Below are 60,659 nucleotides of genomic sequence, written 5' to 3' on the forward strand. Positions count from 1 at the left end.
CCACATAAGTCCTGGATTTTCTTGAACTCACTGCTTTGTTTTGGCCTTTTTTAAATAAGATTTATATATCGACATTCTGCAGGAAAAGTAACACTTTTAAAGTTTTTTACAATGAAAAGCTATGTAAAATTTTTTAAAAGTGTTACCTTTCGCATGGTACGTAGGTATATTCCTTCATCAACTCTCAACGTTAATCGGTGTGCTTGCACGTACGGCTTGAATATAAATTCCGTGAGGGGCAAGTGCATTTAATATCAACGTCATTATTTAGTTTTCAATTCACTTAACTCGCCATCGTATTGGCTACCTCAGTTGCAGGCTCTTTCAAATTACTTAGAAGCACACATGCACTTGAAACAAATTTCTAATTGAGTGGGGTATTTGATTGGCACCAATTTTATAAAACTCAACTAGTAACAAAAATTTATCACGTGAGCTATTTGATAAACGATAGATATATCTAGCCACCAAAAAAAAATTTTTTTTTTCTGATAATTCCGTTGTTTCATCAACAATTAATGCAAATTTGTTTGCCTCAAGGTCTGACACTCTACTTTGTAGTGCTTCCTTGCTTGAATTATCTGCTAGTTGAATCGCCCATATTCTTCCACACTTTAATGATTGAGCAATTGTTTATGAATGCACCAACATTGTGACAACTGATCTAAAAAAGTCCAAAATTGAAGAAGAAATGGAGCAGTGAACCAAACGGGGAGGGAAAGGTCTAATTTTGGTCGAAATGAGCCAAAGTGGCAACCTTGTACGCATGCGCGCGAAATCACCCTACCTCAACGAAAAAATTATATAAACATCCTTTTTTCCGAGAAAATCTAGTCTTTGTAACAATGTGATCCATTAACGTAAGATCAGGGCCCGAGCACATAAGTGTTAATTCGAATCTTCAATAGCTAGAATAAATTGCACCCCAAGGCTATATATATAACCTTTAAACTGAGCAGTAGTGACACAATTTTAGCGATGTAATATTTAAGGCTCAGTATTCTGATTTTTCAATTGTGGCTTTAAAAGCCTTATGACGGGATTGAATTACGGCTAAATTTTTTTAAATAGAGCTTTTCTTTCTATCAATTCTTATTTGTTGCTTGTAACTTTTTATTAACCGGCAAATCGGTATTTTGGATACCTTTAAGCTTTGATTTACCACATTCAGTATTTGATCAGCCACATTCGAACAATGTCGATTTTTATAAATTTGCTTGGAATTAATATTCATTCCAAAAGCTTTACCTCAAATACTGTAAACACATAAGAACAAAGTGCTATTAATTTGTTATTACTCTTTCATAAAAAATTTATTATGGCTACGATTAAATATTTTTATTCCTTTATTTATTTGCTTAAAATAATTTTAATCTTTTACACGGTATTCGCAAAGAACAAATAAATTGAAATCGATAATTCAATGGTGTTTCGTTGTAGTTTTTGCATGAACACCTTTCTCATCTATATAACCACTTGTTGAAACAGTTTTGCCTACGGTGTGAGGTATATCACCACCAAAGCGGCTGTTGACGCTGTTAAGTAAAAATGCGAGAACTGTATAATAGTATGGCCTTTACAAAACAAAAATTGAGCATACTTACTTAATATTAGTCGGAGTATGTACTGATTGTTCAGTTTTAAAATATACTGGTCCGCCGTTGGCAGATACCGCTGAACTTGACGACGCCGATGAACCAAATTTATTGCCCATGTTATTTCCCGATCCTCCATATTGATTGTTTCCATAGTCACGATGAGTGTTTATAGGCATGGAGCTTCCAGCATACCCGGAATTATCATAATTGCCATATCCACTAGCACCATGGCCAGTACCACTATATCCACTGGCATTTCCATCACCACCAAACCGGCTTGAAAAGCTATTGTTACAAATATAAAATAAAATACATGTGTAGTAAGTAAATAGGCAAAAATATGTACATATATCTCTACTACATCAAACCACACGAAGTATGCGCCCAAATTGTCCACTAAATACCCGATTTTTACAATTACAATTAGATTTTCAAAAAGTGTCCTATCTATACATATACATATGTCCCCACTTTCGACTAGTAACTTGGCCAAGCCGAATGCATTAGTTTTGCATTGATTGTTAATAAACAATTAAGATTTTTTTCCATGTTCATCACGCTAAAGCAGTTTATCTACTACCAGTATCCACTTCTCAAGATAACTCTGACACTTTCTGCCACCAGTTTTTAAAGATTTTTTAGCAAACGAGCTCTGGTGCTATTAGGTCTTGAGCAACGATCCTGTAAGAACACAATTGGTTAAATATCAGGGATAACAGTGACTTTATTTATATATATATATTTTTTTATGGAATTTGCAACTCTTTTGGGTGGTGTATTCTTTTTCTCTTGTTAAGTGTATTCTCTTTGGCTGAAGGGCATTTTCATTTCGAATATGTTAATTTTTCCAGACTTTCCCCTAATGCATTGCTGCATCTGACTTTCGTGTCTTACAGGGAATTAACGCCGCTTGATAGGAAATGTCAAAATTACTTGGCTGCTACTATTTTTCGTACAAGAAATACTATGTACGAAATTTTTATTGAGCATTTTCTTTAATGTGAATATCGAGCTTTAAAATAAAAAAATATAATGTCAAAATGAATGAAAAATGTTAACCTTAAATAATTTAAAAAAAAATGTTCAAATTCCGTTCCGTTGCGCTTTCCATCCTCTTTGTGTGTATGTATGAAAAAAAAATTTATAAAATAAATAGCTGCGTGTGTTATTTGTTTTTATTGCATAATTTTTTTAAACTTTCATACACGGCGGTGATAAAAAGATGAATATTCCCGCAACGAAACCGAAATGAAAACATGTTTTACAGTTATTAAAGGTAAAAGTTTTCCACACATTTTGACATTGATTTTATTTATTTTAAGTGGTAAAAATAAAAAAGCTCTCAGCTCTTGGTCAAGGCGAGTACGCAATGGTTCTTGATTAGATAACACTGGTCAGCAGTGAACAATTTTTCAGACTTCTTTTAGTCGGTCTAACTCAGTTTGAGGGTGCTTATTACGAAAAAATGATTTGCTTCTTTCTAACAGCTCTAGTTTTTAATTTTCGTATAGGTATTAAATTCTTACAAAAGTGAGAATTTTTACATACTTAATTTTAATGTGGGTCTTGTTCAAGATACCGACAAAGACTCCAGCAGTAATCGGCCATCATAAGCGTGTCCCATCTTCCTTGGTATCGCTCTTCATTTGAGTGCAGAAGTGGTCGCTGAGCAGAAAGCAATGTCGGATAGGACCATTTGTTTTTGTTTGCCGAGTTTATTCCAGTAATTTTTAGCACACAAAAATAGCAATCATCGGGATGATTCGTAGGTTCCTGCCATATCATTTGTGACTTAAATGTGAGAGCTGATCTTTTTCCATTCGACCATTGTCGCAGAGACACAACACAATTTTGGCACGCAGTTTTTGGCACCCATGGCTTCGCTTCATCGCAAACTTTCACTCCAAGGTAATTAAATATCCTGTTTTAACAAAGCCCGTGATGACTTTACGAAACTTTTTGAAGGTATATTCGCCACAAACACCACAGAAACTATCTGCATTATTCAAACAACGCCGTATTTTTGGGACCATTGTTAGAATCAGAATTAATTGTATTAACTTTAAAATAAAAGTCACGAAAAAATTTGGAGATGTTATAAGAAAACACAATAAATACTCTTATTCAAAGCCAATACGAACGAACAGTAATTGAAAAGTGCAAAAGCGAAAGACGCAAACTTCAATTTCCTTTTCATTTTAAACTATTTGTTTTTGTATTTGTTGTGTATTTGTTGTTTAATTTAATGAAAGTTTAAGAACAAAAACAAAATAATGTCGATCACTTTCGCTGAGTCCTTCTTATTGATATTGTTGTAAGTTTTTTTTTTAATTTTCGTTAAATGAAACAACAAATACACAACAAATACAAAAACAAATAGTTTAAAATGAAAGAACAAAGGCAAATAATAAATGAAGTAAAAAAAAAATTAGGTTTGCTTTTGTAAATTGTTGCATTTTTTGTTTTTGCACTTTTCTATCCTGTGGGATAAGTTTTCGGGTAGTCGAAAATATCTCGAAAACTAGAGCTGTTATAAAAAAAGCGAAATGATTTATGAAATCGGCATACAAAATTACATCTAATGTGATAAAAATTTCCTTGGAAAATTTTTAAAAGTGGAAATTTGTTCCGCAGTGTAATTGATGTCAAATGCGATTTCTTCAACAAATTCGCCTTATAAAAATTAGTGGTGAAAAGAGGAAACATTTATCTATACACAAGTGTGCAAAGTTTCAGCAATTTGTCTGTCACGGTTTCTGAGAAATTAGGTTTCCAATTTCATCCTGTATAAAATTTCGATTATTTATAACATGGCCAAATTACGTTATGTAATTGCTATTTTCACAAAAATCCACTAAATTCAAAAGTCGCTGATTTAGCAGAAATTTGGGACATACTAAACGTGGTTTGACTCAGTAATGATTTAATTCTCATATTGCTCTTTTACCACATACCTTACCGTTCCACCTGGCGTATGCGATACGGTATTTTGGGTACTAAAATATACTGGGCCACCATTGCTAGATGACGCCGATGATGACGAAGAAGATGATGATGATGATGAGCTGGAGACCTGGCGACGCAAGCGACGCAAATATTGAACAGTCTATGAAAACGAAATAGAAAAATATAAACATATGCATATATATTAAGTCAAAATTTATTATACGAAGAATAACATGACTTAATACGTAATGATAGTGAAGCAATCATCGCTAAAAATGTGGTGATACATTTTTTTATATGTATAAGACGGTATGGCAAATGCATGGTTATATGGAACATTTTAATTATTTTTATTCTAAAATTTCAATGTGGGTTTGTGCCGGTTTGGCGAAAAGTCAAGATAAAGTTGCATTTAGTCATAACTCCGTGTCTGTGTGGAGGTGTCTGTATAACGGACGGCGCTGGTTGGTATCAGCGGCGCTCCTAGAACAACACCTATATACCTTGGCATTGAATGTCATGCTGAACATCCAGTAGATATTGCGGGAAAGGCGACCGCGGCTCGGCCATTGGTCAGGCTTCGTGATATAGGCTGTGGGCTTTCCGAATTCGGGTACTCTTCTACTCTTACCTGGTAAGAAAGTTCGACTTTATCCATGACATGAAAGCATATTGTGTGCCGTTAACGGCTTCCTGTGCAATCTTCACCACATTCCTTTCCCGAGAGAGGTATGGGGAAGGTGACCAAACTGGGGCAGGGGACCAGTTTACTTGTTCACGGGTTGGTTGAAGTAGGATTGAAAGGTTGGTGTGGGGATATTTTGTCAAGAGCTAAATGTAGGCAACAAGTTTAAGTTGGCTGATCACTGCAGCGGCTTCCAAGCGGAATTTGCCGCTTTAAGGATGGGGTGGATGAAATGCTTTTCAGTGCTACTACGGTTAGGGAATGTCACATCTACTCTGATAGCCAGTCGGCCATCAAGGCTTTGAGCTCAACTTTAGTGCGATCGAGCGTGCCTGACCTCGCTTGCGGTTGCATCGAACTATTTTATGATAAAGATTATAGTGCTATCCCGGACAAATGTGAAGCGTGTCTCTTAGCTCGCATCTGTACAATTTAACCAGATGAAGATGGCTGTCGGGATTTCGGGATTCCACCGGCCACCTGTGGTCTACGGTGCAGTGAAATAACTCCCAAATGAAATAACTCCCATGAAATAAGTCCCAATAAAAATGAAATAACTCCCAACTTTAATAAATGAAATAACTCCCAAACAAGGAAATGAAATAACTCCCAAACAAGCAGTGAATTAGATAAAATGGCTGTATGCTTGTGTTCGCGGAAACTAAACAAATAAATCATTAAATTTTACAATAATACGCAAAATTAAACAAATAAAAATAGTTGATTGTGGTTTTATAAACATTATAAAGTGTACTTATGTATAAAATTCTTGTGAGTGTTCGTATGTAGATAAAAAGTGATAGTTATACCATGGTAACTTTAACTACTAATTACTAGTAAATAGTTAATAACAATTAAAAGTTGCTTACTGATTCTCATTGGGGAACTCCATGAGAACCTATGTGCAAAATTTCAAAGTTCAAACCCCTTTGGTTTACGAATAAAACCAATTGGTCCCTTAATGTATAGCCGACCCGTAGAAAATGTTAGAAGAACGTCAAAGTTTGATAAAATCGTATTTTTAAGAAAATGAAATAACTCCCAACAAAAATGAAATAACTCCCAATTTCAAAAAATTATGAAATAACTCCCAAAGAAATTTTATTGAGGATTATTTCATTTGGGAGTTATTTCATTATGAAATAATTACCAGCAAAAATTATGAAATAAGTCCCAATTTATATGGAAAATATTTGGGAGTTATTCCTTTTTTTTGTTGGTAGTTATTTCACTGCACCGTGGTCTACCCCTGCATAGATGCACCTTGAGTCAGCTCAGCAAGAGTTGGGCAGACACAACCTCTTTCAGGGTAACAAGATCTTTCTGGCCGAACGTGGATAGCAGGAGGCCTGCCGAAATATTTGGGTTTACTAAGGCTCATCTTTCAATGGTCATTGGGCTTGTGATAGGGCACTGCCGAATGGGAAGCCGTGCGGTACGCCTCAATATACGTCATCCTGATGCAGCTGTATGGAGAATAATGAGGTGGAATTATCGAGTCACTTTATGCTTGATTGCCTAGCATTTGCTAGAACTAGGCGAAAGTATCTCGTCCGCGACTCACTTGGATCTCCGGAGGATTTATCCAAGATTGAGCTATAACTACGACACTTTTATTTTATGTGATATCAAAACGGACCTTAATTCTGTCCAAGTGAGCTTCCCGTACCAGCTACCACCGAACCTACCCATCTCTGTGGAACTGGCAAATGTAATTTCGGTATTTGTGTGGATGAGTGCCCACCCACGAGTAAGTGTGTGTATCAACTGACCTCCATGCAGCTTCGTGTGGTTATTGTGTATCGGACCACGAAATCAGGAAAGGTAATTTTTTATATTCCTCTTAACTCCGAGTAATGTTGAAATTAATGATAAGGCTACCTAGGGTAAAAGTATTAGTATCCGGACAGCGTTAGTGTCCGGACACTTTGTCCTGTTTTTGGTAATATTAAGAAAATCACTCACAAAAAGTCTCAAATAAGAACGCAAGTGCAACCCTATATGTTTTCTGTATACACATAAACATTTTCAGTTAAATCAAATTCATATTTTACGAGCTACGCGTCAATTCAGTGTGTGAAGTCTATGAGTGAGGTTTATTCGACGTTTTGTGTAAAAAAAAAAAATAGTGGGAGCACTTTACAAAGGTAATTAAATTAATAAGTATTGATTCATTTATTGTAATAAACGTTATAATATATGTTTGAAATATAATAAACTGCAATTATAAAAACAAAAAAATCACATTAGTAAAACTATTCATCGTAATTATTGGTGTCCGGATACTGAAACCAAAATTGGAGATGATTTTCAATTTCCGGGCACGGAAAATATAGGAGAAATGTCAAATTATATTTTTATTGCTTCTAAATGACAGTTTACGGCGAAATTTGAAACCTTTGCAAATACCACACATTCTGTGGGCGGTCTAATGTACATATACATCTGAAGGCCAAAGAAGTGTGAAATATTAAAGTAAAGATTTTTGAAATCCGAAAAATGTCTGCGTATATTTTTACATGCTTGAAATATTTATAAGGTGTTTGAACAGGGCGACCTCAGGGGTGTGATGGTAGCATGCTCGCCTATCACATCGAAGGTCCGACCTAATCGTTGGCTCTTTGGACTGTGCTTCTCTTCTTGCGAAAATATCGTTTAATGTGCCGCAAAAAAATCTGCGCGCATTCCTGCCTTTTTATTTGAGTGCTAGTAGGGCCAATTACTTGCATTTTAGCTCTCAACTAGATTAAATATTGATTTTTCTGCGTACAGAGATAAATTCAAGTCTTCCATTGATTTATTCTTTACATAGTGTTGTACCTTTTGTGTATGTTTAATGTTTATATCTATTTTTAATATGTTATTGTATCTAGTCTGTAAGATTTTTGATCATAGACGGAATAAACTAAACTATAAAAGCAGCATCAAAATACTTGAGAAAAATTCTTTTTCCAATCGGGATCACCTCACGGATATTGTTTTACAAACACTACTAGTGCATTTTAGCTGTGAAAAGCTTCCCAGCGAAGGCCCCGTCCCACCAATTTGTAGGTAAAAAGAGAAAGAAGCACGGCGCAGATAGGACGAGAAGAGAAAGAAGCCATTTTACCCATTTCAGTATGTATTGTTCATATAAATATTTCTACTAATAATACTTGCGATTGTTTAGGTACTAACGTGTGGGCTCACAAGATGTTGCTGTGTCTTATGTCCATCTGCATCGAGAGTGTAGAAAGCTTTCGGAATGAAGTAACCAAAATCTACGAATAAAATAGAAGAACAATTTTATTTATATTTTAAATACTTATTCTTATTAAAAAAAAAAGAGTTTATGTACAAGGTAAAATAACTTAGGTCAATATAATAATCCGCGCAGCTATGGCATGTTGTCTGAAAATGTTTCTACTTACTATTCCAACAACAAAATACAATTTTTCAGTTATAGAAAAATTAAAAAAAAAAAAAACAAAAAACAATCATTAAAATTTAAAAAAAGTTATTGTTCTGGCCTTGAGCTCGAATCGAAACTTTAATCCTTTATCGATAGGCCGATAAAACAAAAACTATTGTTTATTGCTATATCCCAACAACAATTGACATATATTGGAAATATGCAGGGTTGCTTATATTGGGCGCTTTCAGAGAACACTTTTTTCTTGATACGTTGCAAGCATGTTTCCTTCAGATGCTTGGCAGAAAATTTGTTCTCTGAACGGCGAGATGAGCCAACTGCGAAATGAAATAACTATCCTTAAATTTTATGGAAAATGGCTTCTTAAATTAATTTTTACACCATAATATTAAGAGGAAAGATTTTGTTTATAAGCAACACTTTAAAATTTCAAAGGACTACAGACAGCCGAATAAACACGTTGAGTAAATGTAGCGAAACAAATTTGTGCTCAGTAATTTGACGTGAAATTCCAACGGTTGAGTGGATCGTAACTATTCAACGGTGCGTTCTGAAAGTTGTCACTCAACTACTGATTAACATTGTTATCTGAAAGCGCCCATTATGTGTAGTATAATAATATTGCATAGTTATGCTAGATTTACATTTAGTTAAGTGCTTAAGCTATGTTTACACCATATCATAAGGTGCAAACCCGCCGCAGACTTTCTTGAAGTGCTTATACCTACATTACGCTTTTGGTATTAAAGCAACCGTCCTTAAAAAGAGCAGTATTTCTTTATTAAATATCTTAAAATACACTATATCTGCAATAAATCTTCTTTTCCCCAAGTATATTTGGTGCAGGTAAAATAAGGAAATCGTGACAAACAGCTCATTTTCAATTCGCATTCAACAATGGTAAACATATCGGAGCACAGTCATAGTCAAAATAAAATAGGTTTTTAATTTAGTTGCAGCTTTTTGACATAATTTTCTATAAGTTAACCGTCCAAAAAGCTGCAACTAAATATAAAACCTATTTTATTTCAACTATGACTATGCGCCATATTATCAAATCGAGAGATCAAAAATAACTGTGCAGCTAATCCTGAAGGCAAGATACACGCACTTGGTATAGTACTTAGTAGAGCAGCAAAACTATTGATAGTGGCGTCGTCCGATATGTGTGATAGTTTAAAAAATATTTTCGTATTGGAAAAGCTATCTACCTTCAACTTCCAAAAGGAAGTGTATGTATCTGGGTAAATTATATGGCTCAACGATTTTTTAAATACATATCTCCTAATACATACATAAGTTAAGGTGCTGTCAAAATTTGGTAAGGATCAGGCAATCCCATCAAAAATTATAAGCAAACATATTTTTCGAACAAATGCAGCAAATATGTGTCCAATGTAAACTTTTAAGGTTTTGCATATAAAACTCATTATCGAACCTATCGAATATCGCCCCGAAACAACTGTTTCTTTTTCTTCCAAAAATAGAACTACCGACAGTACCATCGATAGTTTGCAGCTCCACTACCTATGCCGGTTCTCACAATAAAAAGTTTAACAACATTTGCACTCAATAATTAAGTTTTTATAATTTTTAATTTACCTGGTTATAAAACTAAATGTGTATGAAATGAATCATTCGTCATTAAGTTCACTTGACTTTGCCGTTTACAAAAAGTTCTTTAGAAACTATTTGTTTTTTATACTCAGATGAGCAGAGCTCACAGAGTATATTAACTTTGATTGGATAACGGTTGGTTGTACAGATATAAAGGAATCGAGATAGATATAGACTTCCATATATCAAAATCATCAGTATCGAAAAAAAATTCGATTGAGCCATGTCCGTCCGTCCGTCCGTCTATCCTTTAACACGATAACTTGAGTAAATTTTGACGTATCTTGATGAAATTTGGTATGTAGGTTCCTGGGCGCTCATCTCAAATCGCTATTTAAAATGAACGATATCGGACAATAACCACGCCCACTTTTTCGATATCGAAAATTTCGAAAAATCGAAAAAGTGCGATAATTCATTACCAAATATGGATTAAGCGATGAAACTTGGTAGGTGAGTTGAACTTATGACGCAGAATAGAAAACTAGTAAAATTTGGGACAATGGGCGTGGCACCGCCCACTTTTAAAAGAAGGTAATTTAGAAGTTTTGCAAGCTGTAATTTGGCAGTCGTTGAAGATATCATAATGAAATTTGGAAGGAACGTTACTCTTATTACTATATGATTGCTTAATAAAATTTAGCGAAATCGGAGAACGACCACGCCCACTTTTAAAAACAAAATTTTTTTTAATTCAAATTTTAAAAGAAAAGTAATATCTTTACAGTATATAAGTAAATTATGTCAACATTCAACCCCAGTAATGATATGTTGCAACAAAATACAAAAATAAAATAAAATTTCAAAATGGGCGTGGCTCCGCCCTTTTTCATTTAATTTGTCTAGGATACTTTTAATGCCAAAAGTCGAACAAAAATTTACCAATCCTTGTGAAATTTGGTAGAGGCTTAGATTCTAGGACGATAACTCTTTTCTGTGAAAAAGGGCGAAATCAGTTGAAGCCGCGCCCAGTTTTTATACACAGTCGACCGTCTGTCCTTCCGCTCGCCGTTAACACGATAACTTGAGCAAAAATCGATATATCTTTACTAAACTCAGTTCACGTACTTATCTGAACTCACTTTGTATTGGTATAAAAAATGGCCGAAATCGGACTATGACCACGCCCACTTTTTCGATATCGAAAATTACGAAAAACGGAAAAAATCCCATAATTCTATACCAAATACAAAAAAAAGAATGAAACATGGTATTTGGCTTAGTTTATTGACGCAAAATATAACTTTAGAAAAAAACTTGGTAAAATGAGTGTGACACCTACCATATTAAGTAGAAGAAAAGGAAAAAGTTTTGCAGGGCGAAATCAAAAGCCCTTGGAATCTTGGAAGGAATACTGTTTCTTGGTATTACATATATAAATAAATTAGCGGTACCTGACAGATGATGTTCTGGATCACCCTGGTCCACATTTTGGTCGATATCTCGAAAACGCCTTCACATATACAACTAAGGGCTACTCCCTTTTAAACCCTCATTAATTCCTTTAATTTGATACCCATATCGTACAAACACATTCCAGAGTCACCCCTGGTCCACGTTTATGGCGATATCTCGAAAAGGCGTCCACATATAGAACTAAGGCCCACTCCTTTTTAAAATACTCATTAACACCTTTCATTTGATACCCACATCGTACAAAAAAATTCTAGAGTCACCCCTGGCCAACCTTTATGGCGATATCTCGAAAAGGCATCCACCTATAGAACTTAGGCCCACTCCCTTTTAAAATACTCATTAACACCATTCATTTGATACCCATATCGTACAAACAAATTCTAGAGTCACCCCTGGTCCACCTTTATGGCGATATCTTGAAAAGGCGTGCACCTATAGAACTAAGGCCCACGCCCTTTCAAAATACTCATTAACACCTTTCATTTGATACCCATATTGTACAAACGCATTCTAGAGTCACCCCTGGTCCACTTTTATAACGATATTCCGAAAAGGCGTCCACCTATAGAACTAAGGCCCACTCCCTTTTAAAATACTCATTAACACCTTTCATTTGATACCCATATCGTACAAACAAATTCTAGAGTCACCCCTGGTCCACCTTTATGGCGATATCTTGAAAAGGCGTGCACCTATAGAACTAAGGCCCACGCCCTTTCAAAATACTCATTAACACCTTTCATTTGTCACCCATATAGTACAAACAAATTCTAGAGTCACCCCTGGTCCACCTTTATGGCGATATCTCGAAAAGGCGTGCACATATAGAACTAAGGCCCACGCCCTCTTAATATACTCATTAACACCTTTCATTTGATACTCATATCGTGCAAACAAATTCTAGAGTCAGGCCTGGTCCACCTTTATGGCGATATCCCTAAATGGCGTCCATCTATAGAACTATGGCCCACTTCCTCTTAAAATACTCTTTAATATCTTCCATTTGATACACATGTCATAAAAAAACACATTCCAGGGTTACCCTAGGTTCTTTTTACAACATGATGATTTTCCCTTATTTTGTCTCCACACCTCTCAACTGAGTATGTAATGTTCGGTTACACCCGAACTTAGCCTTTACTTGTTTAAAATGGAATTTGCGTAATGATTTGTAAGCAAACGCTGGAAAACCCAGTGATTTCTAATCATAACTAAGCGTGTATGTGTGTATGCGCATATATATACTTGTGAATCAGTAGTTTGCTTACTCGATCTACTGCTGATTATCCGGTCCATATAATCTACTAAAAGTTTCGATCTAGCGCATAACTATCGCATGAAGGGATGGTAGGTATGTAGGTATAATGGTTTGGACCCAGGTCGACCAAGGAGCTAAAGGAAGGCTGTTTTGATGCCATAAAACTCATCTGAGCCTAAACTGATTATGTAATTAAGAATAATTGGAGTCCCTTTTTTCGATAATCTAGATCCGGCCATTTACACAGAAAGTCTCTTTGGTAGTTACGTCTTTACAACTTCTTCAGTGGTCATTATGCGGAATATGCCGGTGCAGACCTCTATAAGCTTATGAGTGTCGGCCTTAAATCTACTGAGTAGACTCCCTGTCTTTCTTCATTGTAATGTAGCCATGTAGCTCTTGAAATTGCACAGCTCGATCTGCTCTTCCACTTTTGCTGAAGTATGTATATACATGTGACTACCCCTTGACTACCCCTAGGCGTCTGGTTATTTCCTCAATTCTACTGCTGGGCTACCAGAAAAGACAAGTACGTTGCCAGTTATATTCTGGACCAAATTGCAGGGATTTCTGCTTAGAACAGACTACAGTATGACGACAGCTTGAACGATGTAGAAATGACAATGCGAATAGACTACAGTTCCAACACCTGACTCCATTTCGAAATTTAAATTTCCCGCCTGAAGGAAACTCAAGATACTGCTATATCCGTTTAGAGTATCATTCCAACATTCAGATTAACCAAGTCTCAGTGAGGTTTGCGCCGACGTACATGATAGGTGTTCTAAAGCCACCATCATAGTTCCTACCAAGAGCTTCCCACAATAAAATTATTGTTTTTTTTTTTAATTTTTGCACAATTATTTTTTAATTTGGAATAGAAGAAAAAAGGACTGCTTAGTCCTCATGCCCGCTGCAAAGATAAGTGGTTAACGCAGCGGGCCTAAATCGTACTGACGATGAGGACTTAACAATCCTCGAAATGGATCTATCTACTTGGCACGTGCCTGAAATTTATTTCTTCTACTCCGAATTAAAAAAAAAATATTACAATTATAAAAAATTAAAAAACAGAACAAGAATTATCACAAAAATTATTATTAAAGGTCATGAGCTCGAATTCGAACCAAAAAACCTTAATCCAATAAAAACAAGAACAATCCATTTTCTAAGAAATTTGATTGGTCGAATGTTCGACTGCAAGCGATTCTAGTACATTATAAAAGTTCTGAACTCTCTGATTGGATAAAGAGGTAAAGAGAGTAAGGGCAAGAAAAATTACTTGCCCACTTTCACCTTGGCAATCATGTAACAAAGGACTGCGAAAGACTTCGTCTATCTACCAGCATTAACAGTAGAAACAATGTCAGCTTAGCAACCAAACGGAGAAAGGAAGAAGAAAGATGTACCGTATGAGCTTTACGCAGACATTAATAAAATGCAACAAAAAAACCAAATGGGTTTGAAGTTTAAACTCAAATTTTTAATCGTGTGATATATGTATGAGGTAAAATATATTGGCCCTTTTGATATTTGAGCAACGAAATAGCTAAATAGTAACGGTGCAAGAAGTCATTGCTTGCAGAAATTGGCCTTTACAACGTTTCTCTATTACCCTTTAATTTAAGTAGCATCAATCGACTAGTAAGCATGCTTACTTGGATAATCAAATAAGTATATGAGCCTAAGTAGAGATAGAAAGGCCATTGAGAATGGTAAATATTTAAAACGAGTGAACACGATATCAAACTCAGCGCCGCTGTCTTATAGCGTTTTCTTTTCTGGCTATAGTGTTTCGCTTTTTGTACACCGCGCATGGGTTGTTGTTCTATTCTAAAGAACAGGCAACGCCTTTACGGGTATTTCGTTTTTTTGTGAAAATTGTTGCCTGCTCGCAACGCAAAAGCGTTACACTTTTACCCTGTATAAATTGGCGGTGTGGCAGTGCAACTCTGTGAAACTCTCAATTCGCTCTTCAGTTCCACATATACTCTGTTAATATGAGTGCACAGATCACCTACCAGATTGCGCATTCACGAGTTCAAAATTGCTTCGTTCTGCACACAAACATTTTAGTAATAGATTTAAAAATAAATTAATATCTATTTGTTTACGCGTTTCCGTATTTATAATTATTGGCATTCAAAACTTTTTAAAGAAAAACTCAAAGCAATAATGGAACAAAAAAATAAAGCTTAATCGTTCTCGCGCTGCAGGATTAATTATCTTAGAATAAATCAAATAATCGATTAGCGCTAGGCGTATTTGTTGTATTTAAAAAAAGATGAGTGTTGAATATGTTGACGATGTTGATGATGTAATAAAATAAGTTGTTCGAAGCTTGTGTAAGCAAAATTTAATAACAATAACCTCTGGCTTCTAACGAGAAACACTTGAAACTGCTTGCTTAGCATTTCTTCCCTTATTATTGTAAAAGTAAACTCTTCGTGGCGGTAACTAAAATAAATATTCACACTTCACATATTTATTTAAATGTACATATATACTTTTCTGTATATTCTCGAAAAGATGCTGAAGACGTTACTCACCGGCTTCAGCTGCTGTGATGCTCAAAACAGCCACCACAACAATAGTTGCACATTCAACAAAAAATTTCATAATTTCTGGGTTTTTTGATTTTTTTTCTTTATGTTTTTAATGTTCTAATCTAGAAAAATATAAAATCGTTTAAACTTTTCGTTGGCAGTAATATTTTTGTAAATCCATAGGTAAATGCCAACTAATTTGGTATATAGTAAACAAAAGACTTAAGGCACGAACTTGCTCATAAGCCGCGTACACACAAACACGACAATGCGCACGTTGAACAACAACTAAACTAAACCAGCAAACAGAGATGACGAGTTTTTATAAGCCACTTGTGGTGATGCGACTAAATTACCCACCGATTTGTCTGAGTCAGATGAGCCGCCATAACGCTGAAACACGAAAGATTATTGACTGTCACGAGTAATAACATACTTTTGGCAAATGCGGAGATTTTCAAATACAAATAAAATTAACACATCAACAGAAGTTTGCATACTCCCTTGATTCTTCCTATGGTTATATGGAAGAACTTACATAACTGGTTATACATATATACCCTGCAGAAAAAAAGTTATCAATTGCTAAGAAAAGCTAACTAATAGTTGACTCTTTAAGGGGATTCCGAAAAGAACCTCCCTACAAAAATTCCGTCAAGTTGGAAAATCATGCAATACTTAATACAAATTTGTAAATAAAAAAGTTAATATAAGACACAACTTTTTTCTTTTCTCGCAGAATTTTATATAATAACAGTTCACAATAACCTAACTTATTTTTCGACTAAAACTTGAATAGTAGTTAATTGACAAGTAATGCGGAAACAACCACCCCTGACTGCTTTCTGCCATCTTCATACAAAAGCTTTTTTCGAAGAAAATAAAAATTTATTGAAATCTAACTTCTCGTAAGCTTTTGTATAACTATTTAGCTTATTTTCTTGCTGGGTAATTACTATTATAAAGCAGTAATTTGAAACATTGAAAGTGATTCATCTGCCTAAATTTTTAATTTTTCACAATTTTAATAGAAAAATTTTACCTTCATGATTTCTTCGGGTCCAGTTTTAGGAAACAATTGGTTTTCCAGGGAAAGTTTTTAGTTAATATTTTTTATATTTGATGATTGTTATTTATTAAAAATTGAAAGGTATTAGTAGGTATTGGGCTCAGATATTAACGCCTTTGCTGGACTTCAGATCAAATTTGGCCCATTTTAAGTGAATTACAATTTTCTTTCTGGGCAGAATCCCTTTCTCAAATCTTTTATAGACGAACTTCTACGTTCTTTAGAATATCTGGTATTAATTTGTTTTCATTAATTTTAGAAACTATAAATGATTTCTTTCGAGCTCATAAACTTTTTTACCAATTTGTTCTCAGTTCAAATTGACCCATTATCATCATCATGTTAAACAAAGGAATAGTGATCTTGACAGTTTTTTCTTTCTATAAGACTTTTGAGTCGACTGAAAAAAATATTTAGCCGTTTGATTTCAAAAATGTTTGTATTGTACATAAAATTATTTCGTTTTAAAAATTATGCTCAAATATGTATATGTACATATGTATAGCGCTGAATTGCGGAAATCATATACATATGTACATATATAATTGAGTCTAACGGCCTTTGGTGCACATAAGTGAAAATTTTATTCGTAAAAAAAATGATGAGGTCGATAACATTGACACCTTATGCCGTTTTCGGTGTTTGCCAGGATATAGTACCCATTCGGTGCTTTAAGGCTCCTAGTACGGACGCCGGTGCGAAAAGAGCTGTGAACTGGCGTTAAGCAACTCTTCTGGTCTAAATATTTGATTGAATTCTCAGCGCATACAAGTGCTTTTAGGAAGATGTGTTCGTTCCCCAGTGCTGTACCTGAACTTTGCCAGTCGCAAATGTTTTAAGAGCCAAAAGTATTTCTAGATGCCCCCCATCTATACGTATACAAAGCCCATTGTATAGAGATGTGCAGACGCGGATTGAGTAATTAAAGTACTTAAGTTATGTTGTGCTATCCTGTATACACATATGTAGCTTGCGGACTCCGAAACAACTCCGCCGATTTTGTTAAAATTTTAATTCGATACCGTAGACGAAGTCCTACATAAGTACATCATCTTGGCCTCATTGAGTACATGACCCACTTTTTGCTGCATTATCTAAAATAATTCGTAAGTTTTATTCATTCAGGGGATATTCAAGTGAATTCCTTTATTGAGCAGAAATATTTCTCGAAGAGCCTTCTCAGAATAGTGCAATACTAATGTGATATCCCTGACCTCCTTTTGTCTAAGAAATAATTTACTTCTCAATTACCTCTACTTGTTTGCAAAGGGGTTTCCTTGGGATTTCTAAGGGAAAATTATTTTAGTTAACAATGTTGTTTTCCAAGGAGACGAAGTCTATGTTCCTTTCATAAAACAAGTTACTGACTAAACAAATATGCTACAATTGATTGTTCTCTGAAAATCTGTGGCTATTTAGCATACATAATATGGTTTTTTAATTAAATAAGTGTATATATGAACCCGCTTGGTTTTTCTTTGCTCTTTCGTAAGTTTGTGTGTTCCTTTTGCAAAACATTATTATATTATTAAATATTAGAGGGTATTTCTGCCATGACAAGTTTCTCAGTAAAAATTCTTCTGCCTGCAAATGTCGTCCGGAGTCAGCGTAAAACATGTAGGACTAGTACTTTCAATTTGTGGAAAAATTAATAGGAGCACAACGCAACTTTGACGAGAAGCTCGGCCTTAATTCTCTTCGGAGGTATATCGCCTTATATTTTATATAGAAAATTGATGCAGTGGTTATCTAAAGCATAGTTTATACATGGAAATTTACTCCAGTTTACTTATATTCACATATATATAGATATATGCCAGGGGAAGGATTGGTCTAATTTTAGAAATAAATATTCTACAGTTTTTCAGCTAATTAATATTGTAAGGAATTTACTTGCAATTCCCCTTATTTGCAATCTTCTGCTGAGTTCGAATCACTTAACTGTTGAATAAATAACTCCAATATTGAATAATGGAAAAATGGCCTTTATTAAATTACTTCACAATAACACTTATACTTTGCTACTCGCTGGCTTAATAACCAAACTGATTGATAACTCAAATGAAACTCTACTATTGGCCGCCAGATCGCGTGCTTTATCAAACTGATTGATAGCTCAACTCAAACTGAATTACTTTTTACTCGCTTGTGCCGCTTTTATAGTTTACGCTGCATACATCTAGGCTCTTCTATTTCCAGAACTTACCAACTATTTCGAGTGTTTATAGTTCTCATATAGTTTCTACTTGTTTACAATTTTCTACTTTTCAGCGTCTCTCAGATGTATGTGAGTTTGTAGTTTACAGTCTCTCGCACACACATAGGCGTATAAGTAAATGCATCTGTGTGTTACATCTCTCGGCTGCCTTATATATGTGCATACATGATTTGATTATTGACGCAAATACTGCTTAGCATGGCCTTAGTGATGGTATAGCTTAGTGATGCTAATATCCGTGACACTGCCCTCCACCTAAGTCTGATCGTCCCGATCAGACAAATCTCCCGATCTAACTGCCGCTAGCATCTCCAAATGTACCACTCTTCTAATCCGTGGTTTCCCAGTGGTTTGTATGCGGTAGATGGTATCACTGATCTTCTTCACAACTTTGTACGGGCCTTCCCAACTGCACCGAAATTTGGCTGGAACACCTTTCCGCCGGTGAGGGTTGTTTAACAGTACCAAATCTCCCGCCAAGAAACCTTCCGAATTAAAGTTCTTGTCATGCGAGTGTTTCATCTTACTACCCGTTACCCTGGGCCGTTCCTTCACACTCTGTTGTTTGGTCAATGAACCACTTCGTAGAGCTTGCGCTGGACGGATTTGCTTTGCATAATCGGTATCGTTCCCACATTTCACAAGAGTAGTGCGCTCCGACTTGAAACTACCCTCGCATTCTTTCTCGGAAATTCGTTGCTTCGTTTTCCTGCGTCTTTTAGGTTTTGTCAATGCCAGTGTTTCTCTCGCAGGTACTTTTGATTTTGATTTATTTGGCCCATTCGATCTATCAACCTTTGCCTTTGACTTTCGTGGTCTTTGTCGAGTCTTTTCCACCAGTACCCGATTACTGCTGAACCCTTTTTCCAAACTAAAGTTAAGTGGTATGTCCTGATTCTTATAGCGCATAATTTTTCTCCGCATATCGATCCTGACGTCATGGTCAACCAAGAGGTCCACTCCCAATATGACTTCATCAACGATCTCCGCCACAACGAATTTGTGTAGAACCATGACTTTTCCAATTAATACCTCATATACCTCTTCGCCTTGGACTTGATTATACTCGCCTGTGACCGTACGTAACATTGCTCCAGGTAATGACTTTACTCTCCTGTAGACCAAATCAGATCGGATCAAGGAATGAGATGCCCACGTATCTACAGTCAGTACACCCTATTTATCATCCACATTCCCTCTGATGGTAAGACTGCTTGATTTCCTTCCAATCTGCGACACAGATATCACAGGACATTCAATAGCCGGGGCAACTTTTCGTTCTTTACATCCGACACGCTCTTGCTCATTTCCGCCAGCTTTGCGTTTACGGCCACCCACATTGTTGGAACTATTAGGACCAAGATCGCAATGACGTGCAATGTGACCTGGGTTGCCGCACTTGAAACATTTAATAACTCCGGCATTTTTCTGTTGTGATCCCTTCAGTGCTTCCAAAATTGTGTCTACCCAATCTGGTCTTTCCACTTCCACACGATGAGTTTTGTATGCTGGTTTACTCAATAGTGAGGCCGTTTCCTGAGTCAATGCATGTGATACCGTTTCAGCAAATGTCAGCTTTGGGTTTGCGTATGTAGCTCGCTTCGTTTCCACGTCCCGTATGCCATTTATGAAACTCTGGATTTTTACCCTTTCAGTGTACTCCACGGGTGCGTCCGCATTTGCAAGATGAGCCAATCCTTCAATATCTGAAGCAAATTCCTGCAATGTCTCATTTGCTTTTTGGTAGCGGTTTTGCAACTCAATTTGGAATATCTGTTTCCTATGCTCGCTACGTTACGTCTCTCTAAAGCGCTCATCAATGTTTCGTAGTGGTTCCGCTCGTACTCTGGGATGGTTTGTAAGATTTCCGCGGCAGGCCCTTTCAGTGCCACGAACAGAGCTGCAACTTTATCTTCAGCATTCCATTGGTTCACTGCTGCGGTCTTCTCAGACTGTAGCTTAAAGACCTGGAAAGGAACAGAACCGTCAAAGGATGGTGTTTTTACCTTTGGATTACTCGCTGAAACTGCTGGACGATTTTATTGTAACTGCTCCATACGACCCTTCAAATCATCGACTTCTGCCTGAAATTGAGCGATTTTTGCATCCTGCGCTTCCAGCTTTGATGTTACCCTTGCTTCCTGTGCTTCTAACTGTGAAGACATTTGTGCCACCTGCAATGATAAGCGCTCCTCTTGTTCTTCCATCTTTGATGTTATGCGTGTCTCCTGCGATTCCAGTTGGGATGCCTTATATGTCTTCTGTTCTTCCAATTGCGTTTCCGTCTTGGATGTAATCTGTGTCGACATTTCTGACATTCGCGTTTCTTGTGCTTCAATCTTCGATGTTATTCGTGTCTCTTGGGATTCCATCTGTGATGACATATACGTTTTCTGTTCTTCTAGTTGAGATGACAGTTGAGATGTTATATCTGTCTTTTGCGATTCCAGTTGAGAAGCCACTGTCGATGTTCGAGCAGATATTGCAGCCAAAATCATGTTCAAGTCTGTGCTGGTAACCGTCTGCGATGTTTCGTTTTTCTCTTCAATTTTTGTTGTCTCCTCGCCATCAAGGTGAAAGACATACTCTTCCACATCAATTCCTTCTGCTTCCATTGTCTCTCGTAGCCGTGCCTGAAGTTCGAGTTTAACGCCTCTTGTATTCAATCCACGGCTCTCCAACTCCTTCTTCAGATGCTGGATCTTTAATTCATTGAACTTTGCCATATCCTTGTTGTCTTCTGGAATTTATTCAACAATTCCTCTTCTGACACCAATTGTAACGAATTTACTTGCAATTCCCCTTCTGCTGAGTTCGAATCACTAAACTGTTGAATAAATAACTCCAATATTGAATAATAGAAAAATGGCCTTTATTAAAGTACTTCACAATAACACTTATACTTTGCTACTCGCTGGCTTAATAACCAAACTGATTGATAACTCAAATGAAACTCTACTATTGGCCGCCAGATCGCGTGCTTAATCAAACTGATTGATAGCTCAACTCAAACTGAATTACTTTTTACTCGCTTGTGCCGCTTTTATAGTTTACGCTGCATACATCTAGGCTCTTCTATTTCCAGAACTTACCAACTATTTCGAGTGTTTATAGTTCTCATATAGTTTCTACTTGTTTACAATTTTCTACTTTTCAGCGTCTCTCAGATGTATGTGAGTTTGTAGTTTACAGTCTCTCGCACACACATAGGCGTTTAGGTAAATGCATCTGTGTGTGACATCTCTCGGCTGCCTTGTATATGTGCATACATGATTTGATTATTGACGCAAATACTGCTTAGCATGGCCTTAGTGATGGTATAGCTTAGTGATGCTAATATCCGTGGCAATATGAAGGAATAAAAAATATGGTTCCTAAGGAATTTTTGGGAATTATTTGATTTAAAAAATTTTTTCCTTAAGCTAATACGAATTTTAAATTCTTCCTCCTTAGTACCTTGAGGTGGAATTAAAGATTAATAAAGATGGAAATTCGAAAGAAGTACTTTGTCACTGTAGTTCTAAGGCCCCTCACCCGTGAATCCGGTTTGACGTTTACACACATTTTTTACATTGTCAGAATGCATGTTTATTTCGGTTAAAGTAAGTCGTTTATGTTCGTGGAAGAGCACAATGCCATGCCAAAAAATGTTTTGGTAAAAATATTCGATAGGTATTACTATTTTGCAACTAAATAAAACAAAAAACGCTCACAGTTTTAAATACGTGACTAACTAATACACTCCTACGTCCACACGGAAGTATATATGGAACTGTTCAGCGAATAAACCAGCAGCAACAAACCTTCTAGCTCAAACACTGAACGTCGGATTTATAATCTTGATATAATTCGGACCATTTTGACCAGTTTGAGTAAATTTTCGGTGAAAATCATTATAAATTAAACCATTATTATAGTTATTTTAAAATGCCCAAATTTGATTTTAAGGGGGTTGGCATCTATGTGCAATGTTATAAAAATTAACCCTCTCGCGTGCTCTCAGAGAGTAAAAAGTTTCATATTAGGTCATCAGTGACGTCGACTAAAATATCATTCGAATTGCTAGTCGACCAGGTGCAGTCATAAGTTCCTGAAGGTGACTTCAGATTGAAGTCGAAATATAGACAATATAAACCTTTCGACAAATGTATGTATATATATTGTTTAAAACGCTTGTTTTGTCTTTTATTTAACATATTGTAACGAATTTACAGCAATTCCCCTTATTTGCAATCTTCTGCTAACGTTGGAATCACTAAACTGTTGAATAAATAACACCACTATTCAATAATGCAAAATGGCCTTTATTAAAGTACTTTCAAAAATAACACTGCTACTGCTCGACAGATGGAATGCTTAAATCAAACTGGTTGTCGTGCCTCTACTGTTGCTGCCTTTTATACTGTCTGATTTCCTCGTTGCATATTTCTAGGCTTTTCTATTTCCAGAACTTACTAGTTAGTTATCAGCTATAAAATTACTCAGCTGTAACTACAGATGCATGATTTTATAGCTTCTCTCAAACCCCATACGCTTGTATGCGGGAGCGACATTTGCACAATCATTGCATACTTTCGGGAGTATCTCAGATTTATGCACGTGGTTGTGCGTTGCTTCTCCACTGCGTGTACGTACATATGTGCAGACATAATGATTGAATTATTGAAGTGCATACAAGTCACTGCCTAGCATCGGCTTAGAGATGATAGCATCCCATAGTGCTGCTAATATTCCTTACAATATGTATATATTGGCCTAGAGCTCAGACATACTTTGAATATATTAACAAAAAGGCCGAAATACAAAAAAGTAATAATTATTTTTTGTTACCTGCTTAGAGAGAATATGCCCTCAAGCAAAATTTAAAGCCACTGCTGTTAAGGCATTAAGGCGAACTTGCAGAACGGCAAGTTATTTTTTTAATTTAAAAAATTTTGTCAAAAATGTATAAGTTTAACCATTCATGTCAGGTTAACTCTCATTTAAAAAGTTAACTTTCCGTTCTCTAAGTGGACCTATGTTCTTTTCACTTTATAAGGAAACTTGTGTGGATGAAGTCAATTTCAGAGCTAAAAAAGCATTTCTGCAGGGTCGTCGTTAACCGTTTACGAATTGTGTCATCAGTAATCCTATTGTTATAATTTTTGTTTTCATGGTTTATACAAATTCTGATTGGTTCGTAAACTCAAACACTCAGGCAATGATTGAACTTGTTTATAAATATCTTTCTTGCGTGATGCCAAAATCCCCGAAATTCAAATTTTATTGTTTGAGGTAGTAATGAGATGCAATTAGCATGTCATATTTTATATACTATACTATGTACATATGAGCATCTAACATCTGATAGTTTAACCACTCGATTCTCTTTCTCTACCTCTAGCGACAGCGAAGTCAATCTATGAAGAACAATTAGATCGTCAGATGTTTTTTATGCTTTCGTCAGTAAAATATTGATCGAAGCTGATGTGTGCTGGAGACATGATGGAAACAATAACATTGACATTAGTCCATCGATTTACAAACAGAAAGTACATTGAATTTGTATGCATCGAGCCGCGGAACGATTAACAACCGAGTGCATAGTGCTGATAGTTTTCCAACATCTCAATTATAATTATAATAGACTATTCGCAAGCAATTGCAAAAAAGAACAATAAAATATATGTGTATACCTATTTAAAAAAAAAAAAAAAAAAAAAAAAGAGTTAAACATATCACTGAGGGGTAATTGTGGGTGACCCCTCAATGCACCTTGCAGTAAATCGACTATGAGTACAATGGATGTAAGTTAAGTGAACCAAATAGAATGGCAGACTGTGACAACACATTCCCAGCCAGCTAAAAGAAGTAATCTCTCTTCACCTGAAGTGCTAAGAAAAAAAATTTTTCAACAACAAAACGAAAGTGTAACTGCGTCATCAAATTCAAACAGGTTTGCTGTGTTCGCTGACGGGAACAACAACCAAGACGAAAATGAAATTGAAATTGAAGAAACAACCTCTCAGAGAGAGGCAGTCATAAAACCACCGCCTATATTTGTGCCTAACGTTAGTGATATAAAAAAAATGATTGAAATGTTTAACTCTGTTATTCCTCATACGGATTACAACTACAAAGCAGCAAGGGGAGGGGAAGTAAGAATTATGATAAAAAATGTGGATTCTTATAGAACTCTAGTTAAACATATGAAAACTAATATATAATCTTTCACACGTATCAGCTCAAACAAGAAAGAGCTTATAGAGTTGTTATTAAAAATGTACACCACTCAACTGATGTCAGCGATATAAAAACTGCGCTAGAACTACTTGGACACAAAGTAAGGAATATTGTCAATATTCGTAGTCACCATACCAAGCTACCTTTACCAATTTGTTGATATTGTAACGATTTTCTCTGCAAATCCTCTTATTTGCAATCCTCTGCTAAGTTCGAATCACTAAACTGTTGAATAAATAACTCCAATATTGAATAATGGAAAAATGGCCTTTATTAAAGTACTTCACAATAACACTCAAACTGTGCAACGAATAGCTTGCTTAATAACCACACTGATTGATAGCTCAATGAAACTCTACTATTCAAAATAATACTGCTATTGCTCGCTAGATATCGTCTTAATTGCAACTGCTTGACAACTCAAATCAAACTGAATTACTTCTTACTCGCCTGCCCCGCTTTTATAGTTTACGCTGCATACTTCTAGGCTCTTCGATTTCCAGAACTTACTAGTTATTTTCGGCTACAAAATCGCCAGCCACAACTACGTGCACAAATTATTGCTCTCTCTTGTGACAACTCAGATAGATGCAATTATTTATTCGTTTATGTAGATACATAATGACTGAATTATTGATGTGAATGTTTGTAGTTTACAGTCTTTCGCGCATACATAGGCGTATAAGTAAATGCATCTGTGTGTGACTTATTTCGGCTGCCTTATATATTTGTATACATGATCTGATTATTGACGTAAATACTGCTTATCGTGGCCTTAGATCGCCTTAGTGATGGGATAACTTAGTGATGCTAATATCCGTGACAATATTGAACCAAATCCTAACAACAAAACAATTTATTAATTGAAGCACATTAATAAAGCTATGGAGCCGCCAAGAAAATCGAATGATATGGTGCAATGTCACCGATGTCAACAATTTGGGCACACAAAGACTTACTGTACAAAGCCATTCAATTGTGTTAGATGCGGGCTTGACCATCCCAGTACTCAATGTTCTAAAAGTAAGGACTTACCTGCAAATTGTGCTAACTGCCTTCAAAGCCATCCAGCTAATTACAAAGGCTGCAATATCTACCAAAAATTAGTTCAACAAAAAAGCTTTAATCAAAACAATAGTCAAAATACCAAACAAGAGCTGGTAGATCAACTTATCAGCAGAATTTTACTGATTATAACGCAGCAAATGGAAATGTTAAATTTGCGGAAGCGCTGAAAGGTAATTCCGAGCAACGAAATGAGTCCAATACATTGCAAAAAATTGAAACACTTCTCAGTAAGCGATTAGAAATGACAAACAACTTGATAAATATGATGCCAATGCTAATGAACCAGCTATGCAAGTAAACCTACAGCTTGCAGTCTGGAACGCTAATGGTTTAATAAACCACATCCGTGAAGTGGAAATATTTCTTTCCACTTACAATATCGACGCCATGCTTATTTCAGAAACTCATTTTACAATGCGATCTTATTTTAGAATAAGAGGATATGATCTCATTAACAGCAACCACCCTGATGGCAAAGCCCATGAGGGAGCAGCTATTATAATTAAGTCAACACTTAAATACAATTGAGGAAGAAATAGTAAGTCCTCAACTTCAAGCAACCTGTGTTAAGATTACATGCAATTCCTACAATATTTCGCTTTGCGCAGTATACTTTCCTCCCCGTTTTACCATAACGCACGATGAATATCAATACTTTTTCAACAAACTAATGCCAACCTTCGTTGTGGGCGGAGACTTCAATGCCAAGCATCCATGGTGGGGCTCAAGACTCACTAATCCAAATGGGAAACAATTGCATAAATGTATAACTAGTGATCACCTGGCTGTTTTATCTACAGGCACGCCTACTGGCCCTCTGATCCAAGAAAAATTCCTGACCTTCTTGACTTTGTTGTATACAAAGGGATTTCGAGACATATGCTATCTGTTGCAGAAAATTTTGATCTGAGCTGGGATCATTCGCCAATTCTTGTCACTGTAAATACACTACCTGAGATCACGAATATGCAAAAATTAGTAACTTTGAAAACTGACATTGGCTATTTTCATCAGTACATGGATGCTCGTATCCATTCCGATATGTCCATTAAAAATGGATTCGATCTAGATACTGCAATAGAGTCATTCACTCAACTTATTTATGAAGCTGCATATCAGGCTACTCTTTCTAATCCGTCTCATGCCCAGCACAAAACTTTTCCTCCATCTCAGATAAGAGACATGATTAGACAAAAGCGCAAATTACGTAAAATTTGGCAGACAAGACGACTACCAAATGATAAAAAGAAACTTAATCAAGCCAGCAAAGAACTAAAGCAAGGTTTAAGCCATTATAAAAATAAGACAGTTGCGGAATTTCTCAAAAATCTCAATGTTAATAAAAACAACGAACACTGCTTATGGAAACAACGAAATATTTAAAAAGGCCAACAAAAAGAAATGTCCCTATTAGAAAGCTGATGGCTCATGGTGTAAAACAGATATAGGAAAAGCTCAAGCATTTAGTGAATACCTGAAAGAGACCTTCCAAACGCTCTCACTAAACAGCTATTTGGACAATGAAGAAGTTATGGGCTTCTTAGATGTCGCCTGTCAAATGGATCTACAAATAAAACGTATATCTCAATTAGAAGTAGAAGAAGAGACAACAAAACTGAACAACTCAAAAACACCTGGATATGATGGAATTGACGCAAAAACGATTAAATCGCTTTCTGAAAAATGCATTCAGTATTTGACAATGTCATTCAACCACATTCTCCGGCTTGATCACTTTCCAACCCAATGGAAATGTGCGGAAATTATAATGATACCCAAGCCAGAAAACGACATTAAATCATACCGACCGATTAGTTTGCTGGCGACATTCTCCAAAATATTTGAAAGAATATTTCTGAGAAGAATGATGCTGGTTATTGACAGAGACAATATTATACCTGAGCACCAGGTTGGGTTCAGAAATAAACATGGAACAATAGAACAATGCCACCGAGTTGTTAGTATAATCACTGATGCACTAGAAAACAAAAAATATTACTCGGGAGTATTTTTGGACATACAGCAAGCTTTCGATCGGGTGTGGCACCCAGGACTGCTTTGCAAATTAAAAAAAAAACATTTTCCTTTGCCATTCTATCTAATGCTAAAATCGTATTTCAGCGATCGCTGCTTCTATGTAAAACACAGGAATGAGCGTTCCGAAATACACTCAATTGAGGCCGGGGTGCCTCAAGGTAGTGTGCTGGGACCTGTCCTTTATACGATATTCACTTCTGACTTTCCAATGACTGAAGAGGTTATGATTGCAACTTTTGCTGATGACACAGCTTTATTGTCACTGGGCGAAACTCCAACAAATGCTACATCACATATTCAGCCCGAGCTGATGAAAATAGAAACATGGATGAAAAAATTGAATGTTAAAGTGAATACCGACAAATCTGTTCATGTGACTTTCACTACCAGAAGAGAAAACTGTCCTCAAGTATATATAAATGCCACACCTATTCCACAGAAGAACTCAGTAAGATATCTTGGAATGCACCTAGATCGAAGACTTACGTGGAAAGACCATATTAAAGCAAAGTGCCAACAACTTAAAATAAAGACAAACAAAATGTACTGGCTCCTTGGAGCAAAGTCTGAACTAAGTCTTGAGAACAAAATCCGATTATACAAAGCGATTTTAAAACCAGTCTGGACATACGGTATACAGCTGTGGGACATGGCTGCCAATTCCAATATCGAAATTCTACAGCGATACCAATAAAAGACACTTAGAATGATACTAAATGCGCCATGGTTTATTATAACCGAAAGCATACATAGTGACCTTGAAATTCCCTATGTCAAAGAAGAAGTGCGGAGGCTATCCAATAGATACTTGAACCTCAAACTAAGCGATCACAGCAATACCCTTGCATTATGCTTATTAGATGAGAGTGAAGAAACAAAACGACTAAAAAGGTTTCACGTCCTTGAATAAATAAATAAATAAATATATATGCCATAATTGTTAAGAAAACTAAAAAATTAATTGAAGTAATACTGCAATGAAATATGTTTTATATATACTTTTATACTCTGCTACTTTTAAAAATTTATCACATTTGCTGAATGTTAACATGACAGATTGCAAATAAAGTAATATTAAAAAAAAAAAAAATTGTATTTATATATGTATGTATGTCACCATGTTGCCACCTTGTATAGTTCCGTCATGGTTGGAGCAATTTCCCGTTCTCTCTTATTTTGGAGACAAACCGATTTCGGCGCTATGTCATCAGAGAAGGCAGGTTATTATGTTATCTGCAAAAATGTCTTGTTATTTTGAGTAAACCGCATAAGCCAAATAAAATTAGGGCTTCTTTGCTTTCTTATACAATGCAAGCTACATATACATAATTATAAAAACTAATGAAACTACGAAACTTCTTAGCAGATTGTATTCAAATGTTTTAGATCGCTTTAACTCGAAATTCATTATACTTAGACCAATGCATAGAGGTTAAGATATTAGGACTTTTAGAAATATGGGCAGAGCCATTTGGGGCTGCTTGGGACCATTTGAGACACCGTCAAGTTTTATTTCGGGCTGAAATTTTTTAAATTCAGAATTCGGCAATGACTATTTCCACGAACATAGTAGGATCACTTCGTGACTGTTTTGAGATTCTGACCGCACTATTATAGGATCCCTTCGGGATTATTTTTTAGTTTTCTGTGGATTACTTCCGCATTGCTTTCAGGACAATTTTTTTCTATAATTTTGGGTCTATTTCCGAATAACTTCAGAACCCATTTAGTTTGTTGCATTCCTCCCACAAATCGATTTTGGTCTTGGATTTCTTCGCCTTCATAAATGTGAATGGAAGATCTTTTGATGCTGAATCTGTTACTTTAGATGACTATATGGAAAGCTTATTTCTATTTAGCGATCTTATAGAGTGGAGGATGCCTACCCCGACTATCGAGCAAATACTTCCGTCTTGCCATGGTCGCTCCATTCTGCAAACCATATCTGCCGAAATTTTCGATGCCTTGTCTTAAGCTTAACATCTCTATTCGGTAGGTGAATTCAGCATATGCATTGAAGAGAACATTAACCTCGAAAATGATTCTTAAGTGGCGATTCTAAAGCCCGGGTCACAATTTAGTCTACTGTACCGGAAAATATATTTGCACACTTACAATCGCCACAGTCGAAATATCGAATATTTTTATCTACAGGCTCTAAAGATACACCAATAAACTTTACTGTCTCCTGATCGGTGATAACGAAACCAAATCGATCACGTCGTGACTATAAATTCGAGACAGGAACTCATGTCGTCAGTGTAGAATTCAAACACAGTGATAAATTCTTGGCAACAAGTCCGAACCCATCATTCGTCTCAACTCAATCGCCGTAAGTTCCGCCTTCCCTGGCCTGGATAAAGAGACAAAAAAGTCTGTATTGCGATGTACGAAGACAAGATAAAGTACTTGCTGTAATCCAAGAAAGAAATGGCGCATTCGCGCCTTAGCAACCACGTACTGTTGGCGAATATAAATTCGAGACAGGAACTCATGTCGTCAGTGTAGAAATCAAACACAGTGGTAAATTCTTGGCAACAAGTGCTGATTTGGACTGAGTAGGCAATGTAAAAGGGAATTTCTCCCTCGACAAACAAAAATCACCATCTTACCTGGCTTGATGTAGGTTTCGGTGTCATTGACGGCTTCGAGAGCAGATGAGGTGGCCCTTGGAGTGTACGAGAGAAACGCTCTCCAGAAAATGTTTGGTTCTGTCCTTGATGTCGCAGAAATTAACACAGCCACGAACAACATGCCATGCAATGAACGAGGAAGTATTTCTATCGATACCCGTCGTCGCTTTTTAAGAATTTATGATATCGTTTTAATATTTGGAACTGAGAGTATCAAACGATAGTTTTCCGAATATTGCAACGATTTCATGAATACTTAAAGGCAAAAAGCTTTCAAAGATTTAGAATAAATAGGCAAATGCAGTCCTGGTGTAGAAAAACCGCACATACTTAAGCAGAACTCTTCTGTCAAAGTCAAAACCTGAATTAAAAGTTAAAAAAAATCATTTCGACTGCAGAGTATCACCCTATATTGCTGCCAGTTCGAAATCGCTCTATCTCCAACCATTTTTCAAAAACTCTCCATCTTAGGATTTGTTTCAAAAGCTCTCTATATTAGAATTAATTTAAAGAACACCCTTTCTCAGCATATTTTAGTCAACGCCTTATCGTATGTCAAATGTATTGAATTTATGTTCAAATGGGGAGGTTTTTGAAAAAAAAAATTGAGATAGAGCGTTTATGAATAACGACGGAAATACGGCGTTCTTCAAACGAATTTAGAAATAATGACGAAAGCAATAACTTTTTATAATTTTATGAAATATTTAGTATAAAATTAATAATTTCCCCAAAATCTGTTGGTATTTAATAAATTGATATCACTACTATTACTACTTAAGGCGCTTTTCTACTACAATTTTCGCCGAAGGGGATTGAATTATTTCCCCGTTTCTCTTGCTTCGTGAAAGCAACCCCATTCGGATTTTTAAATTTGGGAGTGTTAAAGTTCTGCTGTCATTAGAGAACAGCCCTCTAGTAATTGAATCACGGGTTTGAGTAAAAAAATTTAGAACCCTACCTGCGTTGTCTATGATTTCTAGACAGCGAGAATACCTCTATTATTTCAATTAAAAAAATTTTGATACCGTTGAACTTTGGTGTAAAATTGAAATTAGACTTATTTTTTCCATATTAATAAGAAATTGAGAGCTTCATAAGAAATATTAGTCATAAATAAATACAATATATATGTAGCTTAAAATTCCAAAAATGCCATATAAAAAATCATGAAAGGTAAGTGAAAAAAGTATTTCTTAAGACTTTCTTATATCCTTTATTATGGTTTCAGACGTTTCTTAATAACAGATTTTAATTATTATATGTATATAAACTTTTTTCAATTACTGGAGGAACACAATCAATTTGATTTACTGTAAAGCTATGCGACGAAAATGGTTATTTAATGGGCCCTCATCTGAGTATCCAGCAATTTCCTGTGGTATGATTCCTGACTCTTCAACAGTTGTACAAGGTCTACACATACACTCCAATGGTGCTTTCGTTAAGACTTTCTTGAATTTTCGCTCACCATGCTTAGCTTTAGGGCAAAAAAGTGAGACAGCAGCTTCACGTTCGCCAGACTCTTGACAACACATACATGAACGTTCCATTTGCCAAATTTTACTACCGGACACCTAGGAAATAAGTGAAAATCAATTTGTTATCAATGAACAACTTTAAGTAATAAATTTTGGGACCAATGAATTGTTAACTATGTATCTAAATCGTACTACTAAGTTCGTAAAGGCATTCATGGACGGTGATGGAGAACCATCTGCTGCAACATCGACATAGATATAAATTAGCGCCAAATAATTGTATTTACATTTTTTTTTATCAAAAAATCAACGCAACAACTGATCAGAGTTTAAAAAATTCGGACCATCTAATCAGAGTTTAAAGTACCCAAACCAACTCAACTATTTGTCAAATAAGTTAATTGGTAGAATCGATGACGCAAATGGCCAGATAATGGAAGAACTGTGCTATATTTGAAAAATAGTTTGCTAAAAGTGTTGTGCCAAAACGTACTCTAAGATATAATTATAATTTGTATACCTCTCATGAAAATAGATAGTATACGGTTACAAATTTTAATTTAAGTTTAAAACCGTGTGCAGGACTACATACACAAATACTTAAACTTGTTTTTGGAATAGTTAAAACTTTATATTTAAACAGAGCTCAGGGAAATATGAAAGAAAATTAACTCAATCCAAATAAGTTTCAAATGAGAACAAAAAGGTGTCAAATGAATACAAATACTTTTCAAATTAAAACCACAAAGTATTCAGATATAGGAAAATAACGGAAAACGATTTAAACTAGAGTAAGTTTTAAATTTAAATGAAAGAAGTTCGAAATAGACGATATTAAGGCAAATAAGTTGACGAAGAGAAGCGCACAAAGGAGTTACGTCACTCTTCAGTTAGTATTCTCAAAATAAAGGCCTCTTATAGTTTTTTCATAGTCCCCTAGTCGTATTAGAAAAACCATTCACCTCGTCATAACCAAAAAAGAAGCATTCACAATTGGAAGTACTTCGCTGGAAAATAGGTGAGTATTTGCTTTACTATTTCGTTTCCCTGTTATTTAATACATTTAAATTAGGCTTTCTTTTAAAACCTGGCCAACTTTGTTTTAATATCTGAAAAGTTTTATTTTGAAACTAGACAAGTTTGAAGTGTAAATAATAATGTGGTTTTAATTTGAAACCGTAAAAAGATTATAGTCCGAACCGAATTAAGGCTCTCCATTTTATGATTTCTTCGAAATTTTTATTATACCTATATATATACATGTGAGTTGACCTTATGGCAAAAAATATAAATTTGAAAAAAATTTGGAAAATGGGTGTGGCACCGCCTACATTTAGAAGATGGAAGTCTTTTAAGCCGTTAATCCTAAGCCGCTGAAGATATAACGCTGAAATTCGGTACGATCGTGGGCCTTGTCATTACACATTCACTTTATGAAAATTAACAAACGCGGTTTGCGACCACGCCCACTTTTAAAATAAATCAAAAATTCGAAAAATTTAAAAATTCGGTCATTTATACCAAAGATAGATAAGGTGCTGGAACTTGAAACGTTGGTTGACCTTATAACTTAGAATATAAAATTTGGAAAATGGGCGTGCCACTGCCCACGTATTGAAGAAGAAATTTGAAAGTTTTTAAGCCGTAAATCAAAATTCGTTGAAGATATCATATTGAAACTCAGCATGGAGGTTGTCCTAACTATTATATATATGCATTGTCAAAATAAACGGAGTCGGCGGTCGACAATAGCCACTTTAATAAAAATCGAATTTTCCGAAAATAGGAAAAACGCGATAACTCAATACCAAAGGCCGATAAGTGACGAAACTTGATACGTGAAATGTATTAATATCCTAGAAAATGGGCGTGGCACCGCCCACTTTTATAAGAAGAAAATTTTAAAGTTATGCAAGCCGTGAATCAAAAGCCGTTGAAGATTTGACATGGCTGTGGTCCTTGCTAATATATCTACATCTTTGTAAACTTGTTTTACAGACACACCTCGATAAATTAATAAAATCGGTTAGCGGGTACGCCCACTTTAAAAAATATGTTTTCAAAGTCGGTAAGAAAAAATTCAACAACCTTGTGGTACGTAACTAAATTATACAGTAGCGTTATTGTATACCACATTGCGACAATAAAAAATCGATAAAAATTTTGTAAAACTAGGCCTATTTTTAACATATTGTTACGAATATTAGCAAAACTAAGGAGTGCTGCCATCTCCAGGCCGATGCTAAGCAGTGACGTGAATTCACATCAATAATTCAATCATTATGTATCTACATAAACGAATCAATAATTGCGTCTACACATATGTACACATTCCGACGAGCAACATTTACATACAAGGCAGCGAGAGATGAGATGTCACACACAGATGAATTTATTTATACGCTTATGTGTGTGCGGGAGACTGTAAACTACAAACTCACATATGTACATCTGAGAAGCGCTAAAAAGTAGACAATTGTAAACAAGTAGAAACTATATGAGAACTATACACACACGAATATAGTTGGTAAGTTCTGGAAATGGAAGAGCCTAGAAGTATGCAGCGTAAACTATAAAAGCGGGGCAGGCGAGTAAGAAGTAATTCAGTTTGAGTTGAGCAATCAATCAGTTATTGATTAAGCACGCGATCTAGCGGCCAATAGTAGAGTTCAATTTGAGTTATCAATCAGTTTGGTTATTAAGCCAACGAGTAGCAAAGTATAAGTGTCATTGTGAAGTACTTTAATAAAGGCCATTTTTCCATTATTCAATATTGGAGTTATTTATTCAACAGTTTAGTGATTCGAACTTAGCAGAGGATTGCAAATAAGAGGATTTGCAAGTAAATTCGTTACAATATATAACATTTTGGAAATCACAAGGAACCTGATTATTAAGTAAATAATACACCTAGAATGTTTAAATTCAATATTTACACTGTTATTGAGACTCTTGATAAAAATTTGGAACACTTTTTGAAAATGAGCGTGGCTCCGCAATTTTACAAATATTATTAACCATAAATCAAAAACCGTAAAGCCTATCATAGCAAACTTCAGCAGGAATTCTTCGAAGAAAAATTAACGAAATCGGTTAAGAACAACGTCCACTTTTATATAAAAGATTTTTAAAGGGGTCGTGGGCAAGTAAAATAAGCTATATCTTTGCAAAAAAGAGCTTTATATCAATGACATTCCTTTTCGCAAGTTCAATTATAGCTGTGTTTTTTTTTTACATCTATCTACGTTTACACTTAAACTTTATATGGACTGCTGAGCCTTATAATTTATATACACTTCTGAAATTGCTGCGCATAAAATCAGTACTCCTAAATTTCAATATGCATTATACTTAGATGCAGCTGAAATATGTGTCCATGTTTCACTTCTACCCTAATTCTATGTATCACCTCAACAAATGGTGTGTGTCCACTATTCATCGCAACCGATTCAGCTATATGTTATACACTATGACCACCAGAGGTTTGTGTCTGCACTTTTCGGTACAACATGTTTTGTAGCTAGTGGCCGCTAGATGGGTCTCCTAAGCATTATCTAAGCGAAGATAAGCGTCTTTTACGTGCAAACGTAAACGTATACGCGTGTAAAAAAAACAGGGCTTATATCAAGAAATTGAACAAAAAATCAAATTTTTGAAAATTGTCGTGGCACCTACCCCTTTAAGACTAAGCAATTTTCTATGTTTCGGGAGCCATAACTCGAAGAAAAATTAATGGATCATAATAAGATTGGGTACATATATTTTCCCTATAATATTTATATAAAATATTATACATTTGCGGAAAAGAGCTAGACATCAATGGAACTTTACTTTCTAAATGGAATTATAACCAAAAGTAAGATAGTATTAAAATTTTTGGAAATAGGCGTGGAACTGCCCCTTTTTAAACAAACCAATTTTCTGTGTTTCGGCAGCCACATAACTCGGAAAAAATCAACATACCATAATAAAAGTGGGAATATATACTTTCTTTATAGCAGGATATATTTCTGATAAAAATGAACAAGATCGGTTGAAGACCACGCCCACTTTTATAACAAAAGATGCTTAAAAAGGCCGTAGGCTACAATAAAAAGCAGCTTTAGCGAAAAATTGTTTTGTATGAAGGATATTTCAAGTTATCGTGATCACATGCAGACGGACTTACGGACGGACATGGCTAAATCAATTCCTTTTTTCATCCTCAGTATTTTGATATATACTAGTCTATATTTATCTTGATTCGTTTACGCCGTTGCGGTCTACCGTTATGTAACCAAAGTTCATGACATTGAAACATATCGAAATCTTCAAGTTATGGGTATATTTCCTTAAAATGCAGATGTGTAAATAAATATTGTAACAAATTTGTTTGCAATTCCCCTTATTTGCAATCTTCTGCTAACGTTCGTATCGCTAAACTGTTGAATAAATAACTCCAATATTGAATAATGGAAAAATGGCCTTTATTAAAGTACTGCACAATAACACTTATACTTTTGAACTAGCTTGCTTAATAATCAAACTGACTGATAGCTTAAATGAAACTGATCTCTCGCCTCTACTGTTGTCGCCTTTTTATACTGTCTGATTTCCTCGTTGCATATTTCTAGGCTTTCCTAATTCCAGAACTTACTAGTTAGTCATAAATTTCTCAGCTACAACTACAGATGTATAATTTTTATAACTTCTCTCATACCCCAAGCGCTTGTATGTGTGAGCGACACTTCCACAATTATAATTGCATACCTTTAGGAGCATTTCAGATAAGATAATTGATGTGAATTCACGTCACTACTTAGCATCGGCTTAGAGATGGCAGTATTCCTTAGTGTTGCTAATATTCGTAACAATATGTAAAATAAACAGCAGCGTAAATCAAACTTCGGTTACATCCGAATTTAGACTCCCTTACTTTTATTGGAATATATTGTGTTCAGTAGGATTATAAAAGTAATTTATCTGAAATGAACTGTACAATTGAAACTCACGCTGAGTATATAATGTTCGATTACACCCTTAATTGTTTTTATAAGCTTTTATTTACTTTCACTTTGTTGTTTGTAATCAAATTTTGCAAGTTAAATTGGATACACTTCCCGGTGTCCCATTGAGCTGAAATTTTGCATACATGTATAAATCCGATGACAATGCAATATTACTTTCCGAGAACTCGATAAATTAATCGATAACACAGTTATCGGTAAAGATTTGTATTCACAAGGGAATAAAAGCCTAGGTCCTCAAGAACGCAGGTATCTTCCTTTGTGTATGCAACAAACGTAGAAATGAGGCTGTTATCGTTAAATGTTGCATACTTTTTGTTGCATACTTTTCTGCGCACTTTTTTATAAGCTTTTATTTACTTTCACTTTGCTGTTTGTAATCAAATGTTGCAAGTTAAATTTGATACACTTCCCGGTGTCCCATTGAGCTGAAATTTTGCACACATGTATAACTCCGATGACAATGCAATATTACTTTCCGATAATTCGGTAAATTAATCGATAACACAGTTATCGATAAAGATTTGTATTCACAAGGGAATAAAAGCCTAGGTCCTCAAGAACGCAGGTATCTTCCTTTGTGTATGCAACAAACGTAGAAATTAGGCTGTTATCGTTAAATGTTGCATACTTTTTGTTGCATACTTTTTGTTGCATACTTTTCTGCGCACTTGATTTGGTTTTACAGATTTTGGCCAGGAACAGAGCAGAGAGAAAAAAGCTTTTCTAAGAACAAGCTTCTATTACTTGTTAATAAAACGAACTAAAAAGTAAAAAATAAAATTAAAGGAAAAAAACTTTTTTAAAAATAAGCTTTTATTATTGGTTAATAAAATTAACTAAAAAGTAAAAATTAAATTGACTGTAAAGAAATATAACACTTTATAAGTTCATTATAAACTTTAACGATAATTAGGCTTTTTCGTCTGCGACAAAAAAATTCCATATTGTACATAATTATATATTTTTAACATTAAAACTTTACACCTAAATTATTAAAACTTACAGTTTATATCACAGTCCCAATTGTTCTAATAAAAGCGTGTTACATTGTGATAGCAAGAAAAGGAGGTCCTAAATGTTCTTAATTATACCATCAAAATTTAACACGCTTTTTAGTAGAACAATTAGGACTGTGATATAAACTGTAAGATTTTAATAATTTAGGGGTAAAGTTTTAATGTTACTTACTTACTTACTTAATTGGCGCTTAACCGTCTAAACGGTTATGGCCGTCCAACAAGGCGCGCCAGTCGCTCCAAGTCACACCAAGGGAGTTTAAATCGTTTTCCACCTGGCCCTCCAACGGAGTGTGGGCCGCCCTCTACCTCTGCTTCCATAGGCGGGTTCCGATAGAAACACTTTCTTGGCCGGAGCATCATCTTTCATTCGCATAATATGGCCTAGCCAGCGCAGCCGCTTGGTTTTAATTCGCTGGACTATGTTGATGTCTGCGTATAGCTCGTACAGCTCGTCATTAAATCTTCTTCGGTACTCACCATCGCCAACGCGCAGTGGTCCATAAATCTTTCGAAGAACTTTTCTCTCGAACACTCCCAAAGCCGCTTCATCTGCTGTTGTCATGGTCCATGCTTCTGCCCCATATAGCAGGACAGGTACGATAAGTGACTTGTAGAGTATGATTTTCGTTCGCCGAGAGAGGTCTTTACTTTTCAATTGCCTACCTAGTCCAAAGTAGCATTTATTGGCAAGATTGGTTCTTCGCTGGATTTCAGTGCTGATGTTGTTGCTAGTGTTGATGCTAGTTCCCAAATAAACGAAGTCTTTTACTATTTCGAAATTATGGCTGCCAACAGTAGCGTAGTTGCCAAGGCGCATATGCGCTGACTCTTTGCTCGATGACAGCAGGTACTTCGTTTTGTCCTCATTCACCATCAAACCCATCTTTACTGCTTCTTTTTCCAGTTCGGAGTAAGCAGAGCTAACAGCGCGGGTGTTTTGGCCGATGATATCAATGTCATCAGCATATGCCAATAATTGCACGCTTTTATAGTATATTGTTCCAGTGCGGCTAAATTCTGCAGCTAGTATAATTTTCTCCAGCATCAAATTAAAGAAATCGCACGATAGGGGGTCACTCTGTCTGAAACCTCGTTTAGTTTCGAACGGCTCGGAGAGGTCCTTCCCAATTCTGACTGAGCTGATGGTGTTGCTCAACGTCATTTTGCACAGCCGTATAAGTTTTGCGGGGAAACCAAATTCAGACATAGCGGCATATAGGCAGCTCCTTTTCGTGCTGATGTGTGTCGATTCTTTTTTCACGGGTTTTTTTCCAAGATTTGGCGCATTGGTGAAAATCTGGTCGATGGTAGATTTACCAGGTCTGAAGCCGCACTGGTAAGGTCCAATCAGCCGGTTCACGGTGAGCTTCAATCTTTCGCACAATACACTTGAAAGGACCTTATATGCGATATTGAGAAGGCTGATTCCACGATAGTTGGTGCATTTTGCAGTATCCCCCTTCTTGTGGACTGGGCAAAGAACACTTAGATTCCAACCGTCGGGCATGCACTCTTCCGCCCATATTTTGCTAAGAAGCTGCTGCATGCGCCTTACCAACTCCTCGCCGCCGTACTTGAATACCTCCGCAGGCAATCCATCATCGCCCACGGCCTTGTTGTTTTTCAATCTGCTTATTGCTATTCTAACTTCGTCATAATCGGGCGGGGGGACATATATTCCATCATCATCGATTGCGGGATCGGGTCCTTCATCTCTGCGCGCTGAATTGCTGCCTCCATTTAGGAGAACAGAGAAGTGTTCCCTCCATAATCTAAGCACTCTCTGGACATCAGTTATAAAGTCGCCGTTTTCGTTCCTACAGGATTTTGCCCCGGCCTTAAAACCTTCCGTCTTTCGCCGTATTTTTTGGTAAAATTTTCGGGCGTTATTCCTGGTGGCTAGCAGCTCAAGCTTCTCGCACTAACGCCTTTCTGCTTCTGCTTTTTTCTTCCTGAAAAGGCGTCTCGCTTCCTTTTCCAACGCACGACAGCGTTCACACACTACTCTTGTCGCGTTCGCTTTTAACGTAGCCCTGTGGGCAGCGTCTTTCATTTCAGTTGCAACGCGGCGTTCTTCATCGTACCAGTTGTTTTTTCGTGGTCGCCGGTAACCAATTTTTTCCTCGGCGGCAGTACGAAGTGCTTTGGAAATATGCTCCCACTGCTCCTGTATTCCTTCAGGATGAGTTGTGCTCTCAGAGAGCAGGCGTGAGAGTCGAGTTGCGAAATTATTGGCAGTCTGTTGTGATTGAAGCTTTTCAACGACTAGCTACCCTTGTGTTTTTCGTTCCTTGGTTTTAGCCGCGTTGAGGCGGGTGCGTATTTTGGCTGCAACGAGATAATGGTCCGAGTCGATATTAGGTCCTCGGATCGTACGCACATCTAAAACACTGGAGGTGTGCCGTCCGTCTATCACAATGTGATCGATCTGATTGCGAGTATTTCGATCAGGAGACAGCCATGTAGCTTGATGAATCTTTTTATGCATGAACCTTGTGCTGGATATGACCATGTTTCGAGCACCGGCAAAGTCAATCAGCCTCACTCCGTTAGGAGAAGTTTCATTGTGTATGCTGAACTTTCCGACTGTAGGGCCAAAAACACCTTCTTTGCCCACCCTGGCGTTAAAGTCACCAAGCACGACTTTTATATCGTGACGGGGGCAGCGCTCGTATGTGCGTTCTAATTGTTCATAAAAAGTGTCTTTCACCTCATCGTCTTTCTCCTCTGTCGGCGCATGGGCGCAGATGAATGATACATTACAAAATTTTGCTTTTATTCGGATAGCGGCGAGACGTTCGTCCACAGGCGTGAACGCCAGAACTTGGCGACAAAGTCTCTCTCCCACCACGAATCCGACGCCGAAACTGCGCTTATTCGTATGGCCACTCCTATATATGTCACAATTTTTGATCTTCTTTCTTCGTCCAACGCATTTCTTGGATGGCGTTGATGTCAGATTTTGCTTTGACGAGGGCATCAACCAGCCGGGCATCTGCACCAATCCCATTCAGGGAGCGGACGTTCCAGGTGCATGCACTCAATTCATTGTCCTTCAAACGTTTGCCATGGTCGTCATCAATAGAGAGTGTATTTATCCGAGGCTTGTTGTTATATTTCATTGGGGTATGGTTTTACGTGGCGGGTCCCAAGCCCAGCGCACAACCCGCTCAGAGTTCAGTTTTAATGATAAAAATATATAATTATGTACAATATGGAATTTTTTTGTCGCAGTCGAAAAAGCCTAATTATCGTTAGACGTTACAATGAACTTATAAAGTGTTATGTTTCTTTACAGTCAATTTATTTTTTACTTTTTAGTTAATTTTATTAACCAATAATAAAAGCTTTTTTTTTTTAAGTGTTTTTTCTCCTTCCCTTCACAAAACGTTTTATATCAAATAAGAGGAAAAAGCGAAAAAATTTACCGAGATTCGATAAGAACGTTGTTTCTATTACCGTAACTGTTGTATAGTTGCTTAAGGAAGACGATATTTGGATATGTATACTTAGTTTGTTTCAGCTCTTAGATCATTTAATATTCTTGACATTTCTCTTTATATGTATCATTAGGAGGGTTCCATCGAGTTATCGAGCTCTGGCTCACGATCAAATCTCATTGGAACGATCTGGATCAAACTTATGAGAGCTGGCAGTACTAATATTAAACATCTGTTTTGTTGAAAATAAGAAGAAGGAACGTACACAAAAACTGAAGTTACTGATAGATTAATTATCATTTAAATGGTTTGGCACTTAAACAAACTATTTTCCTAACATTTTCTTCAAGTTGTTTACTCTTTCCGTGTTTTGCTTTTACATATGGCAAAATCTTTTATGTATATACATATATACACATATTTATTTCAGTGCTACCACGGCTCAACTATTTGGTTGGCCCTTCTTATCAGCTGATTTTATTTTTTTTCATTTCACTGAAGTAGGGATTGTCGGAAAGAGATGGCAAACTCAAAATGAAACCAAAACAATGATAACATTTTCTTACTACACACAAATGCTGCTGTTTTGTGTTTTCAATCTATTCCATTCGTCTAAAACCAACACGCTGATTTTGAAACAGGTATGTTGTTGCTGTAGAGATGAGTCAACCATATAGTTGAGCCATGAGTGCTACCAACTCAAAAGTGGTTAGCTGTCAAAAAATCTACTACAGAAAACGAAACGAACAGGAGTGCTATACGGACAGAAATTGAACCAGATAAATATCAGGATCACAACGTTGTTTGGTGCATTTGCATGTTAATGTTCTATCAGTATCTGGTTCACGCGTCATTGGAACGTAACTATTAATATCTCATACGAGTATATACATATATATCAGAACACACGCTGGGTATATAATGTTCGGTTCCGCCTTAGACTTTCTTACTTGTTTTAAATCACTTTTGAATGGCTGAAAACAGCTAATCTTCGCAATCGAATTTTTATATCTGGCAGTGATGCAGGTTCGTTGATATCCGTATCGACCATATCGGACCAATTTTCAACATGAACAATAAACGGTATGGAAACGCGCCGAACGCCGCACAGTGGCATTTTTTGCTTGGTTTAGACGCGAAAAAGTAAAAATTTTGAAGTCATTTTTTTTTTAATTGGAATGCAGTTTGTTTTTAAGATGTCCACAGTATACCACGGTAATTATCGTTTCTTATAATTATTGTTCTTCATTGAATAATCTGCTGTCAAACTGTGAGTTGTTGATGACGCGCTAAGTAGCGCAATTTAAATAAAAAATTGGGGGGAAACAAAAATATTTTTTGGTTATTTAAAATCTACACGTAATTATATTATTTTGCAAGCGTTCAAAGTTTTTTGGTTGAGTATTTTTTACGGAATTATGGGTTTTTTAATGTGTATTATTTTTGTGCTGAAAATATATAAAACCGTGAAAAGAAAAGCCCGGCAAAAGTTTGAACCACTCTGAATAACACAATCATTTTTGTATTTCTGCTATAACTCAATATTATTACATATTAACTCAAATGATTCTTCATCACCGTAGGTCCCCGTTTTGATGTAATGACGATAACGAAGTGGGTGTTGTATGAGGTGTGCGTTGCAGAACGTGGCCAAAAGCAAAATGATAAAGCCTTGAGCTTGGAGAAGATAAGAAATTTAAATATAGGTATGTTCAATTGTGAACAAAAGAACAAGATAAGGATTTAAGAAAGGGTCCAACCCCTCAAACCCCACCCCCTTCGCCTTTCCTCACTGAAGGGGGGTAAGGCATGCAAACATATACACTTGGTTTGAATGAAACATATTCATGAGTTATTAATTTTTTCGCGTCTAAATCATGCAAAAATGACACGGCGCGCCACCGCGCCGATATTTATGATTTTCGGTGGCGTCGTCTGAAAAACGACAAAATATCGGCTACGTATATCTCCAGTATATATGTATGAGTGACTTTTTCGTCTCAATCACGAAAGACCTTGAGTTTATAAATATAAGCGGGACTTTCATACTTGAAAGGTGAAAATAGTTTCAATCATACACCAATTTTAAAAACCACTATTTGAAACATCTTTACTAATAAATACTATGTTTTCGCTAAACAAAAACTTCGTGCTTTCCAATTGTTTTATGCAAAATATTTGTCGACAGAAATTAAATTCTTGATTTTTGGTTTTTAAGTTATTAATATCCATGTCAAAGAGAGTATTTCGATACCTCCCCTTCCCATCGTGTTTGAAAACGTTTTAGGTGTTGGTTGTAACTGAAAAGTACAGTGTTTGGGTTTTGTGGAAACTTAGTATTAAGCATGGAAACTTCAGTTTTGATTTTCAAAAACACAAAATCTGGTGCTGGTAACTATAAATATAAGTAGTTACTTGTATATAACTGGCACAACGACCAACACAGGCAAATGAAGGTATTGGCTTCGGTACACATCCGGGATATTGAAGGACGTGTATAACTGGTGTTACTTGACAATCATCACCAATATGAGAAATATCTGTAAAGAGAGGGCAAAAGTTAAGAAATAAATACTTATTCGTATATTTTTCAACCTAACACTAAATTTTTGATCTACCATTATCCACCGGCACCGAATCTTCGTCCGCTTGCGCAACACCGAGTCTTATAAATATGAAATAAATGCAGTAGAAAAATATAAATGCGACAAAACGATGCTTGGACCTTGATGTGATTCTCATAGTAGATGCATTACTGCCACACCTTATTTTATGCAGCATTTTAATAATTCGGTTAGATTGAGTCTATTTAAGTTTACCGGTAAATATATTTCTCAACATTTATTTCTTTGTGTTTAGTTTTCCGCAAGCAATCACTGTTCACTTTGAGGATTCTAACTAAATAAAGGTTTACTGCATGTATTCCACGCTATTTTATACTTGAGATTGTTTTTTGTGTGTCGTCAAGTATCTGTGCTTAATAGTCTCGAAACTGAGCTCAAGCAATTGTATTGTATCAAAATTACTTTCTAATAGCTTAAGTGTGCATACACAAAGGAAAGTGACCACTGAAACTATAATCGAACGCCTCAGGAAGCTCATTCGCTGTTCAACAAACATAGTACATTTGTACGTTCATAAATAAACAAAATGATTTGTGTGCCTTAATTGGGGACACAGAAATTGCATTAGCCGGAGAAATTACAGTAAAACGTGGGGTGAGAAATTTATTTAGGCATGTGACCTAACGAATCGCAATACGAGGAGACTAACAAGAGGTCACTTACTTCATCAGGAAAGTAAACAAATTGTGTTAGGTCTTGATCTTCGTATTTTTATATTGTTGATGTAACAAAGTTCAGCATGCACGACATCATTGTCACTACGATGCCCTTAAAAACCCTCCTCTCAAATTACCTTAAATGGGAAATAAAAACAAATCACAAGCTGGTAGGTCATTCCCTTGATCTGCTGATGATGAAGAAGGAGAAAAAAGGTAGCGCCAAAAATACTTTTCCAATAGGTTTTTCACAAACTAAAGACTTGTATTTAAATTTTGCTGTTTCCTGCACTAGGTTGCAGGTCCATGAGAACCTCATACTGATTTTGTCCGTAGGACTAGAACCCCAAATCAAAATGTCTCGCACTAAGCGCATTACCCACGAACTATTTCTCTACCGTATTCAAGCAATTTTTGTATCCACTAGTCTAGAACCATATTTACAGTTGGTCTGATTTTTTTCTCGTTTTTAGCGGACACTCTTCAAAGTTGTTTTCTAAAACGATTAATCCTCAACTTAACGAACTTTTGTAAAGAACCTCACACGAGTAAGTACACTGGAAATCAGGTAAGTGCTAGTGTCACATGGATTGAGACCTGGTAGTGAAAACATAAAATGCAAAGTAAGAAGATCAGCTGCAAGACAAAATCTAGCTTTCTTTTCAAATGGCTTTTAGATCAGTACTGCCGGTTCCACCAATCTGTATGGTAAAAGAAGAGCAAACAGCAATTGGAAAGGAATTTCGGCCTTAAACACATCCCAGCATAATTCGCACCCCACTAGGCTGTATAATGAACGTCAAGGTCGTGTTAACATCCGATAACATTCATATGCAGTTTAATGACCACAACCTTTCATTCCTACTATGCCGAAATTGCAAAAATGAAACGGATAAAGGGATGCTGAGGAGCAAGAAAAATAATAAACTCAGTAACTGATGATGAAGAAAAGGTGAGAAGTAAAAAAAAGGAGGAGAAGAGAAATGGAAAACTATGCAACTTCCTATTTGGCTAGAGACTTGAAGCTAGGAACATATTCAGATCTTGATGTCAAACTTGAGGCATAATTCAAAACTCGACGGCTGTGCCGAAGACTTTATACCTTTCATGGATGCAGCTGAACAATCTTATCCCATTCGGAATACCCGAATAATCGACCGTATAGCATATTTTATATAGAGAACAAAAATGTGCATACTTAGGCGACATTTTTAATAAATATAATTACTTCTTTATTAAGCGTATCTAAGTTCAGGTTTTACCGAACATTATATAATTATATACTTAGCGTGAGTTTCAATTGTACAGTTAATTCCAGATAAATTACTTGTATGAATTTTGTTACAAGGAATTTATTTTTTTGAGGCTCTAGAAATGTTGTGTATCTAATGCTTGATCGGAATAGGGGCGTGGCACCGCCAATTAAATGTCTCCCAATTTTCTCTTACAATAAAACTTGGTAAGTTTAATTATCACTGATACAAAATTAAGATCTAGCTTATTATTGTAGTCTACGACCCTTTTAAACCTCTTTAATATAAACGTGGGCGTGGTCGTTAAACGATCCCGTCAATTTTTACTGGTATATGGGAAGTATGTATCCCTAATTTTATTACGATATGTTAATTTCTACGAGCTATGGCTCTCGAAACATAGAAAATTGTTAGGTCAAAAAAAGGGCAGTGCCACGCCCATGTTCAAAAATTTTAATATTTCCTAACTTTTTGTTATAATTCCATTTAGAAAGTAAAATACCATTGATAGTAAGCTCTTTTTTTTGCTGAAGTATAGCTTATTATATTTGTCTACGACCCTTTTAAAAAGCTTTTATTTAAATGTGAGCGTGGTCCTTAACCGATTTCGTTACTTTTTCTTGAAAGCATTATTTATAGAAAATGTTGATTTTTTTAAGATTCATGGTCAATAATATTTGTAAAATTGATTTTATCTGAAGTAGGCCACGCTCATTTTCAAAAAGTTTCTCAAATTTTTATCAAGAATCGCAGTATCAGACCACACATAAAATTTCAACATACTAGGTGTATTAGCCGTGTTTTTTTACACATATGTATATACATATGTACGTCTACGTTGGCGGGTAAAAAAATGCTTATCCTCACTTAGATAATGTTTAGGAGACCCATCTAGCGGCAGTGGTTAAATAACTAGCTACAGATCATGTTGTACCGAAAAGCGGAGACACACACCTCTGTTGGCCATCCATAGTGTATAACCTATAGCTGAATCGGTTGCGGTGAATAGTGGACACACACCATTTGTAGAGGTAATGCATAGATGTAGTGTAGAGGTAAAACCTGGGCACATATTTCAGTTGCATCTGACTATAATGCGTATTGAAATTTATCAGTACTAATTTTCTGCGCAGCAATTTCAGAAGTGTAGATAAAGTTTAACGCTTAGCAGTCCATATAAAGTTTAAGTGTATATGCATATAGATGTAAACAAAAATACTAAATAATCAGGTTTTTTGTGTTTTTCAAAATGTTGTATAAGTAAAAAATGGACGTCGTTATCATCCGATTTCGCTCATTTTAATGAGTGCCATGGAATCCATATACCAAATTTCAATAAGATATCTCAATATTTACTCAAGTTATCGTGTGCACTGACAGACACACGGACGGACGGACGGACATGGCTAAATCAATTCCTTTTTTCATTCTGAGCACTTTGATATATGTAAGTCTATATATCGATTGGTTTATGCCGTTACGATCAGCTGTTATGTTACCAAAGTTAATATACTATGTGTGCAAAGTACGCTGAGTAGAAAACTAGATCGATACTTTGTGCGAGGATGCAAAGTTTCAAGTTTCTTGTGGTCTGCATAATGATATAGTTATGACCACGAAACACTTATATGAACAATATATGACGTATACAAAGATATTTGATAAAATTTGAAGCTTCTAAACGTTAATAAAAATAATCTAAAAACATTTTAACCACTTCCTTTATATAAATGGACAAAAATCAGCGAAAAATGTCTCCTTATATAAAGACATATTCTTGCTAAATTTGATTTTTAAATTTTGACTTAGAAATTGCAAAAATATTTATGAGAAACAAAATATAAAAGTGGAGCGCACATTACTTGGATTGGAAAGTTGGTAGGAAAGGAGATATTATTAGTCAATCAATTGCGCTCCACCTTTACATTTTTACTTCTCATAAATATTTTTGCAATTTCCATGTCAAAGTTTAAAAATCAAATTTAGCAAGGATATGTCTTTATATACGGAGACATTTTTCGCTGGTTTTTGTCCATTTATATAAAAGAAGTGCTTAAAAGTGTTTTATTTTATTTTTATTTTCTCCTTTTCTTACATTTTCTCAGTGTCTTAACCTATCTGTTAAGTTTTACGCTTGTAGCTCAATGAGAACTTACATAAAAATCAATCCCAAAATTCAGTCCGTGCGCCCCCTAGCGAATCTTTTTGTATTGGGTCATTGGCTGTCATTGACCTCTGAATTAAATTTGAAATTTCAAGTATCTAGCTCATCGAGAAGTTACTTAAAAGCTGGTTTGAAAATTTTAATTTTCAAATTCTTATGTAATTATTTCGATCCTAACGGATTTTTTTCCTTTTGTTGCATTGTCACGGTCTTCTAACCTATGGGTAAAGTTTCACGTTTGTAGCTCAATGAGAAGTTACTTAAAAATCGATTGCAAGATTTGTATGAAAAGTGGACAAAAATTCAGTAAAATGGGTTAGAAATTACGGTTTATAATATATAGGTGTACGACAGATCTCTATGGTTTTTCCTGACAACAAAATATGCCACATACGAAAGCATTTGGTGATATTTGAAACTTCTAGATGTTAAAATGGGGCAGAAATTACGAAAAGCCTATTATCTGAACAATTGGTTGTATGGGACATATGCTGTAATACTACAGATCTCATCGATTTTTTTATACAACAAAAAATATACGTAAACAATTGCTGAAATTTTGGGGCTTTTAGCTGTTAAAATGGTGTAGAAATTGCGAAAAGATTCTTTTCTTTACAATCGGTTGTATGGGATATATGCCATATATACGACAGATATCTATGATTTTTTCACACAACAATATATGCTATAGTATACGTAAGTATTTGATGAAACTTGAAGCTACAATCTGATAAATTGAGGAAGATATGACAAAATTCCTCTTTTCTGAAAAATCGGTAGTGGCTGTAGTCCGATCCGACCGGTTCCGACAAATGGACACTAATCGGACACCAAATTTTATCAAGATATCACAAAAATTAAGGGACTAGTTGCGTTCAAATAGATAGACGGACAGACGGACATGGCTAAATCAATTCAGGTCGTCAAACCAATTCAGGAAACTTATTCTTGCGTCTACCTCTTCTCCTTAAGGACAAGTAACACACTTAATATACCATTTCGTTTTCATGAAAGGTATAAATATTCCCAAGGATGCACACGGATCATTATATTTAGAAAATTCTTATTAAATTGATTTAACCTTTCGCTGATTCCTATTTTGTTGAGTTTGTGTTTAGAAATTATTATTAACTGTGCAAAAATTATATGTTATATCGCTATAATGTGATATGATTAAATACACAATTATTTTAGACATTGTAAACCTTACAAAAGAGGCGCAACTCACAACTGATCGCTCAAAATTAGCACATATTCACACACATTACTAACGTCTTTATTACGCAAATTTAAAAAAAAAAACAAGTAAAAACGGGACTGTCTTCGGCTGTGCCGAAGACTTCCTACCTTTCATGAATGGGGCTGAACAATAATCTTATCCCGCTCGTAATCTCCGAATAATCGGATGTATAAGATAAGAAATATATAGTGAACAGATCTACATACCTTAACGATTTTTAAGATAAATATAAAATAAAAAACAGGTAGGTACTTTGTGTGAGGATGCAAAGTTTCAGGTTTTTTGTGGTCTGCGTGTAAAAACTATGACTACGAATCATGTATTTCAACAATATATGACGTAAACGTAACTATTTGATGAAATTTGATGAATTTTGAAGCTTCTAGCCGTAAAAAAGGGGCAAAAATTAGAGTTTATATGGGGTATATAATATATATACCACCGATCTCTATGATTTTTTCAGACAACAATATATGCTATATACGTAAGCATATGGTGAAATTTGAAGCGTCTAGCTGTTAAAAAGGGGCAGAAATTGCGCACAGTTTCTTATCTGAACAATCGGTTGTATGAGATATATACTATATATACCACCGATCTCAGTGATTTTTTCAGACAACAATATATGCTATACACGTAAGAATTTGGTGAAATTTGAAGCTTCTAGCTGTTAAAATGGGGAAAAATTGCGCAAAGTTTCTTATCTGAACAATCGGTTTATGAGATATATACTATATATACCACCGGTATCTATGATTTTCTCAGACAACAATATATGCTATACACGTAAGCATTTGGTGAAATTTGAACATATCTAAACGATTTTTAAGATAAATATAAAATAAAAAATAGGTAGGTAATCTGTGCGAGGATGCAAAGCTTCACGTTTTTTGTGGTCTGCATGTAAAAACTATGACTACGAATCACGTCTTTCAAAAATATATGACGTAAACGTAACTATTTGATGAAATTTGATGAATTTTGAAGCTTCTAGCCGTAAAAAAGGGGCAAAAATGACAGTTTATATGAAGTATATAATATATATACCACCGATCTCTATGATTTTTTCAGACAACAATATATGCTATATACGTAAACATTTTGTGAAATTTGAAGCTTCTAGCTGTTAAAACGGGGCAGAAATTGCGCAAAGTTTCTTATCTGAACAATCGGTTGTATGAGATATATACTATGTATACCACCGATCTCAATGATTTTTTCAGACATCAATATATGTTATACACGTAAGCATTTGGTGAAATTTGAAGCTTATAGCTGTTAAAATGAGGCCGAAATCGCAAAAAAATATATGTATACTATATATATATACTATATATACCATCATATATATATTATATATACCACCGCTCTCTATGATTTTTTGACACAACAATACATACTATATACGTAAGCAATCGGTGAACTTTGAAGCTTATAGCTGTTAAAATGGGGTAGAAATTGCGAAAAGTTTCTTATCTGAACAATCGGTTGTATGAGATATATACTATATATACAACCGATCTCTATGATTTTTTCAGACAACAATGTATGCTATATACGTAAGCAATCGGTGAAATTTGAAGCTTATAGCTGTTAAAATGGGGTAGAAATTGCGAAAAGTTTCTTATCTGAACAATCGGTTGTATGAGATATATACTATATACAACCGATCTCTATGATTTTTTCAGACAACAATATATGCTATATACGTAAGCAATCGGTGAAATTTGAAGCTTATAGCTGTTAAAATGGGGTAGAAATTGCGAAAAGTTTCTTATCTGAACAATCGGTTGTATGAGATATATACTATATATACAACCGATCTCTGTGATTTTTTCAGACAACAATATATGTTATATACGTAGGCATTTTGTGAAATTTGAAGCTTCTAGCTGTTAAAACGGGGCAGAAATTGCGCAAAGTTTCTTATCTGAACAATCTGTTGTATGAGATATATACTATGTATACCACCGATCTCAATGATTTTTTCAGACATCAATATATGCTATACACGTAAGCATTTGGTGAAATTTGAAGCTTCTAGCTGTTAAAATGGGGCCGAAATTGTAAAAAAAAATATATATATACTATATATATATACTATATATACCATCATATATATATTATATATATCACCGATCTCTATGATTTTTTGACACAACAATACATACTATATACGTAAGCAATCGGTGAAATTTGAAGTTTATAGCTGTTAAAATGGGGTAGAAATTGCGAAAAGTTTCTTATCTGAACAATCGGTTGTATGAGATATATACTATATATACAACCGATCTCTATGATTTTTTCAGACAACAATATATGCTATATCCGTAAGCAATCGGTGAAATTTGAAGCTTATAGCTGTTAAAATGGGGTAGAAATTGCGAAAAGTTTCTTATCTGAACAATCGGTTGTATGAGATATATACTATATATACAACCGATCTCTATGATTTTTTCAGACAACAATATATGCTATATACGTAAGCCATCGGTGAAATTTGAAGCTTATAGCTGTTAAAATGGGGTAGAAATTGCGAAAAGTTTCTTATCTGAACAATCGGTTGTATGAGATATATACTATATATACAACCGATCTCTATGATTTTTTCAGACAACAATATATGCTATATACGTAAGCCATCGGAGAAATTTGAAGCTTATAGCTGTTAAAATGGGGTAGAAATTGCGAAAAGCTTCTTATCTGAACAATCGTTTGTATGAGATATATACTATATATACAACCGATCTCTATGATTTTTTCAGACAACAATATATGCTATATACGTAAGTATTCTGTGAAATTTGAAGCTTCTAGCTGTTAAAATGGGGCTAAAATTTGCGAAAATATATATATATACTATATATATATACTATATATACCACCATATATATACTATATATACCACCGATCTTTATGATTTTTTCAGACAACAACATATGCTATATACGTAAGCATTCGTTGAAATTTGAAGCCTCTAGCTCTTAAAATAGGGCAGTAATTACGAAAAGTTCCTTATCTGAACAATCGGTTGTGGGGGATATATACTATATATACGACCGATCTCATCAATTTTTTCAGGCAACAATACGTACAATATACGAAAGTATATGGTGAAGTTTGAAGCTTCAATCTGTTAAATTGGGTAAGATATTACAAAAATCCTCTTTTTCTGAAAAATCGGTTGTATGGAGGATATATGCTATAGGTGTCCGATCCGATCGGTTCCGACAAATGTCTAATCGGACACCCAAATACACCCGCTCACCAAATTTTATCAAGATATCTCAAAAATTGAGGGACTAGTTTGCATACAAAGAGACAGACGGACAGACGGACAGACGGGCATGGCCAAATCAACTCAGCTCTTCAACCTGATTATTTCGGTATACTTAATGGTGGGTCTATCTATTTTCTTTTAAGGACTTACAATTTTCGGTTTCGTGACGAAATTAATATACCATTTCATTTTCATTAAAGGTATAAAAAGACATAAACTGTGATACATATAAAGCATGTACAACTATGCATGTATCATACACATATTTATCTAGTTCGATGTGGTCACATTAAATCGTTCCCGAGATGATCGGGCTAGTACCTTAATGGTGCTTTTTACCGGAAAGTACTGGATCTATATCCGGCAAAAGACCATCAACATCGATAGTTCTCCCCAAAGCCTTCGAAGATGCCTGTACCTTTAATACAACAACAACAACGCGAGTATTGTAATCGTACTACTGCCAAAGTAGTCTTAATAAAGGAAGTATTGCTATACTGAAATTTGAGTTATTTATTCGACAGTTCCGAGAATCGACAGTTCCGAGAATGGAAAGTTAACAGAAGCCTCAAAATAATCAAGAATTTCCCAAATTTCGTTACAATTGGTGTCAGAAGAGGAATTGTTGAATAAATTCCGAAGATTTCGAATACAACTTGGACATGGCAAAGTTAAGTGAATTGAAGATCCAGAAACTAAAAACGGAATTGGAGAACCGTGGATTGAGTACCACCGGCAATAAGTCCAAACTTCAAGCACGCCCCCAGAAATTATGGAGTCGATTGGAATCAATGTTGTATGTCTTTCATCCTGATAGCGACGAGACAACAACAAAAATGGAAGAAGAATGATGGAATCATTCCGGCGCAACTTCGAAAGCCTTTAGGGATTTCCTGCTGCTGGTTGGCATTATCTACACTAGCTGCCTCGGGCTTAACTATATCCCAAAGTCTTGGTACACGGTTAGGGTCATCTTCATTCCGAAGGCCGGCAGAAACTCTTATGTATCACCTAAGGATTTCAGGCCAATCAGTCTCTCGTCGTTTCTTCTTAAGGCGTTTGAGCGGTTGATTGACCTGTACCTACGCGAAAGGATACCTCGGGGGTTACTGTCGGCTTCACAGCATGCCTACTGCAAGAGCAGACACAAAAAGTTTGCTCTGGGTGTCTTTCTAGACATCGAGGAGGCTTTTAACAATGTCTTACCGGGGCAATCGAAAGAGCTCTAGTGTGTTTAGAAGTCGAGGCGGCTCTGGTTGATTATCAAACTTCTATGCGGCAGAATTGTCGCAGCGGAGTGGGGAGGCGCCATAATTGAGAGGATGATGTGCAGGGGCATGCCACATTTGGCTGATCACTGCAGTGTATTCCAAGCAGAATTTGCTGCGATTAAGGATGCAGGTGGATGAAATGCTATACAGTGCTTCTACGGTTAGGGAATTTAACATCTACTCTGATAGCCAAGCGGCTATCAAGGCCTTGAGCAAAAATACAGTGCGATCGAGGTTGGTCTGGGAGTGCCTGACCTCGCTTGCGATTGCATCGAATTATTTTACGGGCCGTAGTGATATCCCGGGTAACTGTCAAGCGGATCCCCTAGCCCGCATCGGTGCAACTGAACCGGATAAAGATGGCTGTAAGGATTTCGGGATTCCGCTGGTCACCTGTGGATTGCTCCTCCATAGCTGGGCCTCGTGTCAGCTCAACAAACGTTGGGCGGACACCACGTCTTGTAGGGTAGCAAGATATTTCTGGCCGAAAGTGGATGGCAGGAAGTCTGCTGAAATAATTGGGTTCACTACGACTCACCTATCAATGGTCAATAGGGTTTTGACAGGGCACTGTCCCATGGGTATCCGTGAGGTACGTCTCAATATAATGGAAACTCCAACCTGCTGCAGCTGTATGGAGGATGATGAGGTGGAATCACCAAATCAGTTTATGCTTGATTGCCCAGCTTATGCTAGAACTATGCGAAAGAACTTCGGTCGCGACAAACTTGGATCTACCGAAGATTTATCCAAAGTTGAGAACGGTATCATTCGGAGCTTTATCATTGCTACCCAACGATACTCTAAGTAGCTAGATCTCAGTCACCGTTATTTTTGTTAATTGTGGTATCCCAACGAACCTTCGTGATGTGCGAGTGAGCTTTCCTTATCAGGGCAGCTACTACCTAACCAACCTAACCTTATCTTCTGAGGAAGTTTTTTTAGTGTTTATTTCATATTTGCCACATTGGTAGCCACGACCGCTAGTGCTCAAACCTATTTTGGTTACTTGTTACTTGTACTGGCTTAGAAGTACAATGTTAATGTCTATAATACGAGGATTCGATGGAAAATGCCAATAAAAATAAATAAATAAATGTAGAGCGCGATAACCTCCCAAGAGATTTTATGCCGAGCTCATCCAATTTGCATTGTGCTCCTTTTAGTTTTCCTTCAAATTGACGGGACGGGATCTACATGTTTTACGCTGGCTCGGAACGCCATTTGCGATGCAGATAAATTTTCACTGAGAAGCTTTCCATGACAGAAGTACAGTCGTAGAGGCCGAGGGGTGACCCCGCTAAGAAAAAGGCTTCTAATTGAAAAAAACTTGTTTCTAAATTTTTGATAATGCTTTACCCGGGACTTGAACTCAGGATTTTCGGAGTGGTATGTGAAGCACGCTATGCTATATAGTATAAGGCAAAATCTAAATTTGAAAACTGAATTTTACACGTGTCCCGTAAAAACCATTTATTTTTTAACACAATTGTTTTTATACTCAGAGTGCTTTGCACACAGAGTATATTAACTTTGATTGGGTAACGGTTGGTTGTACAGGTATAAAGGAATCGAGATAGATATAGACTTCCATATCAAAATCATCAGTATCGAAAAAAAATTTGATTGAGCCATATCCGTCCGTCCGTTCGTCTGTCCGTTAACACGATAACTTGAGTAAATTTTGAGGTATCTTGATGAAGTTTGTAATGTAGGTTCGGGGCACTCATCTCAGATCGCTACTTGAAATGATCGATAAAAAGGCCGATAATTCATTACCAAAGACAGATAAAGCGATGAAACTTGGTAGGTGAGTTGAACTTTTGACGCAGAATAGAATATTAGTAAAATTTTTGACAATGGGCGTGGCACCGCCCACTTTTAAAAGAAGGCAATTTAAAAGTTTTGCAAGCTCTAATTTGGCAGTCGTTGAAGATATCATGATGAAATTTGGCAGGAACGTTACTCCTATTACTATATGTATGCTTAATAAAAATTAGCAAAATCCGGGGAACGACCACGCCCACTTAAAAAAAAATTTTATAGTTAAATTTTAACAAAAAATTTAATATCTTTACAGTATATAAGTAAATTATGTCAACATTCAACTCCAGTAATGATATGGTGCAATAAAATACAAAAATTAAAGAAAATTTCAAAATGGGTGTGGCTCCGCCCTTTTTCATTTAATTCGCCTAGAATACTTTTAATGCCATAAGTCGAACACAAATTTACCAATCCTTGTGAAATTTGGTAGGGGCTTAGATTCTCGGACGATAACTGTTTTCTGTGAAAAAGGGCGAAATCGGTTGAAGCTACGCCCAGTTTTTATACACAGTCTTTTTATACACAGTCGACCGTCTGTCCTTCCGCTCGGCCGTTAACTCGATAACTGGATATATCTTTACTAAACTTAGTTCACGTACTTACCTGAACTCACTTTATCTTGATATAAAAAATGGCCGAAATCCGACTATGACCACGCCCATTTTTTCGATATCGAAAGTTACGAAAAATGAAAAAATACCATAATTCTATACCAAATACGAAAAAAGGGATTAAACATGGTAATTGGATTGGTTTATTGACACAAAATATAACTTTAGAAAAAAAACTAAACCTACTGGTCCTCAATGCAGATAAAAGTAATGTTACAGTGGTTTTGGAAAAATCTGAATATGAAACGAAGTTAGGGAAAATAGTTAATGACATCACGTCATACAGAGTTCTGAAAAGAGATCCCACCAACAAACTCCAAGAAAAGAACAATGAGTTTGTCGAAAAGATGTTTAAAAACAAAATGATTAGTCTGAGTGAAAATTACCGTCTGCTAAGCACAACAGCTAATGCGCCGAGACTCTATGGTCTACCGAAGATCCACAAGCAAGAAATTCCATTGAGACCAATATGTTCGTCAGTGAATTCGCCATCATAGAGTATGTGTAAATACCTCACTAACATACTTAAGAACATAACAAAATCTTCCATTTTCAATGTAAAAGACTCAATCGGGTTTAAAGACAAAATAAAAAAGACATATATATATGACGATGAAAGTCTAGTTTCTTTTGATGTGGTATCTCTTTTCCCTAGCATCGCCAGTCATTGCAGATCTTGTAATGGAGGAATTGCTGAACAAATTCATGGAAGATTTCCACGTCAAAACAGATAAAGTCCAAGAAACGGTGGCCACTCTAAATAGCTACATGAAGTCTATAAATTTCACGTCAGAGATGGAAGATGACGGAAAATTACCATTCTTAGATACGATGGTAATAAGACATAACAATAAACTTACATTCAAATGGTACAAAAAACCCACTGCGTCTGGGAGATTAATAAACTTTTATTCAAAGCATGAAAGAAGAATCATAGTAAACACGGCAAAGAACTTTGTCAAAAAAGTTCTCTCTATTAGCGACGCATGTTACCATGAAGAAAATGTTGCCCTGATCAAGCAAATATTAACAGACAACGATTTTCCTCTATCTTTAATCAATAGATACATAAGAGATTTTTACGCTAAAGCGAATACTACTGAGATCAGACAGGATGCCAAGAAAATATTCAAGACAGCCACATACATTCCAGGCTTGTCCAACAGACTGAAGAATTCAAATATGTATGACCGGGACAAGTTCCAAATAGCTTTCACGTACGACAACACTCTACGACAAATATACAGCAACATGAAAAGCAGGATTGAAAAATACGAGAAATCCAACGTAATATACCAAATTAATTGCAATGGTGACGGGTCCCACTTATGCAACAAAGTATATGTGGGGACAACTAAATCTAAGCTTAAGACAAGGATTCCGGACACAAGTCGAATATAAAAAACAGAAATAATTTGAACGATAACAGAACAGCCTTAACACATTATTGTAGCGCTACGGGACATTGTCCAGATCATAGTACAGGTTTACAAGTATGATATGTATGAGAAGGAAGCAATTCCTTTCCTTTTCTAACACATTGCAGCTTGACACTTCGGTCAGTGTCAAACTATTGTGGAACTCAGTGGAACCTGCGTGGAACATGCGTTTGACACTGAACAAAGTGTCAAAATTACCGCGGTTGCTGTCGTTGGAAGCGACGCAGGGAAACAAAAAAAGGACCGGAATATCAGATATGGGTTGCTGTGATGGTAAATTTTTTGAACGAATTTAGTATGAAAATGTAGTGCACCTATATGGGTCCTACAGAAAATTATACAAAAGTCTTGAATTGGGATATCTGAGGACGCGTAGTTATTCCAGTATTAAGAATACAAACACGGGTGCTAAGTTTTTCTACCCGTTCAAAAGTTCTCCGCGAAAAACAATTTGAAACCGAGGTTGACTGCAATAACCCGTCCAAAAATGTGGAAAGAGAAATGAAAAGACGCGTTTTGTCCTGTTATCAATACTCCAAAGGCGAAAAAGTATTCGAATTATTGGAAGCTAGGCAAAAACGCGTCTATTAATACCTCCCCCGACGGTTTTGGTCGTGCTTTAGCAATCGTCCCTGGTAATAAAGTATCACAATTTGTTAATTAAAATTGTCAAAAACATATGGATTTTAAAGAGGAATGTAATTAAGTGCTCGTTTGAAAGTATATAAGGGCATTTCTTTGTAATTTTACGATAAAAATTTTAGGCAGTTTTCGTTAGCAGCTACTACACTTTTCTTGGACCTGAGAAGTACAACAGTGCCAAATAGCATCCACAAAAAAAACGAACAAGAACAAGCATTTTATCAGGTTAGCGTGGCTGTGTATGTGCGTGCTGCTACATATCCTACTTGTAGACCTGTACTATGGTCCAGATTTAGACAATGTGAGAATTTTGCAACAAGAGAAGCAATATAATAAGAGATACATACTTAAAATCACTTTTACTATATAGTTTGGCAGCTTAATTCGAGGTTATGTTGCGAATAGAGTGGAAAGCACTCGCAGGCCGTGAAAATAGGCACTCGAATGGAGTGGAATGAAGAACAGTAGGAAGACCAGAGTTGCATTGGATCAATCATTGCATCAATATTAAAGATAAATTTAGAAAAAATAATTAAATACTTGAGTATAAATAAGCAAACATTTTCTTTCAATTACTACAATTAAGGTGTCCTAGATGCTATATATTCCAAAATTATAACATTTTATGTCTGTTTAAAAATTTAACTTCAATTTCCCTAAGATTTCCGTAATATGGCCATTAGTGATGTTTGTGTGCGTGTGCAAATTTTGGGCGATCATCTGTTAGTTGCGCTACTTGGTAAAGTTTACAATGCTTGAAATGCTTCATATTATCAATATAGAGAGCGACAAACGGATAAATTTTAAAACGGACACGGCAAATTGCGCTTCGGCCTATAGGCCATTGTTTACTATATAGTTTGGCAGCTTAAGTAGAGGTTATGTTGCGAATAAAGTGGAAGGCAGTGGACTAGGCAGTCGAATGTCATATAATAAAGGAATGGTGTTCGGAGATTTTTCAAAGTTAAAAAAAAAAATGATAAAAGCTTTAATATAGATAAAAATATTGTTTTAATAACAACAAAAATGCCATATATATTTTGTATACATAAATTTGTAAGTATTATCTCACTTGAAAATTTGAATTAAATAATCTAAAGTTTTGTTTTGAAACTGAGTCGAGAACTGTGCGTGTGAATGTGCGCATTTTCACCGATCAGCTGTTAGTTGCGCTACTTGGTAAAATTTACAATGCTATAGGCAGCTAATAAGCAGAAATAAAAAAGCGCTTTGAGAGTAATTTGTTAGTTTAATGTCCCACCAATATTCGTATTATAATGTTAGACAACAACAGTTTACCTGTAGCTGATATATGTACATATATATGTATGCTGAGCGCGACGTACAGTTGGAGAAATTTGTACATGGTTGTTTTTGTCAAAATTTGTTTATATTTACGGTATTTATTTGTTTACATTATTTTGGTTATATTCGTTTGATATGTAATCTTTTAAAATTAGTCGATCAGGCACAGCCAAGAGCATTGTTTACTATATAGTTTGGCAGCTTAAATAGAGGTTATGTTGCGAATAGAGTGGAAGGCAGTGGACTAGGCAGTCGAATGTCATATAATGAAGGAATGGTGTTCGGAGTTTTTTCAAAGTAAAAAAAAAAATGATAAAGCTTTAATATAAATAAAACTATTATTTTAATAACAACAAAAACGCCTTATATATTCTATAGACATGAATTCGTAAGGATTATCTCACTTTAAAATTTGAGTTAAATAATCTAAAGTTTTTGTTTGAAACTGAGTCGAGAACTGTGCGTGTGAATGTGCGGATTTTCACCGATCAGCTGTTAGTTCGCTACTTGGTAAAATTTACAATGGCCAAGAGTGTAAATTGTGTTATAGGGATGTACGTAAAATTCACTTTTTGATGTTTTTATTGTTTTGTAATCTTTTTAGTCCTGAGGATGAGCTCATTTTGAGGTCGAAATATCGATTAATCATTAAACAAATATATTTATTGAAAGA

The 60,659-nt window shown here is 35.8% G+C and overlaps 2 protein-coding genes across 3 annotated transcripts; both read right to left on the minus strand.

The window, feature by feature from the left end:
* Positions 1-1,312: 1,312 nt before the first annotated feature.
* hui (hase und igel) lies at positions 1,313-15,848 on the minus strand. Its single transcript, XM_067760446.1, has 6 exons — positions 15,714-15,848; positions 15,482-15,600; positions 8,407-8,489; positions 4,553-4,704; positions 1,605-1,883; positions 1,313-1,535 (listed from the first exon to the last, which is right to left on the minus strand). Exons 2-6 carry the CDS (start codon positions 15,549-15,551, stop codon positions 1,421-1,423), a joined length of 699 nt encoding a protein of 232 aa, XP_067616547.1. The 5' UTR covers positions 15,552-15,600; positions 15,714-15,848; the 3' UTR covers positions 1,313-1,420.
* A 16,113-nt stretch (positions 15,849-31,961) lies between these two features.
* Positions 31,962-60,117, minus strand: Burs (Bursicon). Of its 2 annotated transcripts, none has more exons than XM_067769572.1 (3): positions 59,981-60,117; positions 44,090-44,214; positions 31,962-32,302 (listed from the first exon to the last, which is right to left on the minus strand). In XM_067769572.1, the coding sequence occupies exons 1-3, from the start codon at positions 60,045-60,047 to the stop codon at positions 32,036-32,038; spliced, it is 459 nt and encodes a 152-aa protein (XP_067625673.1). In that variant the 5' UTR covers positions 60,048-60,117; the 3' UTR covers positions 31,962-32,035. The 2 variants fall into 2 exon arrangements, with proteins under 2 accessions (XP_067625673.1, XP_067625666.1); XM_067769565.1 differs by lacking the exon at positions 59,981-60,117 and adding an exon at positions 44,293-44,558.
* Between the last annotated feature and the right edge of the window lie 542 nt (positions 60,118-60,659).

This window comes from Eurosta solidaginis, chromosome 1 (assembly GCF_040869045.1).
Source record: "Eurosta solidaginis isolate ZX-2024a chromosome 1, ASM4086904v1, whole genome shotgun sequence".
NCBI lineage: Eukaryota > Metazoa > Arthropoda > Insecta > Diptera > Tephritidae > Eurosta > Eurosta solidaginis.

Coding starts and splice junctions, on each gene's coding strand:
- hui (XM_067760446.1), bottom strand. CDS start 15,551: ATGAAATTTTTTGTTGAATGTGCAACTATTGTTGTGGTGGCTGTTTTG. Junction 1,884..4,552: donor ACGCCAGGTGGAACGGTAAG/GTATGTGGTAAA, acceptor TTGTAACAATAG/CTTTTCAAGCCGGTTTGGTG. Junction 1,536..1,604: donor CATACTCCGACTAATATTAA/GTAAGTATGCTC, acceptor TTTACTTAACAG/CGTCAACAGCCGCTTTGGTG.
- Burs (XM_067769565.1), bottom strand. CDS start 44,455: ATGCTGCATAAAATAAGGTGTGGCAGTAATGCATCTACTATGAGAATC. Junction 44,215..44,292: donor TTCGGTGCCGGTGGATAATG/GTAGATCAAAAA, acceptor CTCTCTTTACAG/ATATTTCTCATATTGGTGAT. Junction 32,303..44,089: donor GTTGTGCCAGTTATATACAA/GTAACTACTTAT, acceptor CTTATTTCCTAG/GTGTCCGGTAGTAAAATTTG.